Below are 59,452 nucleotides of genomic sequence, written 5' to 3'. Positions count from 1 at the left end.
GTGTTATCAAGAATCGAAGAAAATCTAAGCATATATGAACACTGGACTAACTGTAAAGAAGCTATGCACACAGCGGCTAAAGGCATTTTAAAATCTAACAAGGCTAGAAAAACGAAAATTGGTTCGACGAAGAATGTAGATTTATTAACCGACAACAAAATGAAGCGTATAAGAGACTCCAGCAGCGCAGAACAAGATTAACCCTCTAAGATTATGAAAATCGTCGACAAGAAAAAAGAAAGGGCAATACGAAAACGTTCCAAACGAGATCGTTAACCACTATAACAGAAAAAACTCACGAAGATTCTTTTGAAACAGATACATAAATTAATAACTTAAATCTGGCAACACAAACAAACGGAAATTAGGCATACTGTGTCCACTTCACAAAGTATCCTTCTTAATAATGCATATAGAGTACTGTCCAAAAGAATGCTCGCCTACGATGAACCAATAGTGGGAGCATATCAGCGCGACTTCCGGCCTAACAAATCAACAACGGACCAAATCTTTACAGTGAGGCAAGTTCTAGAAACGATTAGAGTTCAGCGTCGACACCCACCGAATATTCGTGGATTTCAAAGCCGCATACGACTCAGTTCATAGATATAAACTTGGTGTGGTGCAATTCCAAATACCGCTTCATCTTATTCAACTAACTGAACTTACACTCACAGGAGTAGCAAGCATGGTCAGAATCCAGAACGATCTTTCAAGGCCCTTCCATTGTAAAATGGACTAAGACAGGGTGATAGGTTATCGTGTTCTTTATTTAATCTTGCTCTAGAAAAGGTAATTCTAGAATCCCAGATTAACACAAGTGGCACTATTTTAACAATAATGTACAAATTATTGGACATGCACATGACATCAACATTATAGCTAGGTTCACCTAGTCTCTGACCGTGTTTAAGGGTATCTGCACAGAGAATGGAACTAAATATAAATGCCCAAAAGACCAAACATATGTGTCGTACTAGGTCAAGTAACCAGACTCCTAGAAAAATAATAACTGACGATGTAGAACGTAAAGGCGTGGATAGATTCATATACCTAGGCTAGCTGTTGACTAAAGATAAGGTCAGTGAAAAAATTAAAAGAAGAACAGTGCTTGTTTGGAGAGAGAAAGAGACAGGTTAGGTTAGGTGTGATATATGCGACTTGTTTCTCGAATTTTCCATTCCCTAGCATCGCGCTAATTATGAGTATGTCTAAATATATTTAAAATTCACTTATGGTTAGGGAAATAATTTGGTCCAACACATAAATTGAGAGTTTAATGGCAAAATAATGTGTAATAATATAAAAAACATAGTTTAATATAAACAATAAAATATTGATAATTATCAAATATACAAAATAAAATTTACATAATCAGTACAATCTTTTAACATTCGTCGAAACTTTCAATATCACGTTGCCAAGGATCTACACTTTCAACATCAACATCAGGGTCGGAAGAATTGGTGACTTGAGAATTATAAGTAGTCTCACCTCCGACGCAAGTATAGTAACTATCTCGTTTACTAAGCGATAAGCTCCTACCGATATTATTCAAGCCTTCTGTAGCTCTTTGATTTGTAGGATCCAACTTCAATGCCAGTGTGTAATGATGGAATGCTTCGTCATCTTTTTGAAGATTAACAAAACAATCACCCAAAAGTTGATGAAGTCTCGATGAAGGTTTATGAGTTTCTATGTGCTTTAGTAAGAGGTGCGAAGCTGGACCGTACTGCTGTTCGCTTTCCAAAAATTCAACCAACATGGGCAATGCATTCGTGACTCCTGTTTTATCTTGTGCTACTGCTTTCTCTAAAATTTTTCTGACGGTTCTACTGGAAGCCATAGGATCCTTTAGTAATACGGATGCATGCAACTAAAACATAAATATGGTGTAAACGATCAACCCTTAATATTACTAACGTCTTTTTTGTTAATAAATGTAGATATATAATAAAGGTACTATCAAGGTATCCCCACCATCCGACTTACCTACCTACAGATTGGTAATCTGTACTGGGAAAATTAAAAAGACTCAGAATCGTCAAAATATAAGACCGAAAAGATCAAAACCATGACGAATCAGGTTAAGTCAATGATAGAAGAGATGGAATAACAAATAGAATAAAAATAGTTGCCTGGAGTTGTAGAGAATTAGGGCCAAAAAAACAAGAAATAAACGACAAACTAAAAAATCGTAATATAAGTAGAGCCATCATAACAGAAACAAAAATACTTTTAGCTCCACTTTAAAGTTAAAATGTGGACGATTACAAAACGATATAGAGAGTAGCTAGATGTGGCAAAAATTTCACCGAGTGATTCAACGGCGTTCGACGAATCAGTTGGTAAGTGGTAGGGCACTCTTTAGTCCTGAGATTAGGAAATCGGTCATAAAGGCGGATGAACCAAGGTCAACGGCATAAGGATACAAAAGGCAACATGGAACTATGTACTGTATTGAAGACTCGTCGAGTACCCCTAGTAAAATCATGCACCGTAAACAGGGGTAGCTTTGCCCCTGCCAGGGTAACTTTGCTCCATTACTAAAAAAAGTTTCATTTTAATTTACCTATGAATTAAAAACCGTCTTCACAAAACGCGCGTCGCCGTTTTACTGGTTGCCTATTGACAAAGTCTCCCATGTGCAGCATCGACTTGCTCTTCCATTTACATGCCTACAGCGAGTCGAGAAGGTGGTGGTGTAAAAACTTCGGTAAAAACTACGTATAAAATTTGATGTGTGTAGAAAGTTGTGCTATTATCTCACAAGTAAGTATTTGTGTATGCGTTAAGTGTATACTGTTTATCAACTTTTTTACTAAATTGTGACTTATAAATGAACAAATGATAAACTTTTCTTTTTCTAACCTAATTTTACAAACTATCAAGTGACTCGGGGTAACTTTGCTCCAAAAAAGTGGCGCAAAGTTACCCCGAAATATATATTATGTTTAATATATATTTTTGTTACAGATATGCCTAGAACACCTAAAACAGTACTAGGATCACGGCGCTATGCTGACTATAGACAAGAAACCCTACAAGAGTGTTTAAATGAAATAAGAAGAGCTGAAATCTCACACAAAAGGGCAGAAGAAAAATATAAGATTCCAAGAAGGACCATTTTAAATAAACTGAAAGGGAAACATTCCAAAACGCCAGAGAGGCAAAACGTATTTACTCCCGGCGAAGAAAACCAATTTGTCAATTGCCTGATTTATATGGGAGAGTATGGGTTCCCTACTAACGCAAGGGAACTGAAAAACATTATCAAAAATTATTTAAACCGTTGTGGAAGAGATGTCAAAATTTTCAAGGATAACTTTCCTGGAGAGGATTTGATCAAAAAAATTATGGTGAGACATCCTGAAATTTCCATACGTTTTGCAGAAAATATTAAACGTGTACGAGCAGGAGTTGATGAAAACATATTGAGAAGCTTTTTCGAAAATCTGGCAGTTGAGTTAGGCGGCGTTGCTCCAACAAATATATGGAATTGTGATGAAACTAATCTCACTGTTGATCCCGGCAAAAAGAAAGTCATTGTCAAGAGAGGTTGCAAGTATCCAGAACTAATTAGAAACGCTTCAAAGACCTCTGTGTCCATTATGTTCTGTGGAAACGGCAAAGGTGAACTTTTACCACCCTATGTTAATTACCGGGCTGCTAAAATGTGGACTACTTGGGCTGAGAATGGGCCAAAAGGATGCCGTTACAACGCTAGCAGTTCCGGATGGTTGGATGCAAATATTTTTGCAGATTGGCTTGAATTCCAGTTGGTACCTATGTTTAGGAAGCTGAATGGTAAAAAGGTATTACTATACGACAACCTCTCTTCACATATTACAGTACATGCACTTCAACTCTGTCGTGAAAACGACAATCATTTAATTTGTCTGCTTCCAAACAGTACATTTGACGCAACCTCTAGACGTGGCTTTCTTTCGGCCCCTAAAAATAGCCTGACGAAAAATGTTGTCAGTTTTGAAAAGTACTGAAGATGGCATCCGCAACACTAATATACAGAAGCACCACTTTCCTTCATTTTTGTCAAAGGTGATGGACTTGCTTGGTCCACAAATCAAATCTAATTTAGAGGAAGGGTTTCGAAAATGCGGAATATTTCCCCTGAATGTTGAGGAAGTACTCAGCCGAATACGCTGCCTTCTTTTTTAGTTTTTTTTTGCACAAATAATATTTTTGGAGCAAGGTTAATATAATCAACCCATTAGCTTTGCTCCAACTATATGTTACTATACAAAATTTCATGCTTTTATGAGGTGGAGCAAAGTTACCCCACACTATAGGTAACTTTGCTCCACTTTTTATTAAAAAAAAAATATGTAATTAATTATTTTTAGAATAAAAAATACCATACAATAATTACATTGTATACCTTCTTCATCAGTTATTAAAAAAAAACATAATACTAGTAGAAAGTTTATACACTTTTACTCGCAATTCCTTTAATAACTCCTAAAAGTGGAGCAAAGTTACCCCAGTTTACGGCATGGTAAATAAATAAAGTAAATAAATTTACTAATTATGGACCACAGACCCAAGCTCCGGCAGAGAAAGGAATAACTGTAGACCACAGGACTCCCAGGTCGTAAACTAGAGAAATGTCTGTGCATTTAACGTTAAGACATTGAAAATAGCAACCTGGAATGTCAGAGGTCTATATGCAAGTGGTAAATTAGCGACCGTGAAATGGAAATGGAGAACCTAAAAAATTTATGTTCTAGGTATCAGTGACGTACAGTGACCAGGATAACGCAAACAAATTACAAATAACGAAACTGTAGCAGGTAGCACGGTGGTCAATCATCGCTATGGTGTTGCTGACTTAGTCGCTGTTCGAAATTTTCACAAAATAATGATGAAATATTTATCCATTCATAAGATTATTTCCACCTCTATGGCTTAAGTATACCCAACCGCTAATTTCAGAGCGGTACACAGACCCTTTTTATTGTGAATGGTTTAAACCATATCGGTACAATAAATAGGAAGGTCCAACATCTGCTGATGTCAGACAACAGCCTCTTTTTTCTTAACTCAAGTGACTAAAGACAGAACATCGAGACAAATAGTCAATAAAGTTTGTGGAAGAAGACATAAGGTCTCGTAGTGTCTTACAAGTACTTACTTGTATCTCGTGAATGGCTTACAAAGTTTAAAAGAAACCCTTACGTGGACAGAGCCAAGGACTGAAAGGATTTGAGAAAAAATATGACTTTTTTAATATGCATAAAAGGAATTGAAAGAAATGAGAAAAACAGGTCAAACTGGACAATTAAGAGATAAAAGTGGTGCAATTTTAACAGATTTAAACCAGAAAATTCAAATGAGCAGAATATATAGCACAGCTTTCTGAAGACAAAGAGAGAACAGAAGCACTTCTAAAGATGATACTGGACCTGACATTATAAGAGACAATATGTATTGAAACAAGCTAAAAGTGGAGAATCTTCCGGTCCTGATGAAATTTCCATATATAGAACAGGAATAACACCTCACGAATGGCTCAAATCGACATTATACTGCTTCTTAAAAAAAAGTCAATGCAAAGAAGTGCAAAGAACATTGCACCATAGCTTTAATGAGTCATGTCTTGAAACTATTTTTAAAAGTTATTCACAATAGAATACAAAAGAAAATAAACGAAGACATAAGTAATACACAAATGGGATTTAGGTAAGGTTTTTGGACTCGAGATGCACTGTTTGCAATGAGTGTTCTTTCACAGAGATGCCTAAATATGAATCAGGAATTATAGTCCCTGTTTCATCGATTTCGAGAAGACTTTTGACAGAATGCATCACAATCATCTTAAGTAAAAAAAAAAGACAGATGAAATGAAAATTAAAGATGAACTAAATGGGGACATTCACATTCGCCGTGGGATGCGCTATGTGTGTTTTCAATTGTTATTTAATTTACATAATGAAACCATCTTACAAATTAGCGCTGGCCGAAGTAAGTGTGGGCCTAATAATAAACGGTGCGTCAATCAATAACATATTTATGCTGAAGACACCGTCCTTTTGGTGGGAACATTAGACAAACTCAAACATCTTGCTCAACGACTCAATATACCTTGCAAGAATTATGGATTAAAAACAAATTTGAAGAAAACTAAGTTCATGGTAATTACGAAATCACAAAACATCAAGAGATAAACTAGTACTAGATAACACAGAAATTGAGCAAATATCTTCACAATAATTTTAGAAATAGTTTCATTATTTTGACACCTCATATTCTGAATAATACTGCCTGGGGTAATTGAGGGGTGAATTGAGTAGCTCTGCGGTTACCACAGCCGCTCCCAAGCCCGGATAAAATGTGGAGGGTGATTGGCAAAGTTAGCAACCTACCAATCGTAAAAACAAATACTGCTCAAAGAAACAATGTACAGCCTCGGAACCGGATTGATACTATGAAGACGACCACGGCAAGAAATAAGGACAAGCGAAAAACATCCAAAACCCAGATGAGAATTACTACTTGGAATATCAGATCACTCAACTCAAGGGACCAAGAAATAACCCAAGTGCCGAAAGAGAAAGAAATATACATTTGTGCTCTACAATAGAAATTTTCACTTCTGTTTACAACGTAGTCATATCTATTTTTATTGCCAATAAACAATATGCCAAAAGATCTCAATTAGCGTAAGGATGTTAGGTCTTCTTTAATTCAATATTTGATAATCAATGTTAAACAAGAAAAACAGCAGTAAGATAGTAGCAACAGATATTGAATGCCTGCGAAGATGCTGCAGAGTAACAAGAATGGATAGGAGAAGTAATGACGAAATAAAGCAAAGAACATCAATAGAAACAGGCATTTCAATATTTGTAAATAATGGAGGGCTGCCGATACCAGTAACTATTGTGAAAGAGATATCAATAATCTGCAGTTGGTAGTTCTCTAAATCCCTAGAACTTTAAGAGATACGAAAACGTTAGTCTTATAAATCTTTTGTCAAATAACTGTTTATTATTTATATTTAATAATAAGTATTGTGTATTTGCATTCATTATTTTTTGTCGTTGTATCACTGAACAAATGAATTTATATTCTTATCATAATTCCTAATAATATTCTTATCATAATAATTCCTTTCATTCCCTACTACGCCAACAAACCGGCAACGTTGTGAGACAATGACGACATTAAATTGGATGACGTGCAATGGATTTATAAGGAAATGGCCAATACGTCAACTATCAAACTTAACGAACCATCCGTTAGGTGTGGAATAAGACGTTTGAGAAAAGGACTAACAAATAAACTAAGATGATACTTACACAGTATGCTTGTGCACTAAAATTCATTTGATTGCAAGCATTTACTGCTACCGATTCAGCTTCTCTAATCCTGTTACTTTGGATGTAGGATTCAACACAGCATTTGTGAATATCATGCCTAAAAAAGTGAAAAATTCATTAAAAATAGGTAGGTAGGATATAATAAAAAAGGAAATTAACAGTTGAAAATGTTCTTTAGAGGGTGTGGAAGGAGGGATGGTTTGCTATGTGCTATATGATAAGGAGACGGAAGGAAAGGAGGGAGAGAATTCAAAATATAGGTTAGGTTAGGTAGGTAAAGTTTAATATCACTTGCAGACAGTTTTCCGCTGTCTCGTCTTCAGCCTGACAAAATTTCCAATTCGCACTTTCTGTCAGTCCGATTTTATTCATGTATTTCTGAGGTCACAGTGACCTGTTAGGAGACTTACGATAATTCGCAGATCACTACTATTCATCTCTAGCAGATGTTTACATCTCTTCCTCGCAATTTCATGTATAAAAGTCTTCGAATGTTCAAGACCCATTTGTTCGTACCAGAGGTTACGTTTCATCCGTTACACTCAGTCCGATATTATTCTGTTGGCTGCAGTTCTTGTTCTGCCACCGTAAGGTTCTGGGTATATGCATGTTTCTGGGCCTATGCAGGATTCTTTTGCCATTCCTGGCAAGTAGGTCCGCTTTTTCATTCCCTTCAATTACCAGTATCTCCAAGCACCCAGGGTAAACTTACTTTTTCCGATCCGAATCAGATTCTGAAGACAGTTTAAAACTAACTTGGAGTCAATTCGATTCGACTCTATTGCCTTTAATACTACCGGGCTACCTGATAAAATTTTTATAGATCTGTCCCTGAGTTCCTCATTATTAGTTCCTGCAGGCATTCTCCTGCAGTTTAAAAGATAGTGTAGAGATTATCTAGGCTTTCACTAAAGCTTAGCCTTAGTTTCCCCCCGTATACTCCAGCTCCGCCTCGTCATCTAAAATATAGACCATTATGCCTGCTAAATATATTGAAAAAGGTGTTTTTTGAAGTAAATACTTGTTATTTATGCGAGAGTTAGGGATAATGGTAGGCTTATCTGAGGCATGATTTTCGGTGAGATCGATCGACGGTAGATGCAATGATAAGGGTGAAAAAAAAAATTGCTAGAGTAGGGAACACTGGTACACGATGTACTAGGAGCTACTATGTAAAAAAACGCTTTAGGATCAGCTTCCTAGGAGGGAATTCTCCGGAAGATGAACAAAAGGGGGGTGACTCTGTATCGTGATCGAAGACTATCTAAATAATACAATATTATGTAAACGATGGAGAGTTCAATATGTCTGCGAGTATTCGTCTTTTGACCCATCTTGTGAAACATATACTATGGTGGAACGGAACAAGACTTGGAAGTGAGGGTAAATAAAGTGATTGAGCAGATTATACTGTACATGAATGAAAAGATACTGGATTTGTCCCCACAAGATAGAAACAGAGAGAGTTCGAGATGACTAACGGATATGACGTTATGACGGATAAAAGTGTTTATTGCTTTGGGATGAATTTACAGCGGAACTTCATGACGTCCACGCAGCTTGAGTGAGTTGTTCAGGGAGAAGGAACGGTATCAAGTATACTGGGTATACCAAATTAGAGGAGACTGTTATGTTCGATGGTCCATATCATACATTTATATGAAGTGTAGCAATGGATGTAGATTTTATAGATCGGTAACTATGCTTCAAAAATTAGAGGAGCCCATGGAAAGACACTCCTTAAGGTTTGCAGTCGATACCATTCTGTATCAGTGCGGTGGAAGTGCTGGAGGGGTGGTACTGATAGATCTGATGGCTGAGTATACAACGAATAATTGACATGGAGAGAGAGAGAGAGAGAGAGAAAGAAAGAGAGAGAGAGAGAGAGTAATGCACGAATGAAAGCGGATATGGACGGAAAACAGTGGGAAGGCTAACTGGACCCTACTTCTCAACATTAATCTCACGATGTGTGTCGGCTGTGAACACAAGAAACTTAGGTATTATCTGACTCATTTGTTCATAAGACACGGTTGGTCCAACTCCTACTCTAGAAGAATATATAGATATAAAAAAGGGACGAAATGTTATTCGGTCGGGCAAGTCTTTACACATGCGTTATCATTCAATTTATATGGATTAAATCAAATCGTTAAAGTCAAAGATATGTAGTCGACGTGAGAATGAAGATATATCAATCTATATAGTTACAACATTAATTAGAACTTGGGATATTATTCTCGAGAGATTATATTTAATATATTCTTTCGTATACATATAGGCGGTTTAATTTCAAGGTTTTTGATTCTGTGAATAGAAAATTAGGACATATATTAATATATATATATATATATATATATATATATATATATATATATATATATGTATATATATATATATATATATATATATATATAATTTCCCAATAAACATACCTATAATTACATAATTGTAACGCTTCAGTACAATGAGTAGCAGCGTCAGAATATTTTTTAATTTGCAACAAAGTATTTGCTTTTAAAAGAAGTGCTTCTACATTTCTTCTATCAAGTAAACAAGCCTGTTGTCCAAAATAAGCAGCTTTGTCGTATTTTTTTAAAGCATACATATAATTTCCTAAAACCACCCAATGCTCCGCACTCCATGCTGACATGTCCATGGTAGGGGTCATTGCTTCTAAAGCTCGTATATGTTCTTTTGTACCCGATGCTGCTAATAAGGTTGACAGTAGATCTCTTCCATTAATTAAATTGGGATCTAATCGAAGACACTAAAACAATTAATATAATATAGTCAATACAATGTACTGGGTATTACCAAGTGGATAATAAACAGAAAAATACTGAAATAATAATTACTAAATAGAATGGAGAAGATAAAGCTATCAAAATACCAAGATATAAGTCTACAAATGGTAGAAGTAACGATCGACCGCGCCAAATACATTACCTCGAGGTACTAATCCGCCAATGAATACACAGAATTGAGTGTATATATCAATAATATATAAACAACAAACAATTATTAAATTGTATTTTACCATGTTTTAAATAATTGTAGCTCTCATCTGATGATGCCAATGAAAATTGGCGAAATATAATGAACTGTTGAACAGAGTACACTTGGCTTTCAATCAGCTGTATACCCAATTAACCTCAACCCCCTTTATATATATATATATATATATATATATATATATACATATATATATATATATATATATATATATATATATATATATATATATGTGTGTGTGTGTGTGTGTTGTAAGTATGTATCCATATACACATACAAAAGAATGGTGAAGATTTAGAAAAGAGAAAAAATGCAGAAGAAAATTTGACGGGAAATATTCTGCTTATATTTGAATGAGTTTTGGTGCAGTATTTTTTCGAAATTAATAAATCACGTTTAAAAATCGCATTTCACATCACGTGCTCTTTGGACCAGAATTTGTATACTAAACAATGCTTCTCTGGTGGCTAAGACGTTTCCAAACTCAAAATGTGTTTCTGTGATGTCCTTATCAATATTTTCGTAAATAAATAAACGAGCCAATAAAAGATTTTAAACCAGTACTGTCAAAACATACTGTCAGAAACGTTTCATTCAGAAATTTATAATCATCAATGAAATTAATGTAAAATATGTAAATACTATTTTAAATATTCAAAACATTCCCCTTTGTAATTCTAATAATACATATTGCTCGTAAAACTTACCTTTTGTAATAGAGAAATTGCTTTAGCATCATCACACATATAATGGTAGCAATGTGCCATACTAACTAATAATGCACTGTTGTCCTTTAACAATCCATACATATCCATATTTTTGTAAGTCTTAATAGCACCTGCAAAGTCCTTTACATTCAGCTGAGCTTGAGCTTTGATCCACTGATTCAACCAAGTGATTTCAGAAGTTACTTGCAGCATCAAAGAATTAACCTCAATTCCCTAAAATTTCAAATTTTATTGCTATTTATTATTAAGTAGAAATTTTCAAACTTACCTTAACTCCCATTTTCAAAAGATTTTCAACTGCTTCTAATGACATAGGACATTCTCTCAGAACTTCTTTAAAACAGGTTATTGCAGCTCTTTCTTGTCCAACTTCTTTATAAATATTTCCAAGAGCCATATTTACTTTTGGAGTTCGATGTCTAGCAAGAATCATCTTAAAATTTGAAGAGCAAAATATATATAAATTAGAAATAACACATAAATATAAAACAAGACGAGTAAAATTGAGACAAATATTGCGATTAAAACTAACAAAATTGTGTAGAACATTGCACCGATATTTTAAGTATACTCGATTACAATATCAATCATTTAAGTTTAAGTTATTCAATGATCTCATTGAATTTTATATTTTAGCTGTAATGTACACGCTGTAGACCACCGCTCTACAAAAATCGGTCCATGTGTAGGTTCACTACCGTCACAAGTCTTAAACAATTGACATATAGCTACCTACCTAAAATAACTTGAAATTCAACTATTTACAAAATTAATTAATACAATGTTTTTGAATTAAAATAAAAACGACCATTTATTATTTATTTATTGATGGTTTCTTTGATGGAAATTCATATTTAAGTATTTGATAATATAAAGGCAAAAAAAATCGCTACCTTAATAAATTTTATAGGAGACAATAAAAACTTTGTAAAATTTTATTTATATTAGCAGTCATATTTTTGGTTTGAAATATATCAAATATATATTTGTATCCTTTAACTCAAATAGCTAATTGTAATTTTTTTATTTTATAGTTTTTTTACAAGAGTTTTGCACACACACTATATCGGAGATATGTGATTTTTCAACATTTATTTGTTAAAATGGAAAAAAAGAGTGATCCAGAAAATAAGTCTTTTTTTAAGTTTATTAATACAAAAATATATTTTTAACCCAACAAATTTTAATTAAAGTTATAATAGTAAATAAAAAACATAAATTTTACAAACTACAGTAAAGTTTAACACAAACAAGGTGTTTAATCGTGCGGAATTGCAGCATAAAAGGGATGAAAATCTGGTTCCAAAATGGATGTTAAGGATTGTAAATTAAGATACTTCCTATATTTAATCGATAGTCTTTTGGTGTAAAGACTTGGAAGATTGTGAAGTGTCGTTGGATTAATTAATTTGTCTTTTCTTTGGGATAGATTTTTCCATTCATCAGAAAAATTCTGAATTATTTGATTAGGTAAATACTTGCACGTATATCGACAACTCGGGGAGATCCACCAAGCTTGCCTTTTTTTTTGGGAGGAGGAAATCTTCAAAAGACCGTCAGAGTAGACCGCAGCGCCCCAAGGAGCTGGGCTGCCCTCTACCCTGGTGTGTGAGATTCAGTCCGCTTTCCCAATTCAGACACACCCGTAATGCCGAGCGAATCAATCGTGAGAACGTAACTGCCTACCCACTAAAACCCCCTCGTTCCAATCGCGGACACCCGGTACGTATTTTTAGCAAATGCTACTTCGGTTGCCCTGCTGCTGTCCCTATCTCTACTCCGTGTCGGGGAAACCGGCTGTGAGGAGTAGTCATTCTTTTAATTTGTTCCATAAGTAAAACATTGAGTACTGTGTACAATAAAGAGTATGGAAAGAATTAATATTAAATGAAACATAAGTGTAAATAGCTGGGATAAAGTCAGATAAGATGAACATATATGTTTTCGTGAAGCAGTGTAAAGATAAAAGTGTATAGATACAGGATGTATAAGTAAAATAAGGGATAAAATATCCTTGGTAATGTCTTCTGTCACTCTCATCTCCCATCTTGTCTCGCTCTCTCGCGCGTTTCCTTTTCTTTTATTATCTGTTATTAGGTCTACTATCACGTTGAAGTTATCTTTGCTTTGCATGGCTATATTCATTATAGTCTCCGGTGTTGTCTCTCCTAGTTTTGCTCTCATATCTTGTTGTTTATCTTGGAAAATGTTGCAATGGAATACGCAATGTTCTGCGTCGTTGCACACTCCGCATTCTATACATAGGTCATCTTCAGTTTTCCTTATGCGATATGTGTAGGACCTGAAAGAGCCGTGTCCGGTCAGGAATTGAGTAAAAAAGTAATTTGTTCTTTTAAACCTACATTGATACCACTGTTTCACGTCTGGAATTAGTTTCTTCGTCCACTGTGCTTTTTCTGTCTGTGTCTCCCATTCTTGTTGCCATTCGTTTAGCATTTGTTCTCTTACCTCGGCTTTGACCCCTATTAGGTGGCCGTTTACACTGTCGTAAATGATCTTACGTTCCTTCGCTAGGAGGTGGATGGGGGGCGTACCCGCAATCACCTGTAGGGCTATCGTTGATGTAGTCCGGTACGCACTTACTACTTTCAAGAGGGGTTTTCTTTGAGCTCTTGTTAATAATTTTTATTGAGCTCCTTATATTTGTTGAAACTCAACACGTCAAGCCATACAGTTGCCCCATATAGGAGGGTGGATTGTACTACCTGGAGATACATTTTTCTTTTATAGGTACTTGGTCCATCTATATTTGGCATGATCTTTGTCATAGCAGCGATTCTCTGTTCAGCCTTCTGAACTACATTTATAAGGTGTTTCGTGTATCTCAAACCCGAATCAAGGTGTATGCCCAGATATTTAGCACAGTGTCGCGGTTCTATAATACTACCATTTAAATCAAAACTCAAAGTTGGTCTCTGTCTTGGTCCCTTTAGTACTACTATATCTGTTTTGCTACTTGCCACCTCTAGGTCATTCTCTATCATCCACCTGTTGACTTTTCTGTAACAACTTGTCACTTTATCTTCAATATCCCCATTTAAGTTAGCTTCTATTAGGATTGCAAGGTCGTCTGCATATGCTATGGCGTAGGTGTCCTGACCATAGTCTATTTCTAATACCCCGTTGTACAGTACATTCCATAGGGTAGGTCCCATGACGGACCCTTGCGGTACTCCTGATGAGAGTTTCATGTCTGCATTATGTGCTATGTTTCAGTATCTGTTTGTCAGGTATTTATTTATAATATTTATAATGTATTCTGACACTCCTGCTTCTTCGAGCTTCGTTAGTATGTGATGCCAATTTGCAGAATTGAAGGCGTTCTTCACGTCGAACATCACGAGAATGGCCCATCTTTTTTCCGATCTTTTTACCGTGTCATAGATCTTCTTCACCGCATCTATAGCCGATCTGGCTTTTCTAAAACCGTACTATCTATCTGAAATTTTCCCCAGCACTTCGAGCTCTTCTTCAAGACGTTTCTTTATAAGGCTTTCATAGAATTTTCCTATGCAATCTAGTAAGCACAGAGGTCTATATGAATTGGCTTCATCCGGGTTCTTTCCGGGTTTTGGTAATAATACGAGTCTCGCCAATTTCATTTATCTGGAAACTCTTGCGTATTCAACAGTTCATTGAATATTCTGCGCATCAGTTCGGGTTTCTCTTTTACTACCAGTTTTATTGCTTCTGGGGTTACTTTATCCGGGCCTAGTGCTTTCTCTGCCTTTATACTTTCTGCTGCTTGTACAATCTCTTCAGTAGTGAACTCTGCAGGTCTAATATCGTTGTCTATCCGTAGGAATGTGTTGTCGGGCTTGCTTGGAAATAGGGTGTTCGCTATTTCCATGTTTCTTTTTTTATTAAGGTTATATGGGGTCTCGAGCCTTAGGCTTTTCATGGCAATCTTATATGCTTCACCACATATGTCTTCTTCCAGCGCAGCACACAAATCCTGCCAACATGTGCGTTTGGCCCTTTTAATTTCAATACTTAATTCTTTTTTGGCGCTCTTATATGCCTCCTTATGTTCTTCTTGGTCCCTGTGTCTTTGTGCTATACGCCTGTGTCTTAAGCATTCCTCTCGCTTTTTTTGGATCTGGTCATTCCACCAGTAAGGTACTGTATATGTGGTGTGCCTATTTATGGTACTTCTTCTATGTGCGTTTATGATATTTTCTCGTAACTCATTAAATTTGGTAGTTTCTTCTTGTAGGTTATTTATTTCTCTTTTAAATTTTTCTTTATCGAATATTGTTCTCTTCCTGCCATATTTCCTGACCTTGGTACCAATTTCGTACGTGATGTACCGATGGAAGGTGAAAAGGTTCTCATCCAGTACATCCCAATCCCTGATCTTATTGGCAACACCATTGCTAGCTATGGTGACATCTATGTGACGTTTTGATGTACCTCTCACAAAGGTTGGTTTTCCATTGTTTAACACTAAGAGGTCCGCTGCGGAGATCCACTCATTCCAAATTTCACCCCTCTCGTCATTTCGGGGGGATCCCCATAGAATGAATTTTGCGTCTATGTCTCCGGCTACTAGAAAATGTTTCTCTCTCTGCGACGTGTCGATTATATTTTCCGTGTGTTGTCTGTAACGCTCTCTAGTAATATTTGAAGAAATATAGCATGCTATTAAGGTTATTTTGTCGATTTTTATTGTTACATACCCCTCTTTTTTTACTATTTTATTAATACACACATTTTTGTTTAGTATTTTTATCGCTACATCGATGTTATTATCATATATTCAGCCTTTATTCGTAGCTATCCTCTTATTAGATTCTGGGACAATCAAGAGATCTGCTTCTATGTCCAGGGCTTTCGCGTAAATTAAGTCGTGTGTTACTTTGCTCTCCCGACGTTGACTTGTAATATTTTTAGTTTCTTTGTCCGTATCGCAGCCATTTTTAGATATCTACCACTAGCGTATTAGGTCACGTAGGTTACGTAGATGGGTTAATGGCGTTTATTATTGTGACATTATTGTTATATCAAAGGATAATTCGTTGGACACTATCCGGCGACCATTCGTCCACCTTCTGGCTTGTGCCTTCAGGTGTCCGAGCCTCGCTGAGCGTCATGCTTACTTCGTCGCAGGCTTTTGAAAACTCCATCATCAGAGGGTCTTCGAAGACCTCGACTACTTCGGTAGGTACCTGCACGTTTGTTTTTACGGGTATACTAGGGGGAGAGGAGGTAGATGTAACTTGGTCCCCTGCCTTTCGGCATCTCTAGCCTTTTTCAGGGCTTCCCGAAATTCTGGACAATCCATGCTTCCTGTTCTGTGTTCTGCTTTACACAGGACACACCAAAGTTTTCCCTCGCATTCTTTTATGCCATGATTTTTCCCTCCACAGCGATAGCACATGTCGCTGCGATCTGGTCCTCTGCAGCTCGCTGTTTCATGGCTATAGGGCCAACACTTACTGCATCTGATAACTCTCAAACGTCTTTCTACCTGGCTTCTGACTATATCCACTCTGATATACCCTCTCCCGAGGATAACTTCCGCCACCCTCACAGGAACTACCAGTGTGGTTGCCTGGGTGTCTCCTCTTAGCGGTCTTAGTTCGCCTATTTTGTATGTGTCCTTCCATTTGCCGACTTGTTCATTGAAGGCCTCTATTACACTAGGTTTGCCTGGCCTAATACTATTATAAAATAAATGACTATCAAAATTTTTGAAATATTTGTAATCCAAATACTTCACTGTATATGGAGAAGGGAATTTTCTGGCCTCTTTACAGATTGTTATATAATCTGCTGGTACACGAACTGTTTTATTTTTTAACTTCTCTTCAATGAAGGAGTGCATTAAGTCGGCCTCCATTTGTGTGTGACCGACTTCTAAGAACTTTTGTTCAATTATTACATTGTTCGTAGATGCAATATGAAAAAGAGCATTGGCTAGTGTACAGCAACGGTTCTTGTACGAACAGCCGTCGCTGTACAAAACAATTTTTTCCTTTGCCTCAGGTAAGAGCAGGTTTCATAAAACAAAATCTGAAATTATTGTTGAAAACTCATTGGAAGCCAAACCGCCCTCTGTCTCATTCCAGAAGAAACAGAACCCTTCCTTGGTGTTTATGTTATAAATTGTAAAGTTGTGGACACACAACTTCATTTTATAGTAGAGAGAAGATACTGAAGATTTAGGGCAAAGTAATAATGATTGTAAATCCATTGTGAATGTTACACAAGTTGAGTCTGCTTTATCCACAACTTTTTGTATCCTTGCTTTATCTTTCTTAAGAATATGCTTTTCATCCTCGTCTTGACTCAAATTTCCCGTTTTAAAAGTCTCGCAAATAAATAGAAAGATTTTGATCATCAAAAATCTGTGAAAACCTACATTGTGACAACAGAGTTACATTACATTTACTTTACATTACGTTACATTTCTTTGCACTAATTATCTTTATAAAACGTGTACACGCTTCTTTTTGATTGCCAGTCAGGCTCAAGATACAACTTTGATGTCCTCTTGCGGCAATAATGTGATTCAACTTTGGGTAACCCAACCAAAAATGTTTCAAGTGATTCCACTTCTTTGGGTTTTCTAGGTTTTTTTAAATTAGGTTCGACAGAGTTCTCATCACCATTGAGTGTAATTTTATGATCATCTGTTGGATCATCTCGATTTCTACCTTCTGTTGATGTTTGCCAGTTTAGAGCAGTCCATTCACCGATAGCTAAGGTATTCAGGAACATGTTCTTGCAAACACGAATTGCGACGAGGTGCGGCGATCAGGTAGCTCAAGTTGATCTTCTGTGATTCCAGCATAATAGTTTATAGTTTTGACTGGGCACTTAGTACTTATTTTAGTTATTTTACTATTTTTATAAACGCTTGTGTAGTGATTATTAAATTGGAAAAAAGAGAAAATGTCAGGTTTAAGTGGACGAAAACGTGACTTAGTATGGAATTCCTTTGAAAGTATTAAACTTAGCAGCAAAAAAGGTGAAAGAGCAAAGTGTAAAAAACGTGGGATAACTTTAGAGGGTCAGGTATCAAGAATGAAGAATCAATTAATCAAGTGTTCTTCTGGAAATAATGATAATGATGATGACATTGAAGGTAAGAAAAAATGCTTAAATTGCACTGTATTTTCATACTTTCTTCCTATACTATTTAAATGAACATTATTAAATTAACATGGCAAATTAATAATTAACAATATCAATTTTTTACATTTTTATACACGTTGTATTATCTAGTTTTTGTATTGGCCGATTTCTTCACTTGGTACAAATTTTTAACAATGTCAGAGTTATTTAAAATTTAACTTGTGATGTAATCACAACAAGACATCTTGATATTCCTGCATTTTTAAAATTTAAGACGGCAGAAGCATGTCAAAAAGAAATAAAACCCAGGTTTTGTTTTTTAATACCATGTTTATAAATTTATAGTTGAATATTAATTGTTTCTATTGTTCCTCCCAATTTTTGTGTATTTTGTATTTGCGAATCTACTAAATAAGTTTTTATAAAAGTATAAGGAACTAGAAGCTTTTCATGCCTTATTTTTGTTTCTTTTAGCCCTATTAAAAACTTCTTTGTTTCGTACAAAAAAATATTTCTTGTTTTCAGATACTCAAGAAACTGTGACTTCTGATGAGGCTTCTTCTTTCTCCTCTTCTGCATCCTTTGTTTCAACGTAGCGAAACGATAGTGCTGGCACTGAAGACAGAGATGCAATGATGTCCAGACCAAGTACTTCTTCTAATCCCTAATCATCTCAACTAGTAGCTCAAAATCGAAACAGACGCAAAACTGAAAGTTCTGTGGAATTCTTTCTTATCAAAACAAGTACAAACCAAAAGGAGGCCCTAGACAGGCAAATAGCATGTTATACATTTGCTACAAATTCGCCATTTAAACATGTTGATCATCCACAGTTTATTTGTCTCATAGAAGAATTTTGACCTGGTTACAAGCCACCTAGTCAAAGAGATATAAGCGGACACTTGCTTGACAATATTTACGATGAGGAAATGCAAAACTTTCGCGAATTTATATAAAATGAAGTTGTTTGCTTAGGTTTTAATGGTTGGTCGAATGTCCACAACGATCCCATAGTGTGTGTTACAGTTACCACAAAGTCTGGTGAAGTTTATTTATGGGAAACTTTTGATACGTCAGGCCATGCTCAGACTGCAGATTACCTTGATTCGAATACATATGATAGCATTAAGAAGTGTGAGGGCGAATTGAAATGCAAAGTTCACTCAGTAGTTACAGATAATGGTGCCAACGTAAAGAAAACGCGTTTCCTACTAGAGAAGCGGCTAGATCTTGATATTATTATATACGGCTGCTCTGCGCATATTTTAAACCTTCTGGCTAACGACTGCAAGTCATCCAATATCAATATTACTAAACACGTAGTAAGTATTGTTAAATACTTTCGTAATAGTCATTTTGCAAATTCATGTTACCGCAAATCTGGAAATTTAAAATTTGTCATACCCATTGAAGTTCGATGGAATACAATGAGCGATTGTCTGGAATCTTATACTAAAGCTTGGCCAACATTGCTTAAAATTTGTGAAGAAAATACGCAGACTATAAACAAAGATATACAGGCTAAAGTAGGGAATGTAGGAATTAAAAGAAGTGCAGAAGACTTGCTTTTACTACTTAAAGCCATTTCTGTAGCACTTGATACAGTATAAAGTAATACATGTATAATTAGTGATTCTGTACATGTATGGAAGGAGCTTGAAAACAAGTTTAGAAATATTGGCAATGAGGAGTGTATAAGAAAATTCGAAAGTCGGTATGAAATGACAATGACAGAAGCACATTTTTTGTCATATCTGCTTGACCCAAGGGAAAAATCTCCTAACTTAGATTTAACACATGAAGAGACCTGAAAAGCACTGGACTTCGCAAAAGAAAAGTATCCCGAAATTGACGTTTTACCAATAATTGCAAGTTTCAGGCAAAAGGTGTACCTTTTCAAAAACATTTTTTTGAAAACAGTGTCACTTCAAAAGTGACACCGATTGAGTGGTGGAAAAGCCACAAAAATATTGACACTAACATCTTAATGTTATTGAACAACTCCACACAGCCCAAGCGTCTTCAGCTGACGTTGAAAGAATTTTTTCTTCCTTTGGGCTAGTGCAGTCGAAACTTAGAAACAGGTTGGAAGGGAGTACAGAAAAAGCCTCCAAATTGGTTTTTTTATTTAAAGTGTTTTTTTATTTAAACTGATTAAAATGAAGATAAATTATATTTTTGTGTTTACAATCTTAATTATTTTGAATATTTTTACGTTTGATGTTTTTTTTTTGTTATATTAATTATTTTTATGTAAATAAAAATAAAAGTTGTCTTAATCATTGTTTTCATTGTTTATTACTGTTATTTTATAAAAATTTCATTCATTTAGTATTTAGACTTATAATTTTGATAGCAGCATACATAGACTTATTGTATCAAAAAAAACCTGTTTAAACCAAATAAATCTGATTTAAACCAAAAAACCTTGGTTTTTGCCAACCCTGTCACATACCTTGGCTACCTAATGACTACTACCAACAAAACAAGCAAAGAAATTAAAAGACGAATAAACCTTACAAATAGGGCATACTAGGGACTCTAAAAATAATTTCACTTAAGAAATATCCAAAGAAAACTAAAATTATTATATACAAAACACTGCTGAGGCCGGTGCTCACATATGTGGCGGAAAAATGAATTCTAACGCAGAAGGATTTAAGACTTCTGGGAATATTCAAGCGTAGGATCGCAAAATATTTGGAGCTATAAACAATCAAGGGCAGTGGCAAAATAATAATGCGTAATTTCGAATTATACCAACTCTTTAATGAACAAGACAACTTAGATGGGCTAGACACATAATACGAATGTCTGACAATATGATTGCTAAAAAGCTAACGACAGGAACGCCTATAGGAAGAAGAAGCAGAGGCCGACCGCGAATTAGGTGGTTAGATGGAGTTGAGACCGACTTAAGAATACTAGACATCAGAACATGGTAACACGTTGCCAGAAACCGAACAGAATGGCGGCTAATCTTAGAACAGGCCAGGATCCAAAGAGGATTGTCGAGTAAAGATGATGATGATGTTGATAAAAATACATTATTGTATTGATCATTGTTGGTATCATTATAAACAGGGTGATTTTTTAGTGCGACATTAGGCGATAATTCCATGATGGTACAGGATATACAAAAAAGTTATTTAGAAGAAATGTAGGCAATGATATTCTCCAGGCTTAGATAATATGCTGAATTCTACAGAGTGATTAATAACTACGTTGTAGATCAAACACACAATTTTTTAAATAGGACACGCTGTATATTTTCTCATATTTAGATTCCCCTCATACTGTTCTTACAGTATCGAGTTTGACACTATTATGGTGCAATCTGAGAATAATAAAAAGACTCATCTTTAGTATTGGACTGCAACTTACCACAGCTGCAAAATTTAATTTGTATACATTTCTTCAAGATATTTTTAAAACTGGTGAATAGAAAAGGTTCAATTTCTCGTTATTTACCAGTTGAGGTTTTATTACTGACATATCACATTGAAAAATGAGGAACTTTGTTATTTATGTGTTTCTTATATCTAAATTATATATCAGATTATTAAGTGTGTGTTTGTGTGTTTATTTATAAATTATTTGTATACAGTAGACTTTCAAAGGTAAGTAGTGATTATTTTTGTAAATTTATTTGTCCAGTAGTTTATTTCTTGGTTACTTGGTTAAATGAAGGTCATACTGTAAACAAAGCTTGGCATGATTTAAATATTAAAAGCAGTCGCCAAGTGTTCCTTGAAGGTATCTCTAAAAGCACCATTAGGTAAGGGCCAACATCTACTAATAACACCTATTGGTAGTGAGCATGGTTCTCTTACTAGCAGATTTTCAGTTTTTTATTTAAAAAAATTGGGAGATTTGGTTTTTCTGGTTTTCATTTATACTGACAAAAATTGAACCTGGCTCAGTAATCATTTTAGATAATGCTTCCTAACATAGTCGTCAAATAGAAAAGCTTACAACAATGAGTTGGTGAAAAGAATAAATAAGTGAATGGTTAGATACAAAATAAAATATCTGGTTAAGGCCTCGGTTAATAAACATCTGTAGACAAATTGAGTTGAAAATCTTAAATTGCTTCTTCCCACATAAATACAAATGACACTAAGATACTGAATAACAATAAATCTACTTGTCCGGGTGATATACTGATTGAGTTATTAAAGATAATCAATGAAAAAATATGTATGCAAAGACTAGCAAACAATTAGTCTTATGACAAAAATCCTGAGAACACTAATAACATAAAATTAAAACTACACTGTCAAAATAAAAGTTAGAATCGAAAGAACACATGTTAAAAAACAAAAAAAAGGTTCTTTACAGAGAGATTTAACAGTAGTTTAAAAATAAGATGATTAACTAAATGCTACATTGATGTAGTGATATAGTGTCCTATCGTATTGATCTTAAATGCCAACACAGAATCAAGATGTGATGAAAATATGTAACTTCTCTGAGAGATGGATGTATAGAAGGATTCTAAAAATCTCATGATGGATCACTTTATGAATGTTGTTCTATCATGATTTTAAAGCAATCTTATAATCTTTAATTTGTAGTTGTTGTAGTTGTAATCTTAATCTTCAAATTCATTGGTACTTAATACATGTTTCAATTAAGCACAAAATAAGTGGTTTATACTTATTTAAATATACTATTATTTTATCCATATATTTGTAAAACATTTCTGCATTAGTGCTTGAAAGAAACAGATTAGCTTTGTAATTATTTTCCAGCTTTCCCCCTGATTTTCCCTTTAATTGCTATTCATTAGAATTAATTCTTTCTCTAGCAAGAATCACCTGCCACAGATAACTGACACAATTCAACCTGTTATTTCAAAAAGGGCATAAATTACACTTTTTTAAAATATCACTTTTTGGTGCCATTTTATTTCTTGAAGAGTTTTACATGTTTTCTGTGAAAAGGGCAAAAAAAATTAAAGTCTCTTTGAAAATGGCACAAGTCCTGAACTTATGCCCCTATCTAATAAAACAGAACAGAAGTATTAATTGATGGACTTAAAACCAATTCTATAAAAATAGGAAATAAGAAAAATGATTTTTAAATTTGAAAAAATTGAATCATTCTAAATAATAAACATAATTACCTGCAATATTTCACAAGCAGCATTCTTCTGTTTTAGGGCCATGCAGCATAAATAAATTTGGTACTTTATATCAGTATCACTTAAAACAGCGGTTTGATTATCTAATTTATTGCTGGCATTTTTGGACTTCATTACATAGTTTTTTCTCATTTGAAGTCCTTGTCTGTATAATGCTTCTGCTTGGACATATTTTTGAGTGTGAAAACATGCATCAGCATAATAAACAGTTATTTGTAATTTCACAGGTAGGTGGAAAATATCAGGTTTTTGATCCGCTAAAGTTAAAGCTAATTCGCACTAAAATGAATATTTTATTAATACATAATGTAAAATTATATATAGTGCTGGAATACTTACAACTTTACACATATTTGAATACAATTCTTGATCTTTGAGTAATTGTAATTGTTTTAAAATTGTATTTAACATTATGAACTACAGCAGTTTGTCTTTCCTTTATACTAAATATATAAACACCAATTTGAAACCAAATATATTCGGTTAAAATATTCAAATTTCTGTACCTGATAATAATGTTTTTAAACAATTTGAGTTGACTTGACTGTTGACTGACGTTTGACTTTAAGGTTATGTATTTTTATTTTTTACCCTGCACTGTTGGTTTAAGCACAGAATACTCCAACCCAACTAGAGTATTCTGTGGTTTACAATCAGAATGCCCACTCTGCTTGTCAAGATAAGTACGCGCAGACGGAGTCAGCCATGTTTTAAACGGAACCAGTGCTGTTCAGTAAAATATTATCTGGTGTGCATAGAAAAATTAACCTGGTTTAATTTATTTACGGCAACCAATGGTTATCGTTTTAGAGAATGTTTTCCAGTTATATCTTAGGTTGACAGTTGACGGTTGGCAGATGATCTGATCCTAAACTATATCCTATTGATTCCACCGAATTTGATTCAAATGTCTCTTCCAAATCTAATTATCATGAATCAGTTTACACAAATAAATTCTATTATTTAAAACTTCGTCTATTACACTCTCGAGCCATATTTGTCTATTTGGATTTCGATAGTCCCTGCACCAAACTTTATCCCTCTCTACAAAGCTATCTTCTCTTTTTCCTTTATAATTTAGAATTTGATTTTGCGCTTTTTCTTTTGATGAAACCGCTTTTAGTGACAATAAATCTAAACGTGTACGTACTTTACTTTTAAACATCATACTGCTAGGTGAGATACCAATAGTAGCATGTATCGAATTTCGATAAGAAAATAAATATCTGTAAATCAAAGTTTAAAGTTGCTGATTTCTATTTCTTTCATCTGAAAAACCTTTTTTTAATTTCAATTTAACCGATTTAACACAGTTTTCCGCAAACCCGTTTGTTGAGGGATGAGCGGTTGGATATTATCAAATTAACTCCGTTATTACTTAAAAAGTCAAAAGTCGATGATTTAAAAGTAAATATTTGAAAAATTATAGTCTCGCCTTCCTACATTTGGTAGATAAAATAAAATAAACACAAACCTCGAAGAACCAGCGACCAACAGGTCGCAAAATTGCGGACTAGTAATAATATAGTGAATAGTAAAGTTAAAAGTAGAATAATTAACATAAGAATTAAGGTACAAATATTTTTATTGTATTATTTACATGAATAAATAGTAGTATCGGGATTGCCAACAAATCACCCTTTTTAATGATAATAAAAACATAATGTTCATATAAAATGTTCTTAAAACACACAAATGTTTATATTAATTGTTCTAAAAGCTAAATAAATACGATTTATAGAACAATAAAGTTTATAGTTTGTAGAATATCCGGCAACCCTGTAATTTGTCGGACCGGCATTTATGAAATGTTGGCACACAAACTTCTGTGTGACAGAATAATTTCAGGTAGGTACTTACATATTACCATATATTCTTTATCTATGCATATTACATAGATGCACAGACACTGAATTTAACATAACTATTTAATAAAATAAGTTACACTTGAAAACTGCTTCTATTTAAGAAGCGTGAGAAGGAACTATTACTTGCTTTTATTTGAGAAGCTGAAAAAGTAAGTTTAACTTGCGTGCTTTTATTTGAGAAGGCAAAGACAAAGTGCATTAAGGGTTTGACTATTTTGAATCTGAAAAACTGACAGGCGCAGAAGATACAATACAGTAGAAAGAAGGCATGTCATGCTGATCGTATATCTTTAAATTAGTGAGAATAATTTAATTATTATCCTTTATTTATTTAACAAACTATTGTAGAAAATACAATTAATTTTCTATACACAGACTCGGATTAACAAATTTGTGACAAGCCATGACAGAACCATAATTTAAATTTTTAGAGATTAATAATTTAGTTTGTTTGTATAAAAGCCACAACACTATATATTAATTATAATATTTAACGAATATTATAAATTGAACTTTCTTCTGCTGGTTTCCATGGAATGTCGTCTTCCATCAATTATCCATTCATACTTTCCATATTTACTATCAAAAGTTTCTCTCTGCAACGGTTTCAATTTTAGCGTGAATCTTGGACCTAATTCCTTTAGCCTACATTTTTTTCCATTCGCATCAAATCCATATCTGTAGTGTCTAAAAATTATAAAGTCTGATTATGAAAAGTTACTCATAAAATGAGCTGTTGGTCCATCGGGCAAATGAATAAGTAAGAGACCATCATGTTCTTTTTTATGTTCATTAACAATTAAAATAGGTATCGGTATATCCTTTTTGAATGGCACTTTTATATAATTTAGTAAATTTGAAATTATTTAATCTATTCTTCAACTAAAAGTACGACACAAAATATTGCATATTATAATTATCTATAGTTGCCGGGGAATCAAACCGGGTTAATTTTTCTATGCACACCAGATAAAATTTCACTGAACAGCACTGGTACCCTTTAAACATGGCTGATTCCGTCTGACGAACGAGATGTGCGTACTTATCTTGACAAGCAGAGTGGGCATTCTGATTGTTATTTATTCTGTGCAATAGGTGTTAAGCTTTCAACCATGTTTAAATAATCATATTCAGGCTCATCATTTTCGCAATAGTCCTGTAAAGGCAATCGTGACAAAGCATCTGCTTTTGAGTTATCCACTCACCTGATAAACCTAAAATTGTAATCGAAACTAGCTAAAAATGAAGACCATATTTGAATTTGACCCGCCGCCATTTTCGGTAAGCTTTTATATGCAACAAAGATCGATTTCAATGGTTTGTGATCACTTAAAATTTTGAATTTCCGTCTCGCCACATATTGGTACAATTTAAATACTGACCAGTAGACAGCCAAAGCCTCCTTCATAATTTTAGAGTAATTTCGCTCTACTTTGTTTAATACCCTCGAGATATAGCATATAGGCCTCTCACTCCCATCTGGCAACACATGGGACAGAACTCCCCCGATTCCATAATCACTCGCACCAAATGCCAAACGAATTTGTTTATCTATGTCATCGTGTAATAAAAATTTTTGTGAAGCTAACACGGTCTTTGAATACTGAAGAGCATTTTCACATTCTTTTGTCCATTTAAATTTTTTAATTTTTCCTACTAACTCATATATAACGGTTTTAATTTCCGTTGTAAATTTTCACAAAGACGAGAGTAATAATTTATCATTCCTGCAAAAGCCCTAACCTCTGTAATATTCTGAAGACTAGGAGCACTTTTGATTGCCCTTACCTTTTCTTTGTCTTTTTCCAACCCCTTTTGTGATATTTTGTGTCTCAAATAATAAATGTTTGAAAAATTAGATTTTTTTTTGTTTAATCCCTGTCCTTTCTAGTCGCCTTAACGCCTCCTCTAAGTTTTATAAATGATTTCTTTCGTCTTTTCTTGTTACTACTACATCGTCTAGGAAATTTACCGTGCCCTGACACTCCTGAAAACGTTTTCAATTACATTTTGAATAATAGAACAGGCTGGTTTCGTACCATAGGGTAACCGCTTTATTCTGTATATACCTAGAGGTGTGCTCCACTATAATAACTCACTAGTTTTATAATCTAGTACTAACTGATTATAAACATTAAGAAAATCGAGTTTTGAATATGTTTGTGCTCCCTGTAACGCGACAAAAATGTTCTCAATATAGGGCAGTGGATGCTTGAAGTCTTTTATATATTTATTTACGGTGATTTAGTTAGCGCAAACACGGATATCTCTACCATTGGGTTTCATAACTGGTACTAATGGTGTTCACCATAGACAATTATCTGCCCGTTCAATATCATTGTAAATGAAAAGCAAATTGTAATAGATAAGGTTTGTGGAAAACTGGTTTTACATTTTCATCTATTTATAAAGTAACTTTTTTCCCATTGTACGTACCCAACTCCCCAAGGTAAAAATAAGTTTATTGACGTATCAATTTCCACTTCGGAAATCGTTCTCAAAATACAGTATACTCCCTCTACAACGAACACGGTTATTACGAGGTTTCGCTTATAACGAGGTACATTAGATGTACAGTGGAATTTCTATTGAACTATAACCCTCTATAGCGAGGCAAATTTGGTTATAACGAGAGAAAATAAGATCAAAAAACGTGTTTTTTTACTTTTTTAGCCCGTCCGTGGTTATAAATAAATACCCTTTTGCTGCCCCGCAATAAAGTTAACTGCCGCCCGCAATAAACTTCTTTGCAATAAATACAACTGTTTCACATCTTTCGAAAATATGATAGATATAATGATATTGGACAATTTAAAGTAGTCAAAAATGACAGACTTCTTCCAATTGCAAATGCAATAGTTTATGTTATCCTTGAAAATACGCTTTATACCTTATGTAGTTGGAAACAAATGTAAGTACAGATTTTTTGTTTTAACGTATATCATTGACAATAAAAGGATACAACTTTTTTTCAAAAACGCCATTCAAACAATATTTATTAGTATCTTATATTGCTCCGAATGGCTTCACTATAGGAAGTTAATGTTTTAGAAAACGAAATATTCATAGGTATGCACAGTATTATTGTTATCGGATATAACGAGATCGGCTTATAACGAGGTAATTAGTCTTCCGTTTCAGTTCTCCTTATAGGGGGAGTCTACTATACAAACATTAACAAATTCAACAAATTTTGTTTTTTTGTTACTTGGTGAAAAATTCTTTGAGTTGCGTTCCTGGGACGACTTTACTTGTAAGATAGTTCATTCGATTACATGAAATCAACCTTAACTTGAGAATATCCGTCAGAAAAAATCATAGCATATAATTCGTCTTTAAAAACACCTAAAACAGTAAAATTCTCCTGTTGGTGATCACATAGTAAATTATGAGGGAAAACCAGGAAAAAAACCTCATAATACTATCCCGACATGGTAAGTAGTTGGTCGTGCATTTAGTTTACTTTCAATAAACAACAAATTCCGATTTTATAAGTTTGTTATTTAAAAAACATAAATGATGTATCCCCTATAAGTTACTGACTTACTAATACTGATATTTTCCTTTTAATAGCTTCCTCTTTTAATATGGGTAACCAGATCCGACTACGTTCTGCCGAGAAATTTGCGACACAATTGGTATCATTTAGCATCATTAGAGCCGCTTCTTTGATTTTTCTCTTTTTACCATCATCGTAAAATTATGCTAATTGCATGTATTTTTCTAGTTTTATCGGAACCGTAAGTAAAACATTTCCCGTTTCATAATTCACTTCCTACATTAATTATTTTTGCATTATTTTCGTTCCATTTAATTTTTTTACCATTTTCATTTCATTTAATTTTTCACTATTTTTTTTTGTTACTTTTTTTTTATCTTTATTTTAATTCTTTAGTTAAATGACAAGAGAAAACCAAGAAATGTTCGAATAAATCTGATTCTACATTTTCGTCGATGTTTACCTCAGGTATTACCTATAATAATTGGCAAAAGGAGTTAAAAGACACAATAAAATAATAAGTTAGTTTTTATTACATTAAATTTAAAATTACATGGCCACAAAACATATAATAACTATCCTAAATGAACTAATCTATCAAGATTAGGTAGATAAAGGTACTAATAGAAATAACACAGCATTTTATTCAAAAAAGAGAATAATAGGAAATTCAGTTAGTTACATATGATATTGGGTAAAAATATTTTACAATTTTTTTCTTATGAAAATTGTTGGGAAAATACTAAATATGCACATCAAACACGCTTTTTGTATAACCTAGCTTTCTGATAGTGATTTTAAACAGTGGCAAACACAAAGAGAAAGGTACTTTATCGATTCAAGCTATCAATTGAAAAGCTCCTTTAAACACTGATGACTTACCCACCAAGAAAAAATCCTTTACAACACTTGGATTCCAATTTTCAGTAAAAATACTATATCTGGTTTAACATCAATCAACAAAACTGACTTGAGTCATTTTACAACCTTTTTTCTTAAACCTAATCTCATGTTTAAACCATATTACTTGTAGTTACATAAAGAGCTTTATAACACCAACGTAAGAGTCCTTTACTACTGAATTATCTTTCCTTACTCTTCTGATGTTTCAGTTCTTGAGATTAATTTTTGAGAATCAACCAATGCTGTTTATAATCAATCTTCTCACATTGTATGTTCCTAATCCTTGCGTTAAAGCAACTTATCTTCAGATGATATTTTTAAACAAATGAGACTAGTTTTCTGGATTCCTAAATAATTGTTACCGCTGAATTGTTGGTTTGTAATCGAAGATCCTTAGCAAATACTGGTATAGTTCGATAAAATATTGTGTCTTATATCATCGATTTATTGAAGAATATTCAAATTTGAAATATTCTGTAATAGAAATCAATCATTTTAAAGTTAATTTTAATTACTGTTTAAACGTAGTGAATTTGGAGTTAAACCTAGGGTGTTCAGTGGTCAGCATTTATATGTAACAGTTATCATTCACAAAGGATGATCATTTAGACACAAGTAAGGTAAATTACGTAGGTAGTAAATTAAGTTTTTTAGTGATCAACGCTTAGTTTTTAGCTTGGCAACTTTTTGTATGTCTTCATCATTTTTCAAGTGAGTATTTATACTGTTCTGGAATCTTAGCAGATTTAGTGCTTATACTTTCAGACATTCAAAGTCATTTCCTTTATGTTTTAAGCACTAGTTCCGAGTCACACAACACAGTGCTTAGACTTAAAACACGCTTTTTAAAACTTACAAATATACAGTACATAATTATGTGCATCTTTCAAATGTTGTCATCAAAACACATAGAATACTGTGATCTTATTTTCTCTTAGAGGGTAAAAAGCTTTAATAATGTGAATGGGTGTCTTATCTACAAATGGTTAGAGTAGAACATAAAACATTGACTCTTAACTAAATATAATATGATTATTGCAATCAACCTTAAATATACATACAGTATTGCTATTTTCATTAACTTGAATATTTATATTTCAAACCGACAACCACGTGGTTTGAATATTATACTTGTCACTTTTTTTGAATCCCTCCAACAGTTACGGAGGTATCAGTACCTATATATCTCAAGGATTCAAATATATTAACCTTGTTTTTAATATCAACAAAGAATACCGGCGTTACCATACAAAATCTTGTTACTTAATCATTTCATTCATTATTCAGCCAGCTCAAACTTGCGACATATAGTTTATCTCAATGTCCTTTAGTGTTTTCTATTTTGGGTTGGTAAACAATTTTTTGACAGTTGTTGGTAGTCCTGTTTTTTTGTAATTTTAAAATGCTGTTAGTCTACTGCAAATCGCGCTAAATGTTCAGTTTCCCTTTGTTTACCATGTTTACCAAATTTATTGATTAAATGGTATCACAAAATAATTGTAGTCAAGTCTGGACAAATCTGAGGTACAGAGGTTTTGTTTGAAACAGTTTATACAAAATACAAGTTGATAAAGTCCAGGAAAACGTGTTCTTAATTATCTAATAGATGTGTATTCATATATCACTTTGGTAAGCAGAATATTGCACCTTTAGTTTAAAACCATTATTTAAAGCAGTTTTGCTACCTGAATTGCTTAATTAGTTACTATAATTCTTATTTTTAGTATTTGTATACATTTACTTTTTTTTAATTTATTATTTTTTCATACCCGTAGATAAAATCATGAAGGTATGTGACGGTCCAGACATAGGTATTTTGTGGCTTTTTCTTAGTTTTAATGTTTTATTACAACTATAAACCCTCTTCAAATCTAGCAGTGAAGGGACTTCACTGGGAAGGGACTGAGCACGTTCGTTCTTTGTACATATCTTACGGACTTAATCAGCAAGTACCGAGTGAAAGAGGGTTTATAATTTTAAAAGCTAATGCACTACAACTCTGCTCTTAGTATTTATTTATAAGGATACGGTTATTTGAAAGCTATCATATTTGTAGTTTTTTTGCCATATTTGACAATATCCCACCAAATGGTAAATAAATCTTTCCGCCCTATTAGGAATTTTAAATACATACATTTGATCATTCCTTCTGATGGTTCTAAGATTAGTTAAGTTCAGCAATAGTACATTTTTTCACAATCCTAATAATTTAGCATCCCTAATTACGGCGCTAAAATGACGCCACTTGGTGCTTGATAGCCTCAACTAAGTTTTACAATGTTTATGGTCATAATATCATATAAATATTGAAAATAAAACTTTCTAACATTTCCACTCTTCGATGAAAAACCGTTTTCAGTAATAATGAAATAAACAAATAATAAATTGATCTATTTTGGATGATCTACAGTTATCGTAGAAATAGTCATAGTATTTCTAGGATAACTGTAGACCATGCAAAATAGATCAATTTATTACTTGTTTATTGCTATAACCTAGCCTGTCTTCAATATATCAAAAACTTGCAAATTTTATTAACCATTCTAAAGTATAAAACATTCAATTGAGTTTCTACTTGGCTTCTCTTAATAAAGTAATGCCTATGTTAGAAGTGATCAAAACATAATTTAATTCTAGCATGTATAACAAAACGTCGAACTTAGGACAGTTTCCAGCGCAAAAGAAAATCCCATAGAAAATAGGAACGACACTGAAGTTTTATTTTTTCTTATTTCAGGTTATTATTCCCACAGAATTTTAAACTGTTTATCCCGTCACTTCATCTACTACATACTTCACTAATACTGTGTTTTACCATTTATTTTCTCTTGCTTGAATAAGATAGAGAAAGAAAAGAATATTCCGTAACTAACGAAAATAGCAATACTTGTACTCATCCACTGCCGCCGATACAACCTCCCAGAAATTACCACTTATCATTCTCCATGATTTCAGAATACATCCCTATCTACTCTTTATCTTTAAACATATCTGTCCCTAACTTCTATCCTCGGAAGGTGTGACTTAATATTGTGCTACATATAGACGGCCATTGACCTCTTCTGTTAGTGAGACTCAAGAATATTAGTGCCAATGTACCTAGTTACTATATAAAATTATAATACCATTTTATTGCTTTGAGTTACAGAAGGGAATGGTTTTATCAGAATATGGAAGAATGTTTTGTGTCAATTAAAAATTGTATAGTTTATTTTAGGTTAGGTTTATTGCAAGTATTAGTTGTGAATAAATATATTTTTATGATCTTTCAAGTTGTTAAAATATTTAAGTGTAAAAAGTAGAATATTTAGATTGAACTATATTGAAAAAATATGTCATTATGGCACTTAATGTTGAACAATGTTTAGGGCTAAATATGGCTATGACAGTGATATTCGTGAGCTCAGTAATAAAATTATAATTCGTGAATAAAGCTGATAAATTCAATAACAAAAATAAAACGACTGTACAAAAGCTTGTCGATTAACATGCATTTTTTATAATCTAATTTTTCATTAGGTATTAAATATGGAGGGTACCATATACATCTAGCAACTAATATAAATATCGCGGACGATACACCTGTTCAATGTCTACCTAGTATCGCGTTAGTTTGGTAGGGCATCGTCCCGATATATTTCGCTATATAAATGAATACGTTTAAACATTGGACTGTCATATGCAAAAATTATTACTTCCTATTAAGTTTTCATAATTTTTTTTTGTTCAAAATATGTATATCTCATTTTGCATATGTAGAATTATTATCGAGTTGCTTATTTAAGTACAAGTAACACACAATTAATGGAATGATTAGATTCCCAGTAGCATCAAAATAATATCAAACTTAACAAAGGTGCAATGGTGACTCCCAGCAAGTAACGCGTACTGACAAACTACAATTCTGCCAAATTATTTACAAAGAAAAAATATCAAAGTTAATATCAAATAATACTGCAATCATTTTCCTTAGAAACATTTTTAGTTGTGAACAAAAGCAGAAACTTGAGTATGTATTTACTTACTGAGAAGCAACATTGCCATTTTAAAAAATAATACCTAAAATGTGCTGCCAGGCAAAAATTACGCTCCGAAGATCGAAATTAATACACCAATTTACTCTTTAACTTCAAAATACTTGTAAGTCGGATTTTCGTAACCGTTGATTTGCATGTTGGCTACATGTCTTTCTTCTGGTGTAGCTGCTTGATCTACCTCGACAAATCCTTGGCTTTGGGGAGATCTAGATGTTTTGCGTCTAGCTACCGCAACTCCTACGACTAAGGCTGCCATTAATGCCATTCCTGCGAACGCCAATGTGAAGTACACGCTCTTGCCGTCTTTGCGAGCAAAGATTTCTCGTCGTACAGAATATGTCTAAAAGAATAAAACATATATAACGGATACATTAAAAATATGCTAACAATTTATACAAAACAAACCTGATTAAATAATAAAAAGTTAAAGTTTACTATAAAAAAAAATAATGTATTCTATAAAGTGTTGTCTTTTTTATATACACTATCGGAAAGAATTTAAATAAGAGAAAAATATTTAATACGATATAGCGATACTAATAGGCGGTGCCACTAAACCAATTAGTTTCCTAGCTATGTTTCTATAAAGCAGTGTTGCCAGGTCATCGAAGCCAGAAAATCGTACGCTTTTGTTCAAATTATTAAAACGTGTAAACGGTTTTCTGTAGGCCGAGAGAGCACCGAAGATGACCAACGTCCAGGTCGACCTGTCTCTGTTTCAACTCCGCAAACAGTGACCAAAATAAATGAAATTGTGCGCGGAGATCGTCGTATGAGCATTCGGATGATTGCTGAGACTGTAAACGCCGATAAAGAAACTGTCAGAAAAAATTTACATGACCAATTAAACATAAAGAAAGTCTGTGCGAAGTTGGTCCCAAAAAATTTGACCCTGACCAAAAGCTCGTCCGTCAACAGATCTGCTCAGATTTTCTTGAGAGGTTACATGAAGAGCCTGAATCAATGGAAAACATCATCACTTGCGATGAAACATGGATATTCAAATACGATGTTGAAACTAAGCGACAATCCATGCACTGGAAAACTCCTGTATCGCCAAGAATGAAAAAAGCAAGGAAGTCTAAATCAAAATTTAAATCCATGCTAATCGTTTTTTTGACATCAACGGCATCGTGATGACTGAATGGGTTCCAGAGGGTCAAACTGTAAACCAAACTTTCTATTTGATGGTTTTGGCAACGCTGCGAGGGCGAGTTCGTAAGAAACGGCTGGAGTTGTGGAAAAACAAACCGTGGATCTTGCACCAGGACAACGCACCTGCCCATAACGCGCAGTCTGAGAAGCGTTATTTAGCTGCTAGAGGCATTTCAGTGCTCGAACACCCGCCGTACTCGCCTGATTTAGCACCCTGCGACTTTTTCCTGTTTCCGAAGATCAAGTCTGCTTTAAAAGGAATCCGGTTCGAGTCGACGGAAGAGGTGAAGCGAAAAACAGCGGAGCTCCTAAAAGCTCTAACAAAAGAAGACTTCCAGCATAGCTTTGACCAATGGAAAAAACGAATGGAACGGTGTGTGGCGAGGGAAGGAGAATATATTGAAGGAAAGTATTCGATTGTAAAATAATTTTTAAAATAAATCTCTTTTTCATAAGTAGTCTCGTTATTTAATAACCAGACCTCGTATTGCCCATGAGTGGATCTGCAAAATCATTTCTTTTTTTTACTTCCACACAAGCCGTAATCAACAAACGCCTGCATTTTTTGTAAAAATCATGTTTCAATCGTCTAAATTATTAATATTTTGTGTCACCCCAATTACTAGATACATGTTAATGTTGACAAATTTTGTAATATCTTGAGTATCAATTATTGTTTCAACATTAGGTTGTCTCACATATTGTGGCTCCATGCAAGTAAGCAATAGATCTTTATGCATTGTGATCATTATGCTGTACAAATTTATGATAACTACGGCAGGATTTGTGATAACCTGGCAACGCAGGATGTTATTTTAACCAGTTTAAATTCAATCTGAAACATTCGGGTATCAATCGGGAGACTAGGAGGAAATATAATTTTGATCCTTCTACTATAACACATAATGTACAACTAACCTCAGAATTTGGTAAAAATTAAATAATTACTTTATACTTACAGGTTCACCGTGGCTGAGATCGTGGCTCATTACATGTGCTACTCTTATGATGTCTTGTCTGTGACTGGCAGCTTTAGCGACTTGTTCAACAGCTTCCTGCACTGCAGCGTCGTCAACATTGTGGTTCTCAGAAGTTGCTGTTATCGAGTTGCTCATTATTTCAGAGAAAGTAATTCCAGACGTAGGTAGAGATGTGGTCTAAAATTTTTGATAAAAATAACTATTACTTCGAGAAGTTTTGTTTTGATAGAATATAGCATAGAGTAATAAATTCTTTTATACTTACGGATGATTTCTCCTCAGGCAACGATTCATCTTCCATATCCTCATCATCAAAGTTGCTTATTTTCTTGCCCAAAGCTTCTTCAACTCGCTTCTTTTCTTCTTTAAGTTCTGATTTTTCCTTCTTCCTTTGTTCTTTTCTTTCCTTTTCTTGGATTCTTTGGCGTTCTCGTTCGGCTTGTTTAGTTGCAACTTCAGACTTGTATTTATCCAAAATAGCCTGTTCAGCATCAGATGTCATAGCCAATAGAGAACCAGGAGTTTCATCTTTTGATCTTAGAGCCTGGATGTAATCGTCCATGAGTTGCCCAATTTTAGCTGCCAAATCAGGGTATCTAAAAAATAAATATTGTGATTAATTCTCTTCGTTTAATCACATTATGAAGGTAGAGGCATCTAACGAATCAAAAGATACTATAAAAAACTATGTTTGGACATGGTGTAATAACAATACCAAGAAAAAAAGCATTTAACTGTATATTTAAAACTAAACAAAAATATAAAACAAAATATTCCTCATAAAAAGGTCGCTATTAGCATATACTAATATATTCATCATCATCATCATCATCACTATTCTGGCTTAATAACCGTGCGTGGGTCCTAGCCTCCTCAAGAATTTTTCTCCAGGCGTCCCTATCCATCGCCTTCCTCCGCCAAGCACGTATTCCCATATTTCTTATGTCTTCATCAATGTTATCAAGGAACCTTGTTCTGGGTCTTCCTCTTCTTCTCTAACCAATGGGTCTATCAAGGAGCGTTTTTCTAGATGGGTATATTATGTTACTATAATTGCCACCTAGACACTGCGATACATTTCAGTTAAGTCTTCACAAATCTCCCTGACGGGAGGTACAACCCTAAATACGTATAGGAGAATGGTGAGACTCGAATTAAATAAAAACGCAACGGTCTAAAAATATATTTTATAAAACAAAATAGTTTTTTTATTAATTTTCACCATTTACTCGTCACTTTGGGTTGAAGAAATTCGTATTTCATCATCATGTCAGCTGGTCCAAAGTCATCTTAATTGATGGCTTTGTTGGATTTCTTTGCGAATTTCCAGACTTCAATTCCTCCTCCTTCTCATTCCTTGAGCCCTTGTCAGGGCGTGGTGATACTTCAAACATTGCTAGCTTGCTGTCTCCATTGGCTGCGATCCTGTGCCATATGTAGGGATTTTTCATGTAGGGATTTTTCCCACCAGAATCTTATTTAGTACAAATGGTGGAAGTTAACATTTAAAAACCTACACTGAAAATGTTCAGTTGGTCCTAGTGGTGAAGAACACTGTCATAAATATGTTAAAATTGTTAAAAAATACATTTAAAATTTTCAATAAAACATTACAACACAAAAGGGTATCTTTACAAATACAACACAAAAACATCTAAAACTCAACAAAAACCGCATCTTCATGTTTAAGGTAGAAAAGAAGAATTGTCATCAAAAAAGAAGAAAAATTCTTCTTTTCTACCTTAAACATGAAGATGCGGTTTTTGTTGGGTTTTAGATGTTTTTGTGTTGTATTTGTAAAAATACCCTTTTGTGTTGTAATGTTTTTATTTAGCGCTGCTATTACTGCTAAAATCATGATCAACTTCTGATTGTTTTGTGTATAACCTTTGCCGACGCTAAAAAATGCCAGTGAAAGATTCTTCTATTGAGGCTATATTCTTAGATGTTATCCTTACAAAACATAATGAGAATTCATACATACTATAAAATAACTGTTAAATTACTACTATTTTTTAAAGCATGTATGTGTGAATCTTGTTATACAGTTGTCTTAAAACATTATAGAACGTAACATACCTCTGTAACATCTGCATACTTTGATTAACGGTTCTATCAATATCAGTTAAACGTTCAAGTGTTCTTGGTTGTTCTCGTGCGGCAGCTTCTATGCTGTTAGCCAAAAGATGGCGGTAGTGGCTAATGGCGTGAGCTCTGTCTTTGTGGAGTGATCTTAGTAATTTCTGAAGACATTTCTGAACACGATGAGTCTAAAAGTATAAAAAAGTAAGTATAACTCGTAAATAATAGTCCAACAATTATTATAAGTTTCAAATCATATTTTGCTTGATTTGGTTATATATTTAGAAGGTTTCATTATCTTCAATCCCATACATTACGGATTCCCTACCCTAGCTAATGTATATCGTACTTACATTTGGTGGTACATCATTCAAAGCTTGGGTATAACATGACATAGCCTCCTTCTTTCTTTGGTTGATATGAGCTAATACTCTTTGCTGATGCATGGCTGCCAATTGGTGCTTTTCAGCATCACCTTCTTCTTCGAGAGCTTGCACTGTCTGTTGGAATCTTTGGGTCATTCTCTGTTTGAATTCGTCAGCACCTCTTGGATCGGTCTGCCGCATATCTTGGTATCTTTCTTCCAGATCTGACCAATCTTTCATTACCCTGGTAACTTTTTCACGGTGGGTTTCTTCAAGTCGTTCCTACAAAATAAATAAAATGTAAATTTCATTCAAGGTGTCTGAGAATTTAAATATTTTTTAATAAATGTACAGTTTGCTAATACACATAAAAATGCAGGTAAGCGTTTTAAAAGTAAACAGATTTATCTGATTTTGTGAATAATCAAGTAGTAATAGCACACGGTCCTGAAAATCTGAGTCATATAATGAATGTGCTACAAAGAAAGCAGACTTCGATATTAAATTTGGCCAAAACAGAGCAATAGGAAAAATAAAACAATAAAAGGGGGGATAGAAGATTTAAATAAAGATAAAGAATAAATATCATACTATCATACTAACAGGGAAAATTAATTATAATAGTTGGGGTATGAGTACGAAAAAAGCATCAACAGAAAAATGATTAAACAAAGGCTAGGACACCCAAGGCCAGCAATTATTATCGTCTATTAAAATAGTATCGTCTATTAAAATAGTTAAAACACGTATTTACGTAAATATAGCTATTTTATTAAATTAAATCAAACTCGTTCACAATGGTCATAATTAAATCACACCAAATTATTATCTCTCGTTCCGTTGTGTTTATGTGTCATCACTGAACAACTCGTGACCATATAAGGTAATTAGTGACCCAAGCTAATCACCGTATTAGAAGTTGAGTGTGACTTCACAATGTCATAACAGAACTACCAGTATTCCATCTTAAGCTGATTAGGACATTAGGAAGTTAGTGACTTAAGCTGATCAGCGTATTAGGATAATAGTGTGACTGCATTCGACCATCCTGACGTCACGACCGTCCTCGATCGTACAACACCTATTAAAAAAAAAATAATATGTTCTTTATTATTAAGAATGCCAATTTATAGAAAGGCTCCATCATTCTGCAGAATGACATAGTCTAAATCAATTCGTTTCAGATAGCTACAACTATCCATACAAGCTCATTTTTAAACATGAGCTCGTATGGATAACATAAACATTCAAACAAACTCATTCAAGACATTAAAATATTTGAGTGTCATTTTGCAGAATGGTGAACTGAATATCCATTCAGAACATTAAAACATTTATTTGTCATTTTTCAGAATGACGAACTGAAAATCCATTCAGAACATTAGAACATTTATTTGTCATTTTTCAGAATGACGAACTGAAAATCCATTCAGAACATTAAAACATTTATTGGTCATTTTTCAGAATGACGAACTGAAAATCCATTCAGAACACTATAACATTTATTTGTCATTTTTCAGAATGACGAACTGAAAATCCATTCAGAACATTAGAACATTTATTTGTCATTTTTCAGAATGACGAACTGAAAATCCATTCAGAACATTAGAACATTAATTTGTCATTTTGCAGAATGACGAACTGAAAATCCATTCAGAACATTAAAACATTTATTTGTCATTTTGCAGAATGACGAACTGAAAATCCATTCAGAACATTAAAACATTTATTTGTCATTTTTCAGAATGACGAACTGAAAATCTATTCAGAACATTAGAACATTTATTTGTCATTTTGCAGAATGACGAACTGAAAATCCATTCAGAACATTAAAACATTTATTTGTCATTTTTCAGAATGACGAACTGAAAATCCATTCAGAACATTAAAACATCTATTTGTCATTTTTCAGAATGACGAATAAAATAAATTTGCTCCAAATAGTCAGAACTACTCAAATAAACCCATTCAGATCATTGAAACACTTCATTCAGTCATTTTTCAGAATGACAATTAAAATATATATATATATATTTTTTTTTTAGTTCCAGCTATTCAAACAAATTCCTTTTAAACAATAGAATATCTTTATGTCATTATACAAAATGACTACACTATCATGTAACAAACCTGAATAATTTTAAGATCTTTGAATCTTAAATCTCTTGATGTGTTCTCCACCAACAACTCCTTCATAGGGACGCCTTGTTCTTGATGAATGTACATCTTCTTTTACACGATATCTATCATTTGGTAGAACCTCAACAATCCTGAATGGTCCTCTATACTTTTCTAAAAGCTTTTTACTTTCATTGTTTGCTGGAAAACTTGTAACTTTTGTCAACACCAGGTCACCAACAGCATATTTCACTGGAGAGCATCTTTTTTTATTAAATTCGTTATTCTGTTTGATTCTGTTTTCTTCTAATCGTTTAGCTACATACTTTCTCAATGACGTTACATCAATAATGTCCATATCATTATCATCTATGTATTTGTCTCCATCAACTCTTAATTTGTACCCGAAAAACACTTCACTGGGAGAAGATTTAGTTATTCGGTGTTTTGTTCCGTTTATTCCTTGTTGAATGTTTTTAAAATTCTTATCCCACATATCGGACTCAAACTTTGCACCCATTGTGGCCATGGTATCCAGTAATGTTTTATTTGCCCTTTCTACTTGGCCGTTGCCTCTTGCCATTCCTACTGCAGTTGTAAACACTCTAATTCCTCTCTCTGCCATATAATTCAAAAATTCTTTTGAAACAAAAGCTGATCGTGCATCTGATATCATTCGTTTGGTGTTACCAAATATTTAAAAAAATTTCTTCTAAAGCACAAATAACATGTTTACTTGATGTATCTGGGACAGCTTCAACAAACACAAATTTAGAAAAGGCATCAATCAAAACCAAGACGTATTTATTTTGAGATTTCGTTAACACAAATGGCCCTAAATGATCGGCATGGAGTGTATGAAACGGTCTAGCATATTTTGGAATGGAATGTAGATAGCCAGGCTTTTTTTCCTCCCGGTTGTTTATGGTATAAACAGGCAAGACAAGCCGAAATGTATTTCTTAATAAATCTTCGCATTCGTGGAAACCAATACCGTTCTTTTATTCTTTTAATTGTTTTATCCAACGCAAAATGTCCAATATCGTCATGATTCATTTTGACAATTTGCCGACGACAATTTTTAGGCACATACCATCTTCTACCATATTCTGTTATTTTATAAACTTTGTTTCCTCTTAAATCATATTTCTTGAAAGTATCCTTATGATTTTCCTGATCTCCTGACAAAAGAATAATCTTTTTTTATTTATTTCCGTATCTGTATCCTGTGCTTCTCTTAGATAGTCGTCTTCTTTGATGAGCATCACTTTAATTTCAAGACTTTCCCCTGCTTCAGTTCTTTCAAAGTTCCTACTTAAGGCATCTACATGTTGTAGTTGTACTCCTGATTTATGTTTTATTTCAAAACAAAAATTTTGTAAACACAAAACCCATCTTGCTATTCTTGGGATTATTGTTTGTTTTACTAATGCATTTTTAACGGAATTGCAGCCTGTTATTACAGTAAAAGATCTTCCTGCTAAATAATATCTATACCTTTCTAAGGTTTTGACAATAGTCAAAAGCTTTAGTTCAAAAGAATAATATTTCTTTTCTTCTTTTGTGGTTTGCTTGCTAAAATAGGCAATTGACTTTTCACGACCATCAACAATTTGAGTTATTATGCCTCCAAATCCTTCTCTACTTGCATCCGTGTAAACTATTATGTCATGTTTCGGATTAAATATTGTTAAAATTGGTTCTGAGTCTATAACTTTCTTTATTTCTTTAAAAATTTTTGTTTCTTCTTATGTCCATGTCCAATTTACATCTTTTTTTTATCAATAAGAAAAGAAGGGCTTGCGAACGATGAATTACTCTTTCGAATAATATTTGCATCCAATAATTCTTGTACTGTTTTTTGTAAAATTTCTTTGTCAGCTGCAGGTGTTCTGTAGGGACGAAGCTTAACTACATCTGAACTTGTAATATAGATTCTCATAACAACAGAATGCGATTTTTTTAGAGCTTTCAAATTTGTATAAAAACAGTCCTCGTGATTTAGCAAAATATTTTCCAACACCATTTTCTCGTATTTAGATATATTTCCTGTACTTATTTATTTATCTAAGTCTTTCTTTATCCAAGGAATTTAAATGTTAAACTATTATCTATCCTATAATACATAATATTTACATCTTCTGTAAAATTTCTTCCTATTAGAAGGTCATTAACCCAATCTTTATCCATGACATACAACATAATATTTAATTCTACAAAATCGATTTTTATTTTAGCAAATACATAATATTCAACTGATAAAGAATTTCCCAAAAATCCAGAAATTTACATCTTTAGTTAATGATTTTATTTCTAATTTAAACTTATCTGCCAATTCTTTTGAAATTAGCGAACAATCGCTGCCAAAATCAATGAATGCAGTATGGCTGTGCTCATTTAAGAAAATAATTTTATTAAATTTATTTTCGGAAGAATCAAACTGTATTTGTTTAACAGTTTTATTTTTTTCTAAATTTTTGTTCGTTTTATTTACTTTTGTCTCTTGACATTCTTTGTTCTTTTTAAAACAGTATTGTTCAATATGACCTTTAATTTTTACAAAACCTGCATATTTGATTTCTGTGGTGACAATCTTTTTTTAAATGACCCTGAATTCCACAGCACATACAAGGTTTATTCTTGTTAAATTTGTTATTAACAAATTTGTTATTATGCACAAATTTTGATTTGGAAAAACAATTGGATTTGTTAAATCAGGCAATTTTTCTGGACTTTTGTGATAAAGCTTATTTCTTAAATAAACTGCCAATAAATTGACATCTTTGATTTGAGCAACTTCAATAGCAGATTTAATATGTTCGTCTCTAATAGCACCAATTATTAAAGAAATCTTATCTGACTTGGAAAAATTTACTTTAAGTTTATTAATTTTTGCTAAATGTTCAAAATAAAATTCATATAATGAAGAACCCTCTGTTGGTTTATGATGGGCTACGTCCATAAAAAGATCATAAGTATTTCGTGTACTATGAGAAGTATTTTCTAACACTGATCTCCATTCTGTCCAAGAAAATTGAGACCATGCAACTTCATTTTCAATAAAACTAGCGTACCATGTTTTAGCGGTACCTCTAAGCTTAGAAATCGCTTGAAATATAATGTAGTTATCAGAAAAACTATACGTCTTAGCATTGTGCTCTATTATTTCAATTCATCGATCTATTTCTCCAATTAGTGGATTAAATTCAGGATTCAATGTTTCTATTCGTACAATTATAAGATGCAGATGGTGAATTTATTTTTGTGGCATTTTCTCTAATTTGAGGCAAAGGCGAAGACGTATAGGTTCTATTTATTTTTGAATGTTTAGATCTTTTTCTTGACTTACGTGTTCTTTTCGTTTTCGTATACCTTTACTCCCTTCTCGGCGAAGAATCGGTAGACGAAATTGTTGTGGTTTCACTACTGGAACTACTATTTTGCTTGGACTTTTTCCTTTTCGGCATTTTGGACACTTTCAATCACTTAACATTAAAAACAGTTCACTAAATTCTACTGTAGGTTCTTTAACACACTTCTGATATCGTCTATTAAAATAGTATCGTCTATTAAAATAGTTAAAACACGTATTTACGTAAATATAGCTATTTTATTAAATTAAATCAAACTCGTTCACAATGGTCATAATTAAATCACACCAAATTATTATCTCTCGTTCCGCTGTGTTTATGTGTCATCACTGAACAACTCGTGACCATATAAGGTAATTAGTGACCCAAGCTAATCACCGTATTAGAAGTTGAGTGTGACTTCACAATGTCATAACAGAACTACCAGTATTCCATCTTAAGCTGATTAGGACATTAGGAAGTTAGTGACTTAAGCTGATCAGCGTATTAGGATAATAGTGTGACTGCATTATACAGTTAGTTCGATGTCATCTCTACAATGTTGCCGTGGATTAACAAGACTGGACAGGATAAAAGAAAGGAAATAAGACAGAGAACATCAATAGAAAAAGGAATTTTAACTTTTATATAGAAAAGAAAATATTGAGGATTGAAGAAGGGTCGATCTAGAAAATCTGGGAGAATGAAATCTTAATCAAACTAATCTAACTAATTACGTACTAATGACCTTCCAATGATACTTTTCAAATCTAAATAACTCTAAGGCTAAGCGCACACACATCGAATTTGGACGGTCGATAAAAGTTTGACTTTTATCGATGATGCTTTGCACACATACTGCACGACATTGAACTTTGTTAATTCACAAAGCTTTGTTAGGTACACAAGATCACAATGAACAACACAGAACTACGTAGCAACACGGAGCTACGTACGTTGAGCAGTGTCGATGGTCCTCTGGTCGATCGACAAAGATCGATGTGTGTGCGCGCTTTCATTTGGTACCGTTCGCGTTCGAAGGACGGAAACGATCACGGCAGCCGTCCATGCAGTGTCAGTAATCGAACGCATCGATGCGTATGCACGCTCATTATTTCTTTGCGCCACTAAAGGAATTTGTTCGATCGAACTTTTATCGATCGTCCAAATTCGATGTGTGTGCGCCTAGCGTATGGATATTAAGTTCGGATAGAGAAAACAAATGAAGTTTTAACGAGCTCTCCAATAATATGAGAGTTCGACACTTCTTGTTAGGACGTAGGTACATTATTAAACTACTTCTGTGAAAGAGTATATTAGTATATGATATTATAGTTAGAGTACCCGTTGGCAAACAATTTTATAATATATTCCTCTATTAATTATCCGTTAATTTTGTATTAGGAATAGGACTGTGTATTTGCCTGATTGGAGAATCTATTGCAACTGCCTCAATGACTAATGTCTATGCCATTAAAAAAAACTCCAAACTTTGGGTATCGCTTCATTAGGCCGAGTCTGACACGGTTTCCCTCTGCAACTTTTTTTTTGCTTTTGCGACGTTTTTTATAAAATTGTTTGATCATAAATATACATTTGCAAGCAACAAATTTGTTCAGGATACTTTCATTAACAGCAGCAAAAACAACTTTTAATAATTAATAGAAAATACGATAAGGAAACATATAGAGTCACTTGCTTCTTATCTAGGGACCCAGCAAGACATTTTAGTAGACAAAAAAAACTGGACCACGGATAAGGTGTTACAACATTTACGATAAACGAAGGATGCAAATCTAAACGTTCACACGATCTTGAAAACTTTAATGCTAGCGTAAATATCTTATAGAATCGTGCATGTGTCTGACAAGAAATCTATAAGGATATTGTATATTTGTTGAGTGAACCTGTAGCCAGCAGAGACTGGATATTGAATGGTGCATACATATTAAATTTAATTAAATTTTAGTAGAGAGTGTTTAAATGCTATTATAAGACATTAAAAAAAGATGTGATCAAGATTACCCAGTTTACCGCAATGTTGGCAATAATCGTCTTTACTCACATTTAATTTGAATAAATAACACGCATGTCCAAAGCGTAGTAGATTTATGGTAGTTATATATTTACGTGAATCTTTAAAACTCTTAAACCAAGTAGTTTGTGGAATAACTGATTGTAAAGTGGTATATCTTGTATGGTTTGTGTAGCCGTCAAGATTCCATTGATCTTTTCATGTCCATAGATGTTTTTTTTAACATAATAGCATCTGATACACATAAAGAATATGACAATAAAGTGCCTGATACCAGTTACACTGGTTTTAGCTATTCGTATTCATAATATTTGAGTCCAATATGTGCCTTAACCCAAATAAAGTTTATATTGGTGCAAGAGTCTGCTAGATCCTGTAGCTGATCCTTTATTCAAAATATATAAGGATTACTAAATGTTTTGGGTAAAAAAGTATTTTTATGTTCTGTAGAACTAAAAGGCAGTCTGAAAGAATTAACGTTTTTTTAAGAGTTTTTAACATATTTTAACGCTTCGACTATGGCCAATGATTCCACCGAGAAAATTGTAAACTCATTGGAGAGTTTGTACTTAAATTCGGAACCTCCTGAGAGTAAAAAATAAACACAGCCAGTCCCTTCTATCGATTTAGATGCATCTGTGTATATAACTGTAATATCACTGTACCGATTCAAAACAGATCTAAGAATATTGTTGCCGATTTTGTTGTTTTCACCGTATGTGGGTCAAATCCTTTGAAAAAATAGGATTGTTCTGTAAAGCAGTCCACAAGTGCGGAGGTGGCTTTTTAATCCAATATTTGTGAAAGAGATCTGATACGTTAACATGACAAAACTTACAGAATGATAATATGTAATATCTTGGGTATTCACATTTGCACTTTCAAATATCAAAATACGTTTGGTAAGAGAGATGGCATGCCTGGGTATGATAAAATTAATTTAAATAAACAAATGACATATATTAATGGTAAAATTAAATAGAATTCTAGATAGATATATTGTATGATCTTCGATATAAAGGCAATATTTATGATATATGACTCACGTTTAACTGAAAATAATAAAAGAAGACTGCAGAAAATTGTGAAGTGGATGAATTGGATGAACCATGACTATCATTCAGTAATAATTGAATTCAAAACGAGCTTAACCCATTCGCTGCCATGATCCAAATCTGGAACAATTGTTACTATCGCTGCTGGTTACAAGATGTCACTATTGGTCTCAAATCTGATGAACTATTTGTATTCGGTAATGTCAAAACAACATGTGCATACTGAATTTACCCACCGATTTCTGCATTATCCAATATCTGCTAATATATCTGTATCGTTTAAATGCTTAACTTCAAATTGAAATATACCGAGTAACCTCTAGCTTTTGTATGTTCCAAAAATAGAACTTGGCTGCATTTGTTACTAATTTAAGCTTTTCTGTTTAGTTTGGAATTATGGATGTCAAGATATTTTATAGACAGAAAACGAGTTGTTCAGCTGATACTCTAAACAATCTAATCGATGACCTCAATGAGAAGCAGTTTGATTCTGCAGACATATACATTTATCTTCCAGCGGAAGATACTGATGGAGATTCTGAATCACCAGATGATTTGAATGTCAATGATTTTTCTAAGATTTCATCAAAGATACTGAACGCCCCAGCCAAAGCAACACTTATTTTACAATATGAGACACAGGAGGCTGAAGATATGTTCTCGACGAGCGATGATGAAGCTATAATAAACGTTGCTTTATTTAATAAAACAGTGAATAAATCAAATAGACAAAATGACTGGAAAAAAAGTGACTTGCCCCAAGATAAATATCGAGAAAATATGTTATTTTAAAATCCAAATAATGTTCACTGTGAAAATGCAATCCATTTCTTTACACTTTTATTGGTGTGATAATTTCTTTGACTACATAAAAGACGAGACTATAAAGTAGGCATGTCGGACAAAAAAATTTGAGGTTTCGATTACAGAACTCAAAGTATTCTTTGCAATACTACTGAATTCTGGTTATTCTCAAAGGTCTAGAAAAGATATGTACTGGAGTATGAATTTGGAACTCAGAAATAAAGTAATCGCCAACTATTTCCTCAATGTCGAGAAATAGTTTTAGAAAAATTTTGCAGAATTTACATATTTACAATTTTGCAGATAATACTCAACTACAAAAAAATGATAAGTTTGCCAAAGTACGACCACTTATAGCAAATATATATATATATATATATATATATATATATATATATATATATATATAAATATGTATATATATATATATATATATATATATATATATATATATATATATATATATATATATATATTGAATGAAAGAGACAGCAAAGACTTGATTTCACGTACAAAGCGTCTATGTATCTGTTGATATGTATTTCGACTTAATAAGTCTCATCAGAACAGTTATTCATAGCCGTTCTTAACGTGAAAAATAATCTTCTCTGTCTATTTTATTCGGATCTACTCTGTATGAGTACAAGAAACAAATTCGTTAAAGATTTCTGCTTAGTTGATAGACATGTCGTGGAATGCAAATTTTAGATTCCCCATGTCTCTATTAACATCTTTATCAACGTCTGTTATACCTTGCATTTATAGAAGGTTCAGATTAAAGCAGAAATCTGAATTTGTTTCGAAACTATCTTACCGATATATATATATATATATATATATATATATATATATATATATATATATATATATATATATATACGAACCAATTCATTTATAAAATAAGTGCCGGTTAGTGAAAACCGTATCAGTATCTGTTGATGAGTCCATGGTCATCACAGCTGTAAACAGCGAATTAAAGTTAAGCCTATTAGATATGGGTTTAAGTTTTGGTCTCAGAATATATCAAATGGTTATCTTGTGGGTACCGAACTTTACCAACGGAAAGAAACGTTACTAGGAGAGAGTAACTTAGGACTAGGTGAATCAGTGGTTACAACTTTTGCCGAGATCTTTTTTTAATATACTTCCACTAATAAGGGCCATGAGTAAATTGAGATATGGTTACACCGGTACCATTAGACATAAGAAAATTGAAAAATGCGCGTTGAATAAAAGGACAATGAAAAATTCAGTTGAAAATCAGTGAAAATATAATTACGCTGCAGTGGAAAGATAATGCAATCGTTCATGTGGCTTCAAATTGTTATGGCGTTCAACCTACTAAATCGGTACGTCGTTATTCTGTAGCAGAAAAAAAAATATATATAACGGTAGACGTTTCGTAGGCAATTCAGCAGTATAATACTGAATGATTTAATGGATGGAAATATCGTCAACTATAAACCAAAACTGCGAAACAATAAATGGTGGTAACAAATTTTTGTACATCTTTTCTCTGCTTCAATCTCTAACGCATGGAGTTTATATAGAATTCAAAAACCACAATAAAATTTAATCCAACGCTAATGAATTTGTTGAAAGTTTGCGTCCATTGGAGCTATTAGGGTTTATAAGAAACATTGTGACAGCATATCTACTACTCAACCCTCGACAACCAAAACCAGATAAGACAAAGTTAGGAACATTATTTCGAAAAATTTCAGGATTTGTTTCACAAAATATGTCGGTTCTGCATTATCCAATTTCCTTAAAAAAAATTGATGCAAAATTTGTAAAACACAACTTTTGGATGAGGTATTTGTAAAATTAATGTACATTCTCTTAATTGTTTCATATCTTTGCATGAAGAAAGTATATAAATCCTCTCAAAACGTTAACATTTTTTATTAATAATGCTTGACGTTGTTGATTTTTTATTATATACTTATGGCTGTGTTCTAAAATATGACAAAACAATTTTTAGACGGCTATTGTGACAAGTTTTAAAATTTTTTGAATAGTACATGCACTATACAATTTAAAAAAATGAAGTTTGACTGCAAATGATTTAAAAAAAAGTGAAGAATAGTACATTTTGGCTTGAAACAAAAAAAGAATTATGAGATAAAACATTTAATAAGAACACATAATTGTTGGGTATGCGAAATCCCAATTATTGGATAGTTTATGTAAGAGTTAATGTATTTTTCCAAATAGTTCAAGTGAATCTTGAAAGTAAGAGGACTACTCCTTATGAATGCATCTAATTATAAAGTATTACATGTCATGCAATCACCAGTAATTGGACAGTTAGTTATCTGTATTATAAGTGCAATATCTAATTAATCTACGTTACTCCATATTTGTAGATAGTTCTCGAGTAATTTATTCATAAGAAGATATCTTGAACTGAATATTCAGACATTCGCTTGTTAATTGCAACTCCTTTATAAGGAATTCAAACTAGTAGGTACGCTACACGTGTGCATCAAAATATTGAAAACTAAAACTTTATATTCCAGTAAGAAGGTTCATTTTATAAGCAATTATGATCTTAAACGTTTATTTATTGTTTAATAATGTAATTTACACTCGATTCAATTAATATATTACAGAGTAATTAGTAAATACACTGTAAGAAGAAGGGCGTGTAGCAGTTGACATCCTTAAATGGTTTACTATAAATTTCCTATATATTTTTCTATTCATAATCTTCTACTAGTTGGTGAAGAGATATTAGCCAGTTTTTACCATGATTCATTACATATGTTAAGATCATTAAGCAAAGTTTGGTAACACCAGTTACTATTCTAAGCATACATTTGTGATCGGAACGTCTGTAGTATATTAGTGTTGAATGGTTTACTGCGACTTCATAGCTCCAGATCGGGAACAGTATTGTCTCATAAACCAGACGCACAGTTTTAACCATGCTAAATAGGCCTGTCAGAAGAAGAAGAAGACGACCTAAACTCAGTTATCAAAATGATGTGAAGAACAATTTAATGGAGTAAGGGGATGGAGAAAACAGACACTCGACAGGGAAAGATGGAAGAATGTTTTGAGGCTCATGAATGGCTGTAGCGCCAACTGATGATGGTGAATATTACATCAATATTTCACTGTTTCTGTTAAGCAAAATTTTATACATTATCGTTAACTGTCTTGTACAAACATATAGAACAGTTGATGGAGATATAACCCGAAAAATAAACACAAATAGGAAACACCTGTACTGGATATTTGAACTATTATAGGCAAGAACTATTATTAATTAAAAAAAAAATGGATTAATATGAACATAAAAAGTTTGCAAAGTTTAATTCCAAATATTGCATATTTCTATCTTAATCTCGTTATACCACCAATAGAATTAAAATTTCCTATAACATTCCGTTATATCATTGATGACAATGATACGATTTCCATTAAAAATAAAAAAATATATAAACTAAGTCAAAGTAGACCTACTTGTGCTTGTTTGTAGCTTTCATGTTCATTCCTAGGGTCGAAATGAGTAAAGTATGGGTCAGGAGTAGCAATAGTAGTAGTTCTCTCAGTGGTGGTAGTACTTGGAGTGGTTGAAGGTATTGTAGATTTATATCCAGCGGTAGTACTGGAAGGAGTAGTATCCCAATCAATATCTTCATCATAAATATCATCGTCGTCGTCATCATCTTCGTCATCAATGGTTGGATCATCAGACAATTCAGTTTCGTCAGCAAGATCTTCGAGATCATCTTTATCAATTTCCTCTTCAGACTCTTCATCGTCATCATCATCTACAGTATCAAATGCTTCTTGTTCCTTTTTCAAAATTGTCAAGTCGACAGGTTTCTTTGGTTTTAGATTATCTAAAATCAAAACAGATCATAAGTAAAATAAGACATTGAATCAAATTAGATAAAAAAGTGAAATATAGTAAAAATTCAATTTGAGGTATTATATTTCTGCCTCCACACAGAGAGTAGAATATCTAAATAAAAGTGTATTGTATGGGCGCCGAGTCTGATAAGTGATCAGTGTAGTAGTGTCTGAGGTCTCGGGAAACTGAAACCTAGGGAGTCCTAAAGAAGACACCAGAGAGGATGTCGAAAGCTTGGCGCGGTTCAAGCCGGAAGACTGTTGAGGTTAATATTAATTTTTGTAATAGTATTAATCTTAGCTCAAGGTTTAATTATATATATATATATTATAAAATTTTAAGAAGAAAAATTTTTGATGTGATTCTAGGACCTCTTATTTTAATTACAAATATTTTTCTAAGATATACATTAAAAAGTACAGGAAAACAAGAAATTTATCACCCTACGTTCCTTGAGTGATTTAAACCATAGTAATATTCCCCATTCATTTCTAGTCAGTAAAAATGCAGAACTTTAGTCCTTAACTTTAAAACAACCAACAACAGAATATGTAATGTACGAAGGAAAATTCTTTAATTATAGCTTATTTAGATACAAAAATTGGTAAAATGTAATTTTTCAAGCCAACCATAAGACGTGAGAGCTTTTATGAATAGTCAAACGATATAGAGTTTAGACAAATAAACTTTGCAAGCATCAAAAACATGGCACTGGGAGGAACAATATTTTCCCATAAAATAATACACAAAGCAACATAGAAATTCCCTGATAACGAAACCGTTGGACAGGTAGATCACATCTTGACAGACGCAAGGCATTCCTTGCGTCTGTCAAGATGCAGAACTTTAGTCCTTAACTTTAAAACAACCAACAACAGAATATGTAATGTACGAAGGAAAATTCTTTAATTATAGCTTATTTAGATACAAAAATTGGTAAAATGTAATTTTTCAAGCCAACCATAAGACGTGAGAGCTTTTATGAATAGTCAAACGATATAGAGTTTAGACAAATAAACTTTGCAAGCATCAAAAACATGGCACTGGGAGGAACAATATTTTCCCATAAAATAATACACAAAGCAACATAGAAATTCCCTGATAACGAAACCGTTGGACAGGTAGATCACATCTTGACAGACGCAAGGCATTCCTAAAATCTCATGGACGTCAGAAGCTACCGAGGTTCAAACATGGATAGTGACCACTATCTTGTAATCTAAGGATAACACTTTCAAACCTAAAGAAGGATAATCATATGAAACAAAACAAAATTAATATGTATCATCTGCGCCTTAAAACCGTAAAATGTGGAGGAATTGTGGCCAAAATGTAGAAACATAGTAACTAGCAACATAGTAAGGCAACGGAAATATCGGCGAAACCCAAACCAGTTAAAAAAAAAAGAATCAAGAGACAAATCAAGCAGGACGCACGAGAAGAGCAAAGGAGGAATATTGGACCCTAAGAAGAGAAGAAAAAAGATTTTATAAAAGAAAACAGAGTCAACTTGAGAAAAAGCAGCTAAGAAGCGGAGGCCGAGCGCGAATTAGGTGGTTAGATGGAGTTAAGACCGATTTCTTCTTCTTTAAGTGCCGTCTCCCGATCGGAGGTTGGATATCATCATCACTATCTTTACTCTATCTACTGCTGCTCTGAAGAGTTCTATAGAACTACATTTAAACCAGTCCCTTAAATTCTTCAACCATGACACTCTCCTTCTTCCTATACTCCTTCCTCCTCTTATCTTTCCCTGTATTATCAGCCTTAGCAGTTCATATCGCTGTCCCCTCATTACGTGTCCCAGATATTGTAACTTTCTTATTTTTATTGTGTTTATTATTTCGCATTCTTTGCCCATTTCTCGCAATACTTCCGTGTTAGTTTTCTTCTGTGTCCATGCTATTCTAAGCATCCTCCTGTAACACCTCATTTCAAAGGACTCTAACTTATTTATGTGTTCTTGCTTTAATGTCCAGCTTTCAAGTCCATATTGCAGTATCGAAAACACGTAGCATCTCAGTGCTCTTACTCTCAGTTCTGATCTAAGATTTTTGTTGCAGAGAATTGTTTCATGTTTACAAACGTATTTCTTGCTATTTCTATCCTTGCTCTTATTTTGGTTGTTTGATCATTATTGTCTGAAATCCAGGTTCCTAAGTATTTGTATTTATCAACCCTTTCTATCGGTACATTTTCCAAATTGTATTGTTTGTTGGTATATTTGTTTTCTTTGTTATTATCATGTATTTGGTCTTTTTTATATTCATTTTTAGTCCATATTTTTCACAGAAACTGTTTGTTTTGTTTAGCAGTAATTGGAGTTGTTCAGCAGAGCCATAATTACAGTGTCATCTGCCTATCTTATGTTGTCAATAGATCTTCCGCTAATTATTATTCCTTCACTTTGGAATAGTAATGCTTCTTCAAAAATGGCTTCACTATATACATTAAATAGTAATGGGGATATAATACATCCCTGCCTAACTCCTCTCCTGATTTCAATTTCTGGACTGAGTTCGTTATCTATTACGATTTGTGCTCTTTGATTCCAGTAGAGGTTTGTTATTATCCGTATGGTCTATGTTTTTTGTCTTTAGAATTTGGACTAATTTTTTATGTCTTCTTTGTCAAATGCTTTTTAAAAGTCAACGTAACAAACATGCACCTCAACATTCATATGCATCTTTGAGCTAACACATTAAAAGCAAATAACGCTTCTCTGGTTCCTAGTCCGTTTCTGAACCCAAACTGACTACTATCCATTACTTCTTCCGATTTAGGAACAGTAAAAATCAGAATATGGTAACAGCTGGTCAGTATAAACAAAGGATTGTCGAGCCAAAGATGATGAATACTCAAGATCCAAGTCTAACGCTCGTTAAATTAGTATTAAATCAACTGGAAACTAAGATTATAAATATGTACTATGTATTTTTTTACATAATATAAAGGGGTGGTAACTTAACAAGTGTCAATCTTAAGTCCATAAGTGGTAGACGATAGCATTCCAGATCTAGATATGCAAGCCATAATCAAGTACTTAGCACTGAAATATTGTCAGAATGAGTAACATCGGTTGAAATCAAAATTACGTAAGCTAAATTGCAAAAAAAAATAAATCTTCAGTATTCGTCACTCACTACTGGAGTATCCTCGGTATACCATAGTTAAAGTAATATAAACGTAAAGATACCTTATATACAACACTAAATGAAGGAATTAGTATAAAATATTTTCATTTTTAGGTATACATAAGTATAATAAATAAAGAGTAAATTATTAATTTTTTTCGTTGTCTTCACTGACTTCTACCACTCTGTCAACCATTTGTTTAGGATTTACAACAAATGGTTGACAGAGTGGTAGAAGTCAGTGAAGAAAACGGATTGTCCCTAAACACAAAAAAGACACAATTTATGGTAATTACAAAAGCCCAACAGCGCCAAGAAAACATAACAATACATGGAGAACAAATTAAAAAAGTTGAAAAATATAAATATCTGGGTACAATAATTAACGAAAATAATGAGTAGATTAGACACAGAATAGATTAAGGCAAGAATAGGACAGGCAAGAAATTCTTTCAACAAACTGAAAAAAGTACTCTGCAGCAGGGACATTTCAATTTCTTTAAAGATAAGACTTCTGAGATGCTACGTGTTCTCCGCATTATTTTATGGGTTGGAGGCTTGGACATTAAAGAAAGATGTTTCGGACAGATTAGAAGCCTTTGAGTTGTGGGCCTACAGAAGGATATAAAGAATAAATTGGGTGGATAAAGTCACGAATGTCGAGGTGTTGAGAAGAATGGGAAAAGATAAAGAGGTTTTAAATATAATTAAAGTCAGAAAACTGCAATATCTGGGACATGTCATGAGGGGCGAGCGTTATAACTTGTTGCAATTAATAATGCAAGGAAGAATACAGGGTAGAAGGAGTCGCGGAAGAAGACGCATCTCCTGGTTAAACAATTTGAGAGCTTGGCTTAACTACACTTCTGCTGACCTCTTTAGAGCAGCGGTATGGAAAGTGCGAATTGCCATGATGGTTGCCAATCTTCTTAGAGGAGATGGCATATGAACAAGAAGAAGAAGAAGAAATTATTAATTTTTACTATGCAAATCCCGTTTTACAATCCAAAGGATGATGCATTATAAATTAAGTTCGAGAGAAGCATTGAAGGGATGTTTGCAAACAATAAACAAAATTGTCTGATTAGACTTTCAGACCTGACGTAAACTATCGTTTGCAAAATAATAAGTTTTTCTTTTTTTAAGGTTTTCATTAACACGTTTTTAGATTAATGTCATTGTTTTATCCCAACGACGTTTATTTGGTATATCTACAAGCAAGTTTAATTTAATTATATTTTACTACCAGGTATTATATACCAATATTCTAAACCTTATGTTTTTTCTTTCATTCTTTATCCTTTAAACAATATTTCAGAAAGTTCCTTTTTTAGTTTTCATAAAACGAAGTTAAGTTGACTTTGACAGAACAATTTTGAACGAAAAAAGTCAAAGACAAAATATCTACAGCGACCGCAATATCCGTTGAACAGTTACAACTCAAAGAGAACATACCGAAACTCAAATATTTGTCACTCTAATAGGAGCTACTACGAGCTACATATTATCAAGGAACAACGGGCCATCTGAGGCCCCGTCTTTCGCTTGTCCTTTTATGTTTTCAATTGCTGGGGTTGTCGTTCTTTGGCTCGTCAAAATAAGTGAATTTTATTGAAGCAATAAAATAGTCTGGTGAGCTTAGACATAAAGATAGAGCAATTTCAGGAGAAGTTATATATTTTATGTGGGTCTGTTCCATTTATGCGAGTCGCTCTACTTAAAAATACTCTGGAAACGTACAATCCTAGTTTTTTGGTTTTATCTTTTATTTTCAGAGATTATATTTAATGAAAATTGTAAAATCATGTCATATCGTTTACTTTATTCCAAGAGATGCATATAAATGTACAAATTATGTATATACATTTTTATTTACCACAGAATCCCTTATTTAGTCATCACATGGACAAAGGTTGGATTTGAACTAAATGTAATCTAAAAGGATTTGACAGATCAGTGAATATACAGATAAGAGAGTATGTCGAATTAATTTAACTCAGCGGTTGAATAGATAGCGATCGTTCGTTTGACTACAAAAATATTTTGCCAGACTCAACATATCGAACTTTAAATTTTAAACAACCAAATAATTTAATTTCATTTTATAATTAACTTGAAATATGAAATTATATTCAAAAGAAGCAAGAAAACAACCATGAGCTGAAATTAACTTAGTATTAAAATAGGTGTAAGATGTATCCTTCTGTTAAGGTCCTATCGTTTACCAATTAAAAAGATTAGAATATGTATATATATATATATATATATATATATATATATATATATATATATATATATATATATATATATATATATAGTATGTAAGTAATTAAATTGTAATCTGTATTTTTAGATGTAGTAGTTTTTTCTATAAAACAGATTAAAGGTTTTTTTAATTCTAATACTCTCTCCACCTTAGACAGTACTTTTACCATATGTTAATCTCAGACTGTCTCTTTTCAACTACACAACAATGAAGAAATTAAATAAATATACTATTACATTACTACTGATAAAACCAAAATCCTTGAGGTTGTCGAATCCTTTTATCGCGAAATGTATGAGAGTACCGACGAAAGGCAAGATCAGCCCCTGCCCAAAATCACAAAAGAGGGATCAGAATCGCGTCGCTAAAATGGAATTGGGCAGGACAAGTCGCCAGATTATCAGACAATCGATGGACAAAATGTATTTTAGAGTGGAGACCAAGACAAGAAGCAATACGGAGCAGAGGACGCCCACCAACTAGATGGAATGACGACCTGAAGCATGTTAGCAATAACTGGATGCAAGCCACACAAGACAGAGACATATGGAAAGAGCTGAGAGAGACCTACGTCCAGCAGTGGGCTTATACAGATTGATGATGATGATTGACGCATCCTAAACCTCATACAGCTGAGGAGCTTCCGTTATAGATTCTGATCAACACCACAAATTCAATTTATCATCATTAAATGCTATTCACACCGCAGAGATCTATGCCATCCTACAAGCACTGATAATTATAAAGAAGAACAACTTAGTAAGGCAATGGTAATCACTGACTCTTCAAGTTCCATTCTGACAATTCAGCAGCTGTATCCAAAACATCAAATTGGTTCCCTTGTGAAAACTGAATTACTGAATTAGATATTTTACACAAAAAAACCGCCATCGTAATAGTTTGGTTCCCATCGCATGAAGCTATTCGAGGAAACGAAGAAGCAAATTCTTCTGCTAGAGATGCAGCAAACAACGAAAAGTCAACAATAGTGAGTGAAGAGGTTGCTTGAGACATTAAAACAGTAATTAAATCCAGAATCCAATGTAAGTGGCAAAGTGAATGGAACAACTCCCAATCGAATAAAAAACACGAAGGAAGTAAAACACAAGTGGGGCCAACCAGGTTAGAATTGATCGATGTCGTTTAGATCATACACGAACACACACATATTTGTTTGACGGAAGGAATCCACTGGTATGTGATAGATGTAACACAACGCTAAATCTAAAACATTTGTTAAATTATTTAAAATGTACCCAAGAAAAATCCAACAATAACCTTTCCAACGATCTAAAGACATTATTAGATGAAAACTATAACATAAACAATATTGTAAATTTCCTTAAATTAATTAAGTAATTGTAGCGTACTGTAACATGTCACTAATAACCATTAGCAGTTAATGAGACTGATAAATAAAAAATAGAAAAAAATTCTAATACTGATTTCTCGATGTTACTGTATGTAATAATTTACCTTAAGTTAATTTGTTTTATTTTCATATTATTGACGAAACCTTGTAGAATTTAATAAAATCACAACAGTTCTATTTTAACCAAGCACAAAACTGAAAGATTAGCGATTAGCGTTCCAAATCCAATTAAAAACGTAAAAACGGACAGTAACAGTGTTAGTGAAAAACAATTAATGTGTATTATTTAGGTGAAATATACATATATTTCGGTTATAGCTCATTCGCACAGCTCGGGAATATTATGACAGGTTCATTCTTGTAAACATACAACACGTTTACCGGTCCGACCAGTCTGAAGTTAGTTGATCTAACCGAACGATCTATAGATATAATACCTAGACTAGGCGTTTCAATCTAAAACCGTTTCCCCAGTGCGACAAAGAAAAATATGAGCAGTTCTTGCGTTTCTTTCTACTGGACGGGGTTTATCGACCACGTGACTTTCTCACTGGAGATTGTTTGGTAATGGGAAGGTCACGTGGTCGATAAACACCGGCCATTAAAAGGAGATACAAAGACTGCTCGCATCTTTTTTCTCTTTCGCAATGGGGGAACGGTTTTAGATTGCAACGCTCAGTCTAGGTATTATATGTCTATGGACCGATCTCGCCCAAACCTAACCGAAATTGGCCTAAATTTACCGTCCGATGTTCGCTAGACCTAACTGTCTAAAGATGGCTGGATCTGACCATGTGAGGTATCCCAGAGTCGTGTAACCGATTATCTAGCAGTGTAGCTAGGCTTTATTATCGACCTATATACCGATGATCTTATAGATCTTGTAGAGTATCATGAGATCGTATAGACTATAACAAAAATGGCGCTATGAATTTTTGGTTATCGTAGAAAGGTGTATCAAAAATATACAATGAAATAATCAGATATAATACCATGAATTCCCACCTTCTATGCCAATTCAGCTATGAGTGAGCTATAGATCATCTGTGAGTCAGCTATATGATTTTATGAGATAGTTATTAGTCATCTGTGAGTCAGTTATACAACTGCTTCACAGCGTACTTATCGACTTATCCCCTCTACACTTCATCTACATGAGTAATATCACGAAATACGCTCATATGATGCAATGTGGAGAGCATGATAAGGTTAAAGACACCGGATAAAAAGTTCT

General features: G+C 33.4%; 2 protein-coding genes across 2 annotated transcripts in view; both read right to left on the bottom strand.

Annotated features, from left to right (window-relative positions):
- Positions 1 to 1,262: 1,262 nt before the first annotated feature.
- APC7 (anaphase-promoting complex subunit 7) lies at positions 1,263 to 23,906 on the bottom strand. The gene is made up of 7 exons (XM_072529340.1): positions 23,670 to 23,906; positions 23,313 to 23,609; positions 11,352 to 11,516; positions 11,063 to 11,296; positions 9,776 to 10,110; positions 7,320 to 7,437; positions 1,263 to 1,876 (listed from the first exon to the last, which is right to left on the bottom strand). Exons 1-7 carry the CDS (start codon positions 23,739 to 23,741, stop codon positions 1,388 to 1,390), a joined length of 1,710 nt encoding a protein of 569 aa, XP_072385441.1. The 5' UTR covers positions 23,742 to 23,906; the 3' UTR covers positions 1,263 to 1,387.
- A 5,301-nt stretch (positions 23,907 to 29,207) lies between these two features.
- Positions 29,208 to 59,452, bottom strand: part of Appl (amyloid-beta-like protein) — a 671,165-nt gene continuing 640,920 nt past the window's right edge. The window contains exons 4-9 of the mRNA XM_072529339.1: positions 51,053 to 51,435; positions 38,208 to 38,501; positions 37,852 to 38,042; positions 36,038 to 36,368; positions 35,752 to 35,949; positions 29,208 to 33,977 (exon numbers count right to left, since the gene is read on the bottom strand). Coding sequence (XP_072385440.1) covers positions 33,717 to 33,977; positions 35,752 to 35,949; positions 36,038 to 36,368; positions 37,852 to 38,042; positions 38,208 to 38,501; positions 51,053 to 51,435 — 1,658 coding nt within the window. The 3' untranslated portion in view covers positions 29,208 to 33,716. The remainder of the gene's footprint in view (positions 33,978 to 35,751; positions 35,950 to 36,037; positions 36,369 to 37,851; positions 38,043 to 38,207; positions 38,502 to 51,052; positions 51,436 to 59,452) is intronic.

This window comes from Diabrotica undecimpunctata, chromosome 4, assembly GCF_040954645.1.
Source record: "Diabrotica undecimpunctata isolate CICGRU chromosome 4, icDiaUnde3, whole genome shotgun sequence".
NCBI lineage: Eukaryota > Metazoa > Arthropoda > Insecta > Coleoptera > Chrysomelidae > Diabrotica > Diabrotica undecimpunctata.
The sequence above is the reverse complement of the archived record's forward strand: the minus strand, read 5'-3'. Positions and strand labels throughout refer to the sequence as shown.

What these genes read in the sequence shown, in the direction of transcription:
- APC7 (XM_072529340.1), bottom strand. Translation starts at nt 23,741, where the DNA reads ATGTTAAATACAATTTTAAAACAATTACAATTACTCAAAGATCAAGAA. An exon ending in CTGCTTGTGAAATATTGCAG is followed by an intron (nt 11,517 to 23,312) that starts GTAATTATGTTT and finishes TCAAATTTTAAG; the next exon opens with ATGATTCTTGCTAGACATCG. An exon ending in CAATTTCTCTATTACAAAAG is followed by an intron (nt 10,111 to 11,062) that starts GTAAGTTTTACG and finishes TAATTGTTTTAG; the next exon opens with TGTCTTCGATTAGATCCCAA.